This window comes from Halichoerus grypus, chromosome 14 (genome assembly GCF_964656455.1).
Source record: "Halichoerus grypus chromosome 14, mHalGry1.hap1.1, whole genome shotgun sequence".
In the NCBI taxonomy this organism is placed as follows: Eukaryota; Metazoa; Chordata; class Mammalia; order Carnivora; family Phocidae; genus Halichoerus; species Halichoerus grypus.
This window is the reverse complement of record NC_135725.1, coordinates 92012068-92079623: the sequence shown is the minus strand read 5'-3', so window position 1 is coordinate 92079623 and position 67556 is coordinate 92012068. Positions and strand designations below refer to the sequence as shown.

The following is a 67556-nucleotide window of genomic DNA, read 5'->3' as shown; positions in this document are numbered from 1 at the left end:
ACACTGTTGTGCACCGTCCCTCTGTCCGTCCCCAGAACGTGGTCATCTTCCCACACTGGACTCTGTCCCCTAAGCCCTATTCCCAGCCCCCGGGACCCCACTCCTGCTCCCCGTGTCTGTGGATCCGACTCCTCTAGGGCCTCCTGGGAGTGGATCCTTCAGTTGGTCCTTCTGGAGACCTGGGTGGGGGAGGGGCTGCCCCGGGGAAGCCTCATGTTTTCCAGGAGAAAGGTCAAGGTGTCACTGTCCCGCTGGGTGTCAGCTTCGGAAACCTCTGCAGTGGCCAATGTCTCCACGCCCCACAGCCATGGCGTAGCCCCGAGGAGCCTGGCGTTGGCTGCAGGAGGATGGGAGCTGGTGGCCGGTGGGTGGCATCCTGGGGGGTCTCTGCTGAGTGTTCGCTGGAACACAGACACCTGCACAGAAAGACAGCCCCGCGGGCGTACGCCTGGCAGAGAGCTCCCGGGTTGACCCCTGGTTCCAGGATGGGAGAGGGGAGCAGGACCGTGCTCATTACCAAGGAGATCCGTCCGCTTGATCTCTTTGCTCCCCACAAGCTCCTGGAAGGTTCTCAGGGCCTCCGGGTTCTCATCCAGGGTGCAGGCCAGATGGTAAAGGTGGGTCTTCGAAGTTAAGGCAGGCCAGCCAGCCCACGTTGGGGGCCCTCTCTTGGGCAGGGGCCTCCAGATTGTCCTCAGGGTCACGCCCAGGGCTGGGGCATCCCGCACCCAGACATCCTGAGAGGGAGGCCAGCAGGGAACATGTGAAATGCTGCCTAAAGCTGGGGGCAGAGAGGTGACGAGAGGACTCGTGGGAGGGGTCTGTGGTCATCACGTGGGCACCCAGTGGGGGTCTCTCTGTTGTATCTCCCTGCTCCAGCCCAGGCCCTAACTAGCTTGGGACTTGTGGGCACAGAGCCTGGCTCGGGGCTGAGGGTGGGTACACCCGGTGTCGGTGGACGTGCGCAGTGGGCAGGGGCTGCTGACAGGACAGGGGCCGTGGAGGTGGTCCATGGTGCATTCTGGAGTGGAAGCGCTGGGGAACTTTGGGAGAATTTTTTTTTAAAGATTTTATTTATTTATTTGAGAGAGAGCACGAGTGGGGGAGGGGCAGAGGGAGAAGCAGACTCCCCACTGAGCGGGGAGCACGACACAGGGCTCGATCCCAGGACCCCGGGTTCATGACCTGAGCCGAAGGCAGATGCTTCACTGACTGAGCTGCCCAGGTGCCCCAGCTTTGGGAGAAATTTAAAAGCAAGTTTGTCTGAGCGTCATAGTCTCAAAATCAAGATGCAGCTCTGATGGGGCTTCTGGTTTGATAAGCTCTCCAGCAGGGGTCCTCAACCCAGGCAGGAGGACATTTGGCGGTGAAGCCCATCCTGTGCTCTGCAGGACGCTGAGGGATATCCCTGGCCTCCACATCTGCCTCCCTCATCATGACAGCCACGGTGTCTCCAGACATTGCCCAGTGTCCCCTGGGGGCCCTGTTCAGAGTCCCTAGGCCAGGGCACAGCCACACCAGGGGCTGCTGCAGGAGGAAAGGGCAGAGGGTCTCCGAAGTGGGGGGCTGGGCACGCCCCTGAGTGGACATGGCGCTGGGCAGCAGGAATGGTAATTGCAGATGGTGGACAAAATCCCCCCAGGCAGGGCTCCGAGCAGGGGGCTGGGGACTGGCAGGAGGCTGGCACCCCCAGAGGCTATGCCCGGCCTCCAGCTCTTGGCTGGCCCCGCAGACTCCGACAGAGCTGGACGCTCCGATGAGCATCGCCATCTGTGAGTGCGTTCTGTCCATCCTGCTCCCGGAGTACGTGATGGGTGCAGCTTCCCTGGCAGGAAGCTGATGAGGATACCGTGTCCCTCAGCTGCAGGTGACATGAAGCTCAGGACCACACCGCCATCTGCTTAGAGAGAGAATGTGCGCGGGCCGCTCACCGGGGCTGAGGGTGCCGGGAAAGCCCTTCGTCGGGAGCAGTTTGTACTGTGCGTATCCGATAGGCTTCCTGGAGTATGAGCAGTGGGCCTGTGCCCCCAACACAAGCCCAGACCTTCCCCACTCCACCCTCAGGGTGCCCCCTCGTTCCGGGACGGCCCCTCGCTCCCCTGCTCCCATCCATGCCCTTCAACCCTGCCTGCCCGGCCCCTGGAGGCCTGTCCCAGAGCCCAGGCCCTGGAGCCAGGGGGCCGCCACAAGTTTGCATGGGATGGAGGGGTCAGGCAGGTAAAGTTGACAGGTGGAGGGGGTGGTCAGGATCTGATGTCCTGAACTGGACCCCACACAGCCCAGCCTGGGGTCTCTGCCAGCCCCTAGAACACCTCTGAACTCCTGGCCCATCCTCCCCATTGCTGACCAGACAAGGCTCCCAGGACCCGGCCTCCAATGGACCCCACAAGCCCCCTTCCTGTGTGCCCTGGTGGCACCAGCCAGAAGAGGGGCCGGGCAGGAGGACCTGGGGCCATTTCCCGCTGATGAGCTTCATGCACTTCTCTTCCTGGTGCTGTCAAGGCCCTGGGACAGGCCCTGGCGAGGTGGGGTCTCCAATCTTCGTGTTCTTCAAATGGGTCTCCTGAATCCATAAACCTCTCAAACCTCCATCTGCTTGGCTCCCACCTGGCTCACCCACTGACCCCCCAGCCGTGAGCAAAATCCTTCTCTGTTCCTACATGGAAATGATAAGCCACTGGCCTTCCCAGGAGCACCAGCCCCGAGGGGGCGGGAGTGAGGCCACCGGGAGCCATCGGGAGCCTTGAAGCAGAGCCACTGACCGGGCCGCCCCACGGGAACCGGGGTGGGGGGCGGGGAAGCCCGCACTGAGGCGCCCTGGAGGCCCATCCAGAATCCCAGCTTGCCCAGACGGCAGATCACCGACACGAAGGGGTGCAGCTCGCGGCTCCTCTCCTCGGGGATCGGCATGTTCCCTGCCCTGCACTTTATGTACCAGTTTCCTAAAGGCTGGAGGAGGGGGTACGTAGCTCTCAGCGGGAGATGAACACGGGGTAGAGTCCCCCATCCCTGAGGGCAGGAGGATGCCCCACCCTGCCACAGGGAGTGAGCCCACACTTGCATCCCTCCTCTGCCCGGGAGTCGCCCGAGACACAAGAGCGGGGACTCTGGTCACAGGCCACTGGGTGATCAAAGACCACTGGGGGCTGGGAGCATGGGACACACACGTGCTCCACCCCACCGGGCTCTCGCCTCTTCTGGGTGGGCAGGAGTCCGCACAGCATGAGGAGCAGGCTCAGTCCCGCGGCCAGCAGGGCCAGCGGCATGCCCGGGGACCCCCCGTCTGCTCCTGGCCCTCCGGCTGCCTGTGCACCCCTGGCTCTGGGTCGACCTGGAGACAGGGTCCTGCCCTCCGTCACCTTCACAAAGGCCCCTGGGCTTTGCAGTTTAGGTGGTGATTAAATCGTTTTGTTTGGATCCTGTGAATGGATGCTCTTCATTATGTATAATTAGCCCTTGGGGTTGGCTCCTTCCGAGAAGCCCTGTCTGGAAGGGAGAGTGTTACCAGAGCGGGAAGTGGCACATCTCTGAGTTAGGAGCCTGGGAGATGAGAGGGTGGCCTCCTGTGTGCCCTCCCAGCCTCTCACAGCACCCGCCCCGGGAGCCCCGGACCGGCCCTGGCCCCCCTCACTCTCACCTTGGGGCGATGTTCCCCCCGGACCTCCTGGACTCCAGGCAAAGCGTCCAGCCTGCTCCAACGCCCCTCCGAGCTGCCTGCAGCGCCCACTGCGGCTCCCTCACCCCTCACAGGCTGGACTGATCTCCCCCTCAAGTGTACCCTGGCTCCTGCTTCCGTGGTCCCATCAGTGCTCCTGGTGAGACCCTGGGAGACCCCACTGACCCTCTGTGCCCTTTCGTCTGCTACCCACACAGCCCGGGCAGCTTGCCCCACCCCGCACGTCCCACAGCCACGTCCTCCCTCTGGTGCTGCCGTCCCTTCCCTCGTTCCAGGGGAAGAGTCCCCTGACTGAAACCCCCGAAGCGTCCCTGTGTTCCCTGTCCCTCGTTCCTTCTCCATTCTGCTCCCAGAACTTTCCACCGAAGTGCAAGTGGCATCGTCCTGCTCTGGTGCATGTGTCTGTGCATGTGTGCCTTTCTGTGCGTCTGTGCGCACGTGTGTCTGCGTACTCATGTGCACGCGTGTACATGGATGTGCACCTGTGCGCACGTGTGCACATGGATGTGCACCTGTGTGCACATGTGTCCGTGTGCTCATGTGCACATGGATGTGCACCTGTGCGCACGTGTGTCCGTGTGCTCACGTGCACGCGTGTACGTGGATGTGCGTCTGTGCACACGTGTGTCTGCGTGCTCACGCGCATGTGTGTACATGGATGTGCACCTGTGCGCACATGTGTCAGCGTGCTCACGTGCACGTGTGTATGTGGATGTGTGCCTGTGCGCCCGTGTGTCTGCGTGCTCGAGTGCACACGTGTGTCTGTGTGCTCACACGCACGTGTGTACATGGATGTGCACCTGTGTGCACGTGTGTCTGCGTGCTCGCGTGCACGCGTGTACGTGGATGTGCGTCTGTGCGCACGTGTGTCTGCATGCTCGCGTGCATGCGTGTACGTGGATGTGCATCTGTGCGCACGTGTGTCTGCGTGCTCACGCGCACGCGTGTACATGGATGTGTGCCTGTGTGCACGTGCGTCTGTGTGCTCACGCGCACGCGTGTACATGGATGTGCGCACGTGTGTCTGTGCTCACGCGCACGCGTGTAAATGGATGTGAGCAGTGTGTCTGCGTGCTCGCGTGCACACGTGTGCATGGAGGTGCGTCTGTGTGTGCACAGGCATCTGTGCGTGTGTCTGCACGTGTGCATGTGCATCTATGCATCTTTCTGTGTGCACGTATGTGTGTCTGTGCACACATGTGTATCTGTATGTGCAGAGGCCTGTATACATACGTGTGTATATGCATCTGTGTGCATGCATGTGTGTCTGTGTATATGTGTGTGCGTGCACGTGTGTGTGTATCTGTGTGAGAGCGTGTGTGTGTGCTTGCGCATGTGGGGAGAGGCTCCAGAACATTCCTGCGGCTACTCATTTCTTACTTCAAAGTCTGGGTGATTCTACCTCCTCTAGGCCCCAGAACCTTCTTTGAACACTTGATCCTTGGGCCTCCTTCCCCTTTCTGGGGGAGTGTCCACCCATGTGGTCACAACCAGCTCAGAGCTTCCTTCTCTGGGAGGTCTTCCCTCTGCTCCTGAGGAGGGCCAGCGTTCTGTGTGTCCCCTTTCGTGGCTCCTCACATGCCAATGACCCCCTCCATCACTGTTATGTGGCAGGAAGAGGGTTTTGCTGCCGTGGAATCTGCCCTGCGTGTGCACTGCCCACGGTCGGACGCTTCCTGTCACTGGTACTAACAACGCTGCGTGTGATGCCCTTCGCGTCCATCAAGGACCAGCACCTGTCCGTGTGTGCGGTTCCTGGCAGAGAGACGTGAATGGATGAGGGCCAGTCAGCCCCCCCACCCCCCGAGTGGGAGCCGCTCCTGCCCATCCAGGTGGGCCCAGTGTGCGCACAGGCCTGTAAGTGGATGCGGGAGGCAGACGTGAGGATGCGGGGACAGCAGCGGGGGCTGCACGACGAGGACTCCCCCAGACACGGCTGGCCTAGCTGATGGAGGAAGGGCTGCGAGCCAGGGGACGCGGCGGGCGGCCCCGGGATGTGAGTCCCCAGAGGGAGCTGGTATGAATGGTCTGCTGGGATCAGTGCTTTCAGCAGCATGCTCGGCTCATGCAGGGGGGGCCCCGCCGTGCACCAAACAAGGAGGCGAGGGAGGCCCGCCATGGCGTGGGCAGAAGTCGGGAGGCCCACCACAGAAACAGAACAGCGTGCTAAGTGAGAGAAGCCAGACACAGGAGGTGCCCAGGGCATGATTCCTCGCCTATGAACGTCAGGAACTGGCAAATCGGCAGGCAGAGCGCAGATCGGGGCTGGGGGAAGAGGGATGGGGTCTCCTTTGGGGGGATGAACACATTTCATGACCAGAGAGAGGTGGTTCCTGCACAACGTTGTGAACGGTCCAGGTGCCACTGAATTGTTCACTTTAAATGGTTCATTTTCTGTTACGTGAATTTCACCTCAACAAAAGATTGAGAAGAGAATCCGGATTGTCTGGCTGGACTCGAGAGATGGAGCTCTGGCAGCAATGGAGAATTTTCCAGAGCACGGACGTCAGTGCTCAGGCTGGGCCTAAGTGGTGGACTCTGCTCTGACCAGCCCTTTCAGAGGTCAAGCAGAAGCGGCCCCAGCGTGCAGAGCGTCTGCTGGGGGCTGGGGGGCAGGTTTTTCTGGGCCTCCATGAGATGTGGATTCTGTGAAGACCCCGCTGGTTCCCGCCCCATCTGGCCAGTGACTGTCCTCCCTGGGACTCCAGGACCTCCTGGGTCCAGGCCTCCCCGCAAGCCGCTGTCCAGCACAGAGCTGACATCCGGACAGCCTTCAGGCAGGGCTGGGGTCATTGAGAAGAGACAGTCCTGGGGCAGGGCCTGGGCTGTGGTTTTCAGACAGGAAGGCGACTACCAGGGTCTCTGCTGCCTCCCCACTGGGGAGCTGGACCCCGAAAACAGGCTCTGTAGAAGCCCAGGAAGACCCCCGTCCGGCTCTGCCTGCTCACCCTCCAGCTGGAGGGAGGCCTCCTGGGGCAGATCTGCCTAGGATTGTCACCTGTCTGATCCTAGCATCCCCGCCCTGAGTCTCAGCCTCAGACCGTTAGGATCCTGAGCCCTGGCTCCGGCTGCCTAAAGCCCCTTCTCTGGCTCTGTGAGAAGGGACCAGCTACTTAGGGGCAGGTCAGCACCAGGTAGACAAATGGTGCAAGGCCCTGGCATCCTAGGACAGGGCACCATGGATGGGGTGGCCTCCGTGGGGCCTCCCCTGGGGGTACCCGGCTGGATGGCCTCACGCCTTTGCAGGGAAGTGGGGTAAAGAGCGTTGTCCTTACTGAAAACCAGACATGCAATGCCAAGGCTGGCGAGGCCAGGCCCTCAGGCACCGCCCCTCCTCGCCCCCCGGACCGGCAGGGGTCTTGCTCTGCAGCAGGGACCCCCTGCCTGGTGTTTCCTGCCTTTGGGGCTAGCTGTGTCTGGGAAAGGCCCGGGGACACCCGTGACCTGGGACGCCACACTGACCCTGCATGGAAGGAGCTCCCTGTACCTCTTGCCTGCAGGGGGGCTGGCCCTGCTCACCCCTCCCACCACAGGGGAGACCCCTGCTGGCTGTGGGTCAGGCTACTCACTGCAGTGCTGTAGGGTGATTTCGGGAAACTGCAGTGTTCGCACCAGAATATGAAAGCAAGTTCCTCTTGCAGTGGCCCCTCCCCAGGTGTGGAGGGAGGGGGCAGGAGTGGAGACGCACCCCAGCTGGGGTCCCAGTGTCCTGCTGCCCTCATCCTGGGGGTCCCGGGGAAGCCTGGCCTCCTGCCTGCGCCCTCACTCCTGCCATGCTTGCAGCCAGTGGGGAACTGGGAGCCCAGGTGATCCCCACCTGTATGTGTCCCCACCTCTGGTCTGAACCTGCCATCCACAAACCCCTCTCCCCCAAACACAGGACCACCCAGAACCTGAGCTTCGTGGGCCTCAGTCCCGCAGAAATCCCCCCACAGGACCCCTGGGCAGAGTCGCAGGAGCCCCCCCACCGCACCCTCAAGCCCATTGGACTGCCAGGACATCAGTGGGTCCTCACATCTTTCCTGCCCTGGCCTGCCCACCCGAGGGACCCCACAGATAGGCAGAGTCACCAGGGATTGCAGAAACCCTTTATGTGGAAATAGGAGAGGGGTGGAGGGCCGGGGGGTGGGAGAGCGGGGGTGGCAGGAACGGTGGAGCGGGCCCGGGCCCTCGGGGCGGGGGTTCCTTCCACGTCCTGCAGGATGGAGGGTCCTGGGGCTGCTGCCCCGGGGCTGCCGTGGATGTGCCTCCTGCCCTGGGAAGGAGGGGGTGTCAGTGAGGCCAGGGGGGCCTGGGGGCTGCAGCATGGGGTGCCGGTGCGGGCTCGAGGGGGGCTCCAGCCCTTGGACCTGAGCAGTCAGAAAGGGAAGGTTCCCCCAAGGCTCCCTACTGGGGTGAGAGCATGTGACAAGGTGACTTCCATCGGGGTGGGGGGCAGAGGAGGCGCAGGGATGCAGTTCTCAATTCTGGCTCTGCCCGCACCTGGGCAGGGTCCCCGAAACTCCAGTTTCCAAAAGGACACACAGCCAGTGACGGACCCAGGAGATCTGAAGTATGGTCACCATATTTCTGAATCTTTTAAGCAACTCATTGGGTAAACAGAGTCACAATGACCATCTTGGGGCGAGGATGGATTTCACACATTGGGGCCTATCGGGAGGTCCGTTGCCCCCTTGCACACCAGCCCATGGCGTGCTCACTCAGAAAGTGTTTTCTAGCTGCCCGGGGGCTGCTCTAGGAGACCGAATCTGCTGGCGATGCTCCCAGTGCTGGGGTGGCTGTCCCTGCCTGGCCCAGGTGGGGGGCAGACCCCATGGCCTCTTGAAATCCCACTAACTCCAAGGTGATTTTCGCACATGTCCTCTGCAACTGTCCACTTACCTTAATCTCCTCTTGGAGAGCACGTTTCTGTGGGAAAAAGGAAACACACATGATTCAGGAAATCCCAGGGAATCAGTCATGGCCCCAGGGCCCTCACTGGTCAATGTTTCAGCTAGCCCGGGAAAGAGCAAAGCCCAAATCAGATGCAGTGTGTTCTCCTAAAATGTCACTCTGCTGACAGTTCCACTGGGGGGCGCAACTGGGCAGGGCCGGGCAAAGGCATCCTTCTTACCCGTCTGTGTGGGTTCCAAGATCTTCTGGTCGAATCCCTTGGCTCTTGTGAACTCCTGAAAATTCTCCAAGGCCTCCTGGTTCTTCTCAGGGTCCCTTCCTGTTGGGGAAACCAGGAGACACAAGGCTGAGGGGTATGACCGGGAGGCCTCTCTACCCCAGCCTGGGCGGAAGCCCGTGCACCCGCCTCGGGGCTGGACCACAGGGCCCTGGGCTGGGAGGAGAGGCGCTGGAAAGGCAGGCCAGGCAGCTGTGGGCATCTAGCGGGAGCCCATGCGGCAGACCCAGGAGGAACACACCTGGGCACCTCCGGGGAGTGGGGAGCAGCTGCGGGACCAGCCCCACCACAGAGGCATTCCCTTCCCAGGGGACCCCAGGGAGGAGTGGAGCTGCCCCCGGGTGCAGCGTGGCCGGCTCCCTGACATTTGAGTCCCTGCGCCCACAGTAGCCCTCTGCTCTTACTGGGTTTCCACCGCAGGGACCTGGGCTGGGCACCCCGATCCCGAACCCTGGGAATGCGTGCTTCCCATCAGGAAAAGCAGCCAGAAGGAGGCTGCCACCTGGAGAAGGACGGAGGGGAGGGAGAGGGTCTGCAGGCGCTGGGACGTGACCCTCACCCACGAGCTTTGCCATTCGGACGTGCTTCCCCTGGAACTCGCTGTCACGGTAAAGAATGTAGTAGTCCTTCACGGGCGATGGCCTGTGTACACCACCTACTTGCCATTATCTGTGGGAGGGCGCAGCACACGTCCTGGAAAAGCCACGTGATTCTCCAGAAAGAACCCGCGCTCCCCCAGACCCAGCTTGGCAGACCGCCCAGCGTCCGCGCACTCCCAGGCTCCCCACACAGGCCTGAGCCCCGCACCCCGCACGCTGGGTCACAGAGCGGTTTCAGGCGTGCGGTTTGAAGAGCTCGGGGCCTGGGGCGCTCCGCCCCCAACCACCAAATATGACTCTGCTCTTCGCCCCTGACATGGGCACAGCCAGCACCGGAAGCCCCTGGACAGGCCAGTTCCTCCTGGGGACAACTGCGTCCCACCTAGTACTTGGGGTCTGGTGTTTGTGTCTGTAGGGCGATTTGGCTCAGAGAGGAGACAGTAGGATTAAGGGGTCAGACTCCTCAGGCCGCAGCCCATCCTCTCCCAGTGTGGGGGGCGCGGCCCGGCTCGGGCCCCAGGACTCACAGGCCGTGTATTTGCCGGGCTCGGAGGTTTTCTTCAGGACCACTTGCATGTCCTGGCACTGACCGTTTATCCTGGAACACAGTAGCCACTTGGTGACCGCCCTCGCTGCGCCCCTCCCACCTCGAGCTGCCTCAGGGCAACGGCCCGTGCTGCCCTGGGTCTGAGACTGGGTCTCTGGCATCTCCCACCCCAAGTCCCGGCTGGAGCCTCGGTGCCACGTGGGGCAGCTCCCCGGGGCTCCCCCAGGGGAGCGGAGGCGCTGTCTCACCCCCAATCAGCCAGCCCTGCTCCCCCAGGGCGTCTCCCCTCCTCCGTGCCCCCCGCCAGTGAGGCACCCTCTCTGGCACTGTCCCCCAAAGCCGCCCAGTGCTGAGTGTGAGGAGGGGGCTGCCAAGGACATCGGCGTGTTCTGCTTGTCCCACCCAGACGTTGGCTCTCCGGTATGTGTGTGTGCGTGGGGGGGGGGCTGCCGCTGGGGGCGGTCACAGGCCACTGGGCCGCTGACACTCACAGCATGGTGATCTTGACTTCCAGGTTGCCCCCCTCCAGGGCTGTGAGGGTCGTGGGAGTCACTGACTCTGGCTTATTCTCAGGCATCTCCAGGTCTGCAGTCATGGCCTTCAGATACCATTTCCCTGACACCTGGAGAAGAAGGTTTCCTTTCCTCAGGGCTCAGGCTGACCCCCTCCAGAGTCCCCTTCCTGCTCTGCAGCCCCAGGCTCTCCTCCACCCCCAGGGCTGGAGGCACGAGCATTTCCCAGCTCACCACCCTCCCCAGCAAATGCCCAGCGCCCTTGCCAGACCCGCCGGCGGCCAGCCCCTGCAGGCCCCTTGCTCCCAGGCCCTCTGCCCCCGGGGCTCATCTGGCATAGACCCCTTTTGCTCTGTCCACTCCCTCAGGGATAAGGGTTGGTGGCTGACCCTAAAACATCTCCCCTCTCCCCGAGCCCCCTCCAGCCCACCCTGCCCGATCTGAGCCTCACATCTGTGGGGTCCTTTTCTGAGGCAGGGGGATCTTGGGCCTGTAGGATAGCAATGAGGTTGAGGCCGATGGTCAGGAGCAGGGTCTTCATCTCTAGGGGTCTGTGCTCACGGCTGCCAGCAGGTCGCTCGCTGGGGCTCAGACAGGCTGTGCCTGCCCTTCACACAGACACCCTTTATACCGCTCAGCCCAGGGCCCCCAGGAGACTCGGCACAGACAATTGACCACTCCCTTCCCGGCCATAAACCGTGGCCAATTCTGCAGTGGAGTGGATAAAATGTCATTATTGTTGGACCAAACAACTCTTGTTAACCACCACGGATCATTGGAGAAGGGCCACTGGCCATAGGAGCAGAGTTGCTGATATTATCCTGGAGGGAAGCGAGCCTGAGTGCAGGGGGTGGAGGCGTTCTGTGAGGGACACTGCCGAGGGGACCCGCAAAGTGCCATGAGCATCCCCTCCGTCCCCACCGACTGGGCAGACTTGCCGCTGCCAGAGAGGGAATGCAGGTTGGACCAGAGGGCTGTGGGCTTGGTCTCACTGACCCTCCTGGATCCCTGGGCAGGCTACCTAACCTTGAATTCAGCATTGAAAAAGAGGGACCTCCTGTGTGAACACGACGATGTGTGTATTTAAAGGGCTCATCTACACTCCTGCCGAGACGTGTAAGTGGGCACTTTGACCTACCCTCTGTGCTGCACGTACAAAGCAGTGATCGATCAGGAGTAGAAGGGGAAGCCAGGACGGCAGGTGGAAATAGGAATGTATGTAATTCGCACACACACGCACATGCACACATGACATCACACGCACACACGTGTGTATGTGCACACATGACATCGGGATGGGAGGGAAGCACATGCTAGGGCCTGGGGTGGAGGGACGTGGGAGAGCACAGGTGCAGCTACAGAGCGGAGGGAGACCAGCCGCCTCCGATCTGACGACGTCATCTCTGATTCCCCGCACATCACAGCGGGACAGGGCAGACCAAACACAATTTTTTTAAAAGATTTATTTATTTATTTGAGAGAGAGAGAGAGAGCACAGGCAGGGGGAGAGGGAGAAGCAGGCTTCCCACGGAGCAGGGAGCCCGACGCGGGGCTCGATCCCAGGACCCTGAGATCATGACCTGAGCTGAAGGCAGACGCTTAACGACTGAGCCACCCAGGTGCCCAGACCAAACACAATTTAAGTAAAAAGCATTATATAGGGATGAAAAGGGAACCAATATGAAAACAGCGTAAGGAGCGATCTACCAAGAAGATACAATAGTGATGAATTTGGAGGCAAACTGCTTCAAAGTGCAAAAAGCCAAAACAGTTGGAAGAACCTGGGGCTCTCGACGAATCCACAGTCACAACGGGAGATGTTAACACTTCTCCATTAGGAGCAGAGGCCCCAGGTTAAAAGTTCATACCAACGCAGAAGATTCCAGACCAAAATGATAAAATCTGTGCATACGAAGACACTGCCCAACCACTGAAGACTTACATTCTTTTAAAGTACACATGGAATAGTTATAAAAATTGTGTACATCCTAGGTAACGTGGGAAATTTCAAGAAACGATACAAAGAGTCTACCCTTTTTGGCTACAAGTCCGTGAAAATGGAACCCACGGTGAACAGAGTGGTATATGAAGACAAACCTACACCTAACAATCTTCCTAAATGGCTTGTGGTTTGAAGAGGAAATCATGTGAAAAATGCAGAATATTTAGAAGAACTATAAACAAGTTGGGTATCAAGAGTAATGCTGGGATCTGCATGTCTGTGTACCGCCCCAAATTCCTATGCTGAATTCCTAGTCCCACAGTGATGGGATGAGGAGGTGGGGCTTTGGGGGTGAGTGGGTCCTGAGGACGGGGCCCCCACAGAGAGTATTAGTGCCCTTGCAAAGAGACCCTGGAGGGTGCCTCAGCCCTCCCATCGGGTGAGGACACAGGAAGAAGACCACTGCCAAGGAGGAGATACCGAATCTGCGGGTGCTAGGATCGTGGGCTTCCAGCCTCAAAACTCTGAGAGAGAAATGTCTGTTGGTTAAGCTCCAGCCTGTGAGGATTTTGTTAGAGCAGCCTGGGTGGACAAAGACAATGCAGCTAGAGAAACCCAGAGAGAAAAACATCCAGGGCGTTGGCTGCCCACAACACAATGAAAGTGCATGAGTAAGTATTTAAATCAAGAAATAATAAAAGTAGCCTAAAGAAATTAGAAGCTAAAAAGTTATAAAGAATGGAACTAGAATATTTTTTAAATGGGGGAAAACCAACAGTGGTAAATCTGGCTGTTTGGGAAAAATGCATGAAAACAAACTTTTAGCAAGACTGATGAAGAAAATTAGAAAAGCGAGTAAACCGGGTTAGGATGAGGAGGAGATAGGAACCACAGACAGAGGCTAAGGAGACGCTCGCGCGATGAGCAGATGTTGCGCCTGCCCCGGAGGGTCTTAGCCCCCTCTGAAGAGCCGCGGAGTGTTGTCACAGGGCTGCACCAATGGACCGGGAAAATAGAGGAGACAGCCCAGGAACAGACCTGAGCAGGGTCGGAAATGCAGCCGTGCAGCATGAACGTCTGTGCGGGGATGGGGGTAAGTAGAACTGACCCACATGGACGAGGTTCGCAAGCCGATGTCCCTGTCTCACACCATACACACACGGTGCCAGGCAGATTGCAAGGCGTAACTATGGAAAGCAAAGCTTTGGAAACCCAAAAAGAAAAGTAGAGCCAGTACCATTGTGACCTAGAGGTAGGTCCTACGGTCACAAAAAAACGCCGCAAAAATACAAACAGGGGTAAAAGGCAAACCAGACCGGAGGAAAATGTTTGCAATGTGTGCAAATGCAAAGCTTCTGTATGCAGGGTCCGCGGAGAACTCCTCTGAAGGAACTAGGAAAAGACCAGCAGGTGGAGAGCAAGTGGGCAAAGGGCGTGAGGGGCGCTGGGCATTAGAGGTGCCCGGGTGGCCGTGAGGGCGTGAGGGGCGCTCTGCGTGAGATGCAGGGTGAGACGCAAAGGAAATCCGACCGCAGAGCACCCCCTGAGGGCAGGCGTCGCTAGCATGGGGTGCACGGGAATTCTCATGCACGGGTGCTGGGCGTGAACTGGTGCCTCGTGGTGGGGCCACGGGCCATCGCCAGCGGTGTTGCAGACACGCATGCTGGGGGACCCCACGGTTCCGTGCCCCGTACAGACCCTGAAACGTTCCTGCATGGGCCCCTCCCATGCACAGGTGCACTGCTCCCCAGTCATGAGAACTTGTAAACTTGCAGCTGTTTGGGGCTCAGTGGGACGGTGTGACGGTCACTTTAGTGTGGAGCTGCGGCTGGCTTCCCAGTGTGGTCTCGGCTTTTAGGAGCATTCCTACTGCCCTCTGCGCCGATGCACCTGGTGTCCCCCCAGGAATATCGGCTGTGGGTCACAACACGCGAAGGTAAGCAGGTGGGTCATGGAGGAGGGGCAAGCTCGGTTCTGCGCGAGGCCCGGCCCGAGTGTGCGGTCGGTTCCTCCTGCGGTAGACAGTTGTAAACAGCATTCCCTTCCCATCGAAGTCCCGCCTAAATGTAAGCCCTCCCTGTCGGAAATTGCCGGTCAAGCAGCATGTGTGCACGGTTCACTCTTATGCTGTTTTGATGGTGATCACACCAAGTGGAATCGGTTAGCGTTCTTGTTTATGCGCCCAGATGGCAAGTGATCTGCAAGGAGCACGTCCGTGTTGGACCGTGCACGTCGCTGTGCGCCCCAGCCATCGGTCATGAGAAGTGGATTCTGGTGTCCCACACTAGGGCAAAGACTGACTTCTCTTTCTCTTCCAGGAAACAGAAGGAAATCAATGTCCGAGGAAGTGGCCATCGGGGGTAGCGGCTGTCAGACACGGGACGATGACATTTCATGGAGATGTGCAGGTAGGAACTAATCAAATTTTATGGTTTTTCTTGGATTTGGTGACGTTTATCGTACTTAGCGTTTTTAACGTGCAGTTCTGTGGGTTTTTCCTCACCCGACACAAATATCTACTTTCATTATCTGATTGAGATTCATACTTTGCATTCTTTCTTTTTTTTTTTTTTTAAGATTTTATTTATTTATTTGACAGAGAGAGACACAGTGAGAGAGGGAACACAAGCGGGGGGAGTGGGAGAGGGAGAAGAAGGCTTCCCGCGGAGCAGGGAGCCTGATGCGGGGCTCGATCCCAGGACCCTGGGATCATGACCTGAGCCGAAGGCAGACGCTAAACGACTGAGCCACCCAGGCGCCCCTATACTTTGCATTATTTCTGCTCTCCGTCCAGTCTGGGTGGGTTTGTCCCCATGGAGCCTCCTTGTCGCCTGACTGGCCCCCAGGGGCCCCGCGGGTCGAGCCCACAAGCCCCTCCTGTCTGAGCAGTCCATCTTCTTCCCTGTGTCCCTTGGGCCTCTGCCATTCTTCGGAGCCCAGGACGGCCCCCCTCTCCTGGGGAAGAAGGGGCCAGCTGCAAAGTCCAAGCGGGGCTGTGTGTCACGGTTGACGGTGGTGCCCCGAAGGAGCCTCATCTCCAGGGGGGCTCAGCTCGCACCTCCTCCATTATCTGGCTCATGTGCTCTTTCAGGACTGAGCTTGGAAGGCACCTTGACCCGGCAGCAGCCAGTTGGCAGGAGCTGAGCTGCACTTGACCTCAGAGCCCCAGGGAGCAGCAGGGCAGCCCGAGGGCCCCGTGTTTGCCAAGGGGCTGCTTCCAGGAAAGGTCGGCTGAGTTTGTGTTCCAGCCCTTTCTTTTCCTTGAGCTCCGGCTGGATTCCGGGCTTTTCTGAACATAGGACCCCTTTGTACACTGGTTTGCTCGGTGTCACCAGGAATATCACACAAACAGGAGTGTGCCTGAGGCGACTGAAGATCTGCGTCCTCCTGTCTTGGCGGCTAGGTTGATGCCAGTGGACATGGCCTCCAGGGGAGGCTTTACCTTACTCTCCCCCTCCCCCCTCAGCACAAGGAGCTCCTCAGGGGGTCCTCACACCCTCATCCGAGAAGGCAGATCCCATCGGTGTCTGGGAGCCACGTCGCGCTCCCCGAGGTGGTCAGCACTTGGGTCCTGCCAGATGGGCTCCGTCAGCCGCAGGTGCAGGGGCCTCATGATGGACACGCTAACCTCTTAAGCATGCTTCTTCCGGGGGGACTGGACACCTCACTCCGCAGCTGGGGGGGGCCCGAGGGCCAGCCCAGTAACTCTGCCAAACGACCCCTATACTACAAGATGACAATCTGGGCATTTGCCCTAATGACCCGGAGTCAGAACAGGGGAGCAGCAGGGAGGGAGGTGTCATGAGCTGGAGCCACTGAGGAGGCAGCAGAGGGCAACTCCCATTTGCCTCCGGGAATCTCAGGCCCAGCCGGGCAGAACCAGGCCCCCCCGCCTCCAGCCCGAAGGCCCCCCAGCAGCCCCTACCGCAGCCCAGCTGCTGCGGGGGAGCCGAAGATGTCCCAGGTGGGGCCCTGAGACTAGGGGCCGAGTGAGGGAGGCCCTATTCTCTGTCCTCTGACCCGAGCACCTGCTCAGGGGTTAGGGGCACTGACCCGCACCCCCCATGCAGTCGAAAATCCACATGTACCTTTGGAGCCCCCCAGAACTGAACGACCGATAGCGCGCTGTCCACCGGAAGGCATACTGATCACACTGTCAGCTGACTCACAGCTGCTGTGTTCCGTGCGTGACGCGCTGTGTGCTCACCACCCAGGGAGCCGCAGGAAAGGACATGTCAGCAGGAAAATCATAAGGCAGAGAAAGTACATTTACAGCACTGGACTGCATTTACCGAAAAGAATTTGGGTGTAAGAGGACGCACGCACTTCAAATCCGTGTTGTTCAAGGGTCAACTGTATAATCAGAATTTGAAAAAGGTTATTTGCACTAAATAGAAGCCAATATATTTGTATTGTAATTTTATACTTAAAAAAAAAAACCAAAACGTAAATTGCCTATAACTCACACCCCCCCCCCCGAAAAACTCCCCCTGGGTTTCAACACTGTTGCCATTAGGTACAACATTAATTTGGGGATAATCAGACTGTTGCCACAGTTTCTCCCCTATTCGTTTGCTCTCCATCTGGTCTGCCCCCCGTGTCCCTGAGGGACAGCTGGGCATTTCCTCGTGGGTGTCGAACACATCTTTTCCGGTTTTCCGAGGCATCAGAGAGGCCAGTGGGAAGGGCTGACAGTGACCTCGGGCTGTTGGGCACACAGGAGCGATGTGAGTGCGGGAAGTCGGGGGCTCCATGATGCCCTTGGGGGCACTTTGGCGGCTCGCCCGGCAACCGTTTTCAGGGGCACCGACCGCCCTCCCAGCCCCACGGTGAGTCTGGCTGATCTCACAGTGACCCCATCCTCCGGAACCAGCTGGGGAGACCTGGGGAGAGACAGGCGGAGGATGTCTGAGAACCACAGTAGGAAGCCTGTCAGGATGAGCCAACCCTGTGGACCCTTGAGTAGAGACATGGAAAGCTCCCACGCCCTCAGTGGCCTCATGGAAGCTTAGACTTCAGCCACGTGAGCAGATGCACGTCCAGGTTGATCCAGCCGTGGACGGTGGACAGTGAAGGTGGTGTTGTGGGCAGAGGTTCGGGTGACAATGGGTGCCAGGGTCAAGGACAGGCAGGTGCTGGGCAGTGAGAGGTCAGCTCTGGTGAGATGGGAGCTCGGCACGGGCCAGCATCACTGCTGATTTCCAGCTACAAGGAAGGAGACAAAGCAACAGGATGTATCCCTAAAACTGTAGCAGCTGACCTTTAAAACTCCAGAGATGGACCATGCCCGTCTCAAAAGTCCTCACTCTCAAACAATTCTGCGGTCCACCGTGCATGCGGAAAGCCAACACTAATATCCGTGTGCGCGCTGGCTTTGGCTGGCTTGGCCGTACCATGGGGAAGTGAGTATCAAACAATTATGTGGTCCACCCCGCACGCAGAAAGCCAACATCAATATCTGTGTGCACACTGGCTTTAGCTGGCTGGGCCACGCCGCCAGGAAGTGAAGCGGGTGCCAGGCTTGCAACCCCCAGCACTGACCGTGGGGCGGGACAGACCAGGTGACTTCCAAGGGTCAGTTCAACAGCTCACACCTTCCTGTGGGCTAAAGAGAACTGGGACTTTCTCTCCATCACAACCTGCTTTCTTTGTCTTGATTTTGTTCTGTTTTGGGGACGGGGGAGATGTGGCAGGTGACGGTGGAAAGGATCCCTGAGCTAGATGGGTTTGGGCACTAAGCTGGACGCACCTCCCCTGGAAGGCCACCCCAGACACCAGCCGTGGGAACATTCTGATCCAACCGCTGGGTTGGTTTGGGAAGTATTTTTCAATTCTTTCTTCTTCCTCTGCCTCAGTCAAGGGGCAGAACGGCGTCCAGGTCACACTGCCTTTTAACAACTTCGTTGGCACCTACTTTCCATCCCCTTTCACTCAGCATCATGTTTTCCAGACTCATCCTCATCATAGGGTGCCGGTGCTCTATTCCTTTTTACGGCTGAACTCTATTCTATTCCATCTATGGACAGACCACATTTCGCTTATCCATTCCCCACTTGATGGGCATTTGGGCTGTTCTCACTTTGGGGCTATGACGATAATGCTGCTGGGAGCATTTGTATAAAGGATTCTGTGTGGACATACATCCTCAGTTCTCCTGGGTTCGTGCCGAGTGAGGAGTGGGCTCTTGAGTCATCCAGCAGCTCTTCAATTATTGAGAAAACTACCAGGCTGTTTCCCATGGTGGCTGCACCGTTTCACATTCCTGTTCACAACGTATGGCCGTCTTGCTTTGCCCCCTTCCTTGACAACACCCGTTAGTGCCCATTTTCTTGACTGATGCCATTCTGGTAGGTGTGAGGTGGTTCTCACTGTGATTTTGATTTGTGTTTCCCTGATGACTAATGATGTCAAGTCATTTTTCATGTGCTTTTGGCCATTCATGTACCTTTCTGGGTGAAATGCATATCAAATCTTTTACCCATTTTTTAGGTGAGTTGTTCATTTTTATGGTTTCTACTCCTCCTACCCCCCCTTCCTCTTCCTGCTTATCCTCCTCCTTCTTCTCGTTTCTTCCTTATTTTTATTATTATTACTCAAGAGTTCTTTATTTTTTATTTACTTAATTTGTTAGAGAGTTCTTTAGATATTATGGATACAATGGTGTTTTTTGAAACATAAAATTTTTAATTTTGATGAAGTCCAATTTGTCGTATTTTAAATGAATCATGCTTTTGGTGTATATCTAAGACAACTGACTGACCCAAGATCATGAAGACTTTCCCCTGTGTTCTTTTTTTCTCGAAGCTTTATAGCTTTAGCTCTTACATTTAGACTGATGCTCTAGCTAGTTTTTTTCATAGGCTGTGAGGTGCAGGCCTAAATTAATCTTTTTGCAAGTGGTTACACAATTATCCCAAGAGAATTAGTAGGAAATATTCCTCTTTCACTATTGAATTGTCCTGGCACCTTGTCAAAATCAATAAGCCATAAATACTTGAGTTTCTTACTGGACTCTCCAACTTATTTCATTGATCTATGTCTATCCTTACAGCAGTATCCCATCACCTTGATTGCTGTATCTTTATATAAGGTTTTAAAATGAGAAGTATACGAGCTCCAACATTGTTCTTTTTCAAGATTGTTTTGGCTATTTGGGTCCCTTGCAATCCCATATAAATTTCAAGATCAGTTTGTATATTTCAAAAACAAACAAACCAACCAACCAACCCAAAACCCCACTTGGATTTTCTCAGTGATTGAATTGAATCTATATATTGGTTTTGGGAGATTTGCCATCCTGACAATATTGAGTCTTCTGATCCATGAGTGCGGAACATCTCCCCATCTACTTGTAACATCTGAGCTCTCGGCAATGTTTTATAGGTCAGTGCACAAGTCTTGTACTTCTTTTGTTAAAGTTATTTTTAAGCATGTTATTCTTTTGGGGGATGTTGCAGTTGGAATTGTCTTCTTGCTTTCATTTACAGGTTGTCCATTGCTGGTAAATAGAAATACAATGGAAGCATGCTTGTTGATCTTGTTATCCTGAGACTGTGCAAACTCATTTATTGATTTTTATAGTTTTGTTGATTCCCTGGGATCTTCTACACAGAATCATGCTGTATATGAATAGAGACTGTTCCACTTCTTCCTTTCCAACTGGGAGCTTTGATCTCTTTCTTTTCTCATTTTTGGTTTTGGCTTTGCTGCTTGTTTTTTTTTCCTTAATCATAGTGTACTGGCTAGAACCTTCGTGAATTTGGAAGACCCTGTTGTTGAATGCATGGACATTTATAATTATTTTATCTTCCTGAAGAATCAAGACTTCATTTGTTATGAAATATCCTTCTTTGTCTCTGTTAACATTTCTGTTGTCTTAAGGTCTATTTTTCGGATTTTAATATAACTTCTTTCTGCTCTCATGGTCACTCTTTGCATGGTGTCTCTTTTTCCATTGTGTTATTTTAACCTACTTGTGTCTTGAATTTGCAGCATTTCTCTTGTGGATCATGGAGCTGGATGGTGTTTTCCATCCAGTCTGACAGTGTCTGCCTTTTGATTGAAGCGTTTAATCCATTTACATTTAGTAGAATTAATTTTTTTTTTTTTTGCTGTTAAAATAGCCGGCAGTTTTATTTTATTTGAATTCAATTAATTAACCTATAGGGTATTAATAGTTTCAGAGGTAGAGGTCAGTGAGTCATCAGTTGCGTGTAACACCCAGTGGTTGGATTTATGTCTGCCCTCCCACTATCTGTTTTCTATACATCTCATATCTTTCTGTTCCTCTGTTTCTCCTTTCCTGCCTTATTTTGTATTAAATAGGTAGTTGGTTCAATAGTTTCTGCTCCCGCTTCCCCCTCTTTTCACGGGCTGTGAGTGTTGTTATGCCTCATTGTACTCCGCAACCTGAACGCCCTGCTCCTTTTTCTTCATTTTGTTTTGCTCTTCAGATCAGAGGATGTATCTTGCTCTCCCTTCAGTTTGCTCTGAATTTGCAGATCCCTTTCTTGGCTTCTCAGACATACTGTTGAACTCTCCCAGTAAATTTTCCACATATGTTACAGTACTTTCCAACTCCAGACTTTCCGTTAGGTTCTTTTTGGTAATGTCTGTGTCTTTATTTTCTTTATTCCTTGAGTCATTATCAACATACTTTCCTTTAGTTCTTTAACCATAGTTTACATTAATTCTGTTTTTACTTTGGATTCTGGCTTCCTAGTGACCGGAGAGAGCTTGCTTGGAAGTTGGGCTCAAACACTGAGTAACGAAGGCTTCTGTTCCTTGCCAGTGGATCTGGGTGTAGGTCACATTCAAAGTTGTGGCCATTTACCAAGCTGCACTGAATGGACCTCTTTCCCAACCTTCTCGTGTCTCATGCACGTGTGCAAGGTCTCACACTGAGCCAGGAGTGAGCAGAGAGCTGGGGCCCTCTCTGGTCTTTCTTGAGTGTGCTGGTCTATGGCTCGATCCCACCTCAGGCAGCTGGAAGGTTGACCTCCCAGGTCAGCTGCCACTGACGGGGCTACTGTTTCCAGAAATTCTTCAAGGTGTGGCCGGCGTTTCCCCCCCGTGCACAGGTCAACTTGGAGACCTCTGATGGTGGAGCCACGGGTCCTCCAGGCCTACACCCCACCCCTGGTAGAGCCCTCACCCTGAGGGTTTAGGGGGATGGGAGCTGCCCCAGGTAAAAGCACCGGAGATTCTCATGGCGCCTACCTGAACTTCAGATGCTCCTCAGTTACTTGTGTGCGTCTGGTGTCTTCCCAGAACCATGACCCAGCGCCGGATGCGGGCGCCCGGCCGCGGGGCACGGGGAGTCCTGGTGAGGGTGGCGTGGTGGGGGAGGCCCCTGAAGGGCCCCAGAAGAGGCAGGAGACAAGGAAGACAACAGGACAGGGCTTCCTAAGGAGGACGACGTAAGGGTCAAAGGATCGCAGAGACCCTTGGGAAAGTTCAGAGGCCCTGGAGATGTTGGCTGAAACACTGTCATTAGGTCAGAAAAGTGGTGTCACAACGCCCCAGTCAGCACTGGATGATCTACTCTTCGTTGCTTCCAGGAATCAGTGTGTATGGGCCCTTAGAACTCACATTGCGTTAAGTCTAGCATATACTTACTTTTCATCACTTTTCAGGACTAGATTTTTCTAGAGGATGTGCTGAGCATGGGTGTCTCCATTCTTGTCTTTGTGCAACTGGCCTTTGTTTTCAGGAGCAGATTCCTGGTGCTCATCACCTCTGTTAGCCCTGAGGACTGCCCCCCGTCACCTCTCACAGTGGACCTGAGTGCCATGTGGGCAGGGACCACGTGGGCTGGGGATGGAGTCACGGATGGGGTCCCAGTGCTCAGTACAGAGCAGGGACCCCAGATCCTCTGCTGAATGAGAGAGGAAGGGGGAAAGGAAAGAGGAAGGGGGGAGGGAGGGAGGAATGGGTGGAGGGAAAGAGGGAGGGAGGGAAACCAAGGAAGACGGGCCCATCCATCAGGAACCCTTATTTGGGATGAGGTCCGAGGGCATCACAGCCCGGGCCCTGGATGGTGGCCCAGGGCCCATGCAACTGTCCTCCCAGTGCTGACCTTCCTTCTCCTTGGCCCTGTCATCCAGGATCCTCTCCACCTCCTCCTCAAACAATTCTGAATGTTCTCAGGAGCAGGGTGGCAGGAGGGGGTCTCAGGAGGGGCTGCCCGGATCCTGTGCCCTGGACGACACAGTGACAGTAGCTATAGGGCATTCTATCCTGAGGACTGGGACCGAGGATCCTGTCCATCTCCTTGGGCATTAGCATTGGTCCATTCCCTGCTCTCTCCACCACCGCTGTGCTGAACACTCCTGAAAACACATCTGTGAAAAACCGAGCCAGAGTTTCCGGGCGTGAGTCCCAGGACGAGCGTGCTAGGTGATGGGTGCCCCTGCGGCCTGGGACGGGTGCTGCTCACTGTTCTCCCATACAGGGGTGCCCGTCCCCCTTCTCTCCAGGGGACCTCCACTTCCTCACATTCTCCCCAGGGCTGCTGGTCCCCAGACCAGACACCTGCCAGTCTGAGGGTGACCAGCGCTGCCTCCATAGGGTTTCCTTTGCCAGAGTCCTTCCCCGGGAGCTCCCGCATCTCTGACTCCCCCCGTGCCTGTCCCCCCCCCCCCTTGAACTTTCATGGGTTTGGTCTCTGTCCCTGTGGAACCCAGTGACTTGGAGCCTGGTTTGGACCAGAGGCATGGGAAACCTTTCTCTGGCCTTGGGTTGTGAGCAATGCTTTGGCCCTTTGGGGTGTGTCTTCCAGCCTTCTGCATTTCCCTGGTTTGTCTGTGGGTCACAGGAGGAACCAGCCCTTTCCTGTCTGGGGTCAGGCTGAGGTGTCCCAGCAGGAATAGGGGTCTCCGCCCCGAGATTGTGTCCATATTTACCAAAGGGGGCTCTATGATTACATCTCATCTGTAATCCATCGGGGCTTTCAACATCAAATAAGGAAAATTCTATGTCAAGTCAACACAGAAAAGAATGAGTCCCCTTTGAAAATAGGGGGGCAGACACAAAGGCCCGTACTGTGTGATTCCACGTACAGGAAACATCCAGAACAGGGAAAGGAACAGAGAGAGAAAGCAGCTTAGGGGTTTCCAGGGAGGCCTTCTGGTTTGGGGACTCCTTTGGGGAAGCAGATATTCCACAGCAATGTTCTGTGGTGTGGTGGCCCAGCGTTGGGAATGTACTTCATGCTCAGGACTTGTTCAACTGAAAACAATTAATTTTATTTAAAATAAATAATAAACAGCATATAGGACATGGAAAGATAATATAACAGTTAATATGTACCAGAGAGAAAGAACATAGGGGGATGGGATGAAAAAATCTGGCGGGGTGTCGGGGTCGGGTGATGGAGCGAAGGGTAATTGTACAAGGAGCTCTCCTCGCGAGGATGTGGGCTCTGGATGTGGTTCTGGGAGCCCTGCAGGAGCAGGAAGAGGGGCAGGGCCAGATGCAAGAGCAGGGCCAGATGCAAGAGCAGGGCCAGGGGCAAGATCGACGGTAGGAGCTGGGTCAGGGGCAAGTACAGGAGCCCAGGCAGGGCCAGGGGAAGGGGCAGTGGCCCTGGAAAGAAGGGGAAGGGGCATCGGCTCTGGCAGGGGCAGGGGCAGGGGCAGGGGCAGGAACAGGGACACCGGCAGGGGAAGGGGCATCGGTTCTGGCAGGGGCAGGAACAGGGACACCGGCAGGGGAAGGGGCATCGGCTCTGGCAGGGGCAGGAACAGGGACACCGGCAGGGGAAGGGGCATCGGCTCTGGCAGGGGCAGGGGCAGGGGCAGGAACAAGGACCCGTGCAGGGGAAGGGGCATCGGCTCTGGCAGGGGCAGGGGCAGGGGCAGGAACAAGGACACCGGCAGGGGAACGGGCATCGGCTCTGGCAGGGGCAGGGGCAGGGGCAGGAACAAGGACCCGGGCAGGGGAAGGGGCATCGGCTCTGGCAGGGGCAGGGGCAGGGGCAGGAACAAGGACACCGGCAGGGGAACGGGCATCGGCTCTGGCAGGGGCAGGGGCAGGGGCAGGAACAAGGACCCGGGCAGGGGAAGGGGCATCGGCTCTGGCAGGGGCAGGGGCAGGGGCAGGAACAAGGACACCGGCAGGGGAAGGGGCATCGGCTCTGGCAGGGGCAGGAACAGGGACACCGGCAGGGGAAGGGACAGGTGCAGGGGCAGGAGGTGGGTCAGGGGCAGGAATGGGCGCACATGCAGGGGCAGGGAAACGGGTAGGGAAAGGGGAAGGAGCTGGGTCAGAGGCAAGGACAGGAGCACAGGGAGGGGCTGGGGAAGGGACAGTTGCAGGGGCAGAAGCCGGGTCAAGGGCAAGAACAGGAATACAGGCAGGGGCAGGAGAAGGGGCAGGAACCAGGGCAGGAGCTGGGTCAGGGGCAAGAACAGGAACACAGGCAGGGGCAGGGGAAGGGACAGGATCCAGGGCAGGAGATGGTTCAGGATCTGGGTCAGGGGCAAGAACAGGTGCACAGGTAGGGGAAGGGGCAGGTGCAGGGGCAGGAGGTGAGTCAGGGACAGGAACAGGACCACAGGCAGGGGCAGGGGCAGAACCCGGGTCAGGGGCAAGAATAGGAGCACAGGCAGGGGCAAGGGAAGGGGCAGGATCCAGGGCAGGAGCTGGGTCAGGATCTGGATCAGGGGCAAGAACAGGTGCACAGGCAGGTGCTGGGGAAGGGGCAGGTGCAGGGGCACGAGTAGGGGCAGGGGAAGGGGCATCGGCTCTGGCAGGGGCAGGGGCAGGAGTAGGGGCAAGAGCTGTGTCAGGGGCAAGAACAGGGACCCAGGCAGGGGCAGGGGAAGGGGCAGGAGTTGGCGCAGGGGCCGGGACAGGCGCACAAGCAGGGGAAGGGGAGGGGGCAGGTGCAAGGGGAGGGACAGGGTCTGCAGCGATGGCACGTCCAGGAACCGGGGCAGTATCTGGGTCAGGGGCGAGAACAGGGGCACTGGCAGGGGTAGGGATGGGTCAGGATCCAGGGCAGGAGCTGGGTCAGGGCCAGGAGCAGGGCCACAGTTCGGGGCCGGCGCAGGGGCAGCGGCTCTGGCAGGAACAGGGGCAGGAGCAGGGGCAGGCTCTCCGGAGGCAGGTTCTCCAGCAGGCCCTTCCTGGCCCCCGTCAGGCTCTCCGTGGGCGGGTGCCGGGTCACCTGCCGGCTCCGGGTCTCCTCCTGAAGTCGCTGCGGGCACGACCCCTCCCTCCAGAGCTGCCGATGGGGTTGGAGCCGGCTCTAGCTCCTGAGATGGTGGAGCAGCTGTGAGAGGAGAAAAGCTCAGCCCCGTGCCTGCTCTCCGTGGGCCTTTGCAAGACAGAGCCCCGCCCAGGGCCTCCCAGAGAAGCCGCAGCCAGGAAGGAGCCCTCCCCGGGGCGTCTCCCCGACTGCCGTCCACCCGCTGGGCGCTCTGAGCCCAGTCGTTGCTCCAGGCCCCACACCAGCCTCTGGGGGCTCCTCCCTGTGGGGCCAGCCCCGACCCGTCCCCACACACCCACAGGCACCCAGCCCCGGGCTTCTCAGCCTCGGGCTCGGCCTCCGTGGGCTCCGGCTCCTGGAGCACAATCCAGTCAGTGACCAGCAGGGACAGTGGTCTGGGTGGTGTCGGAGGCCTTCCCCCCCAATCCCCAGCACCTGCTCCTGGGGAGTCCTGTGGGGTCACGCCCCAGGTCCCGGAGATGGAGTGGGTGTCCGCCAGCCTCCTCCCAATTTCATCCGTGGTCTGCAAAGACAGGGACGGGTAGCCGGCCCAGAGGCATCACAGCCCTGCGCGGCCAACCTCCCTGTCCCCCTGCCCAGTCCCCCTGCTGCTCCCAGATCAGACACAGACCTGTGGGTGCACAGCCCTGCACGCGGGACCGTGACCCATCCCTGCAGGGCGATCGGGATAAACCCCGGGCAGAAGCTCGCAGCCCCCCACACCCCGTCCCACCCAGCCAGCCTTGATCTTGAACATGACCTGCCCACGGGTTATCTGACCCCTCATCAGCCTGCTCTTGAATGGGGTTGCCCACCCCACATGACCCCCCTCACACACACACACACACACACATACACACACACACACACACACACATGGAGGGGAGGGGACCTGGGGCTGCACAGGTGGATTAGACCCTGTGGGGCTGGGTGGCCGGCTCTGGGCCTCCTGGTGTCACCTTTCGGGCCTTCCGGCCAAACGGCCAGAGGCGTCGGGGAGCCCTGATAGGACATCCCCAGCGCGGGACAGCGTTTGCAGGGCGCTCTTTCTTCAGCCTGCAGCCCCCAGACTTAGGGAAGCAACAAGCCAACATGTTCATGGTTGGATGATCTGCAACGAAATGAGCTGGGCAGGGGGCTGTCTCTGGAATGTGGGTGCCTGGTTACCGGGGTTCCAAATTCTGATGGGCTCTGTTGTCAGGGAAGTGAGGTCACCACTGCCTGGGGTCCCCTTACCCAACTTCCTCCTCACACAAGACCGCCACCCCCGAGGGCCCCCTCCCCCAGCTGCTCAATGCTCACCCTCCCCCCATGCCCCATCCATACAGTGACTCCCTCACAGCCCACCCACAGCCTTCCCAAGGCCTGGGTGTAGCCGGTGCCCCCGCTGTGAGGACACAGAGCTGGCTTCAGACTGGGCTCCTGCACGTGCCCAGGGCTGTGACCCTGGACAGACCCTGTGCCTCTCAGGGCCTCCCCAGTCTGCCCATCTGCACAGTGGGGTGTTCTGGCTTCTACTTCTAGGGACGCCATCAGGGGTAGGACCCCTACATACATTCCGTACCTGCTATCACAGGAGGCTGGTGCACACTCGGGATTGCAAGGATGAGCCAGGGGCTGGGCAGGACCTGGAGCACAGCTCAGAGGGGCCTGGGTCTGCTCTGGGGTCCGGGCAAAGCCACCCCCCTCGTGCCTGTTCCCAGCCCCTGTGGGAAGGTTGCAATGAACGGATTCCGACCTTGTCCCCTGGTGACGCAGACTTCCAGGGGCTCCCATTAGGTTTAGGCTCAGGCCCCAGGGCCTCGTCTGCGCCCATGTGCTGGGCAGTCCCCACAGTGGTTCCCGGGCATTCCCGCCTCCTGCTCACACATCCCTGTGGAATCCCCTCCCCTCCAGGGTGGACGGCCTGTGTGACCGCGCTCTCAGGAAGAGAATGGGGCAAAATGCTGGGATGTCATTTCCAAGCTGATGGAGGAAAGTCTGTGACTTCTCCTGATTCCCCCTCTCCTGTGTCCGTTCTCTGTCTCTGTCTCTGTGTCTTTGTGTTTCTGTCTCTGTGTCTCTCACAGGAGCAGATCTGCGGGCTCCGGGGGCGATGTGAGAAACCTCAGAAGCCTCCCTTGTCCCTGTTTCCCTCTCCTGTCCTGCTGCTCCGTTCCTTCCTAAGGCCTTGTCACCCTGACCAGAGCAGTGAATCTGGAACCTCTTCCAAATGGGGACCCTGAGGCTGCCACAAGGAGGGTCTTGGCCTTGGTCCCCAGACCAGTGGTCAGTGCTCTGCCACGTTCTGCGTACCCAGGTCCTCAGCCCCCCAAGCCCCCAGGCTGTCCTCTGCTGAGAAGGACCTCGAGGGAGTCCAAAGCATTTTCCCAGGACTGGGAGCACAGTGGGTCAGGGATGGAGATCCAAGGCCAACAGGCTCTTCCACAAGCCTGTGGGACCCTAGGGACACTGCATGTCTACAGCCCAAGTGACAGAAGAGTAAGCTGAGGCCTTTTGTGCTGTAGCCCCTCTGGACTTGGGGGTGGGTATCTCTTCCTGCTTCCAAGTGCCCAGGGTGGTGATGGACACCAGAACCCAGACCCTGTCCTCTCCCAGTGCCCTGGCAACCCCCCGGGGCCCCTTGGGGACCCCTGACCATCAGCCTGGCCTGTCTCCCCTCCCCATGCTATGGATCTGGGTCCTTGCCAGGAGTCGTGATGCCCTGCCCCATGGCCCAGCTGTCTGCAACCTCTTTCTTCTTTCCCCCTTGTCCCCCACCTCGCTCCCAGGGTGTCCTCCCCTTCTGACCCCCAGCTGGGCAGTCAGAGTGGTGTGTGTGTGTGTGTGCGCGTGTGCGTGTGTGCGTGTGTGTGTATGTGTGTGCGCGTGTGTGTGCGTGTGTGTGCGTGTGTGTGTGTGTGTGGGTGTGCATGCCTCTACGTGCCCGGGGATGCCCAAGGTCATGTCCCCAGAGGGGACGGGGTGGGTAGCTATCCCCGAGGATCTGAGGGGCTCTCACCCCCAAAGCGAACCTCATGGGAGGGTTGGGACTGGCCTAGGACTGGAGAGCAGCCCTGCTCCTTGGACTCTGCACCCCTCATTTGTCCTGGGCCAGCCCCTGCCTCTCTTGACCCAGGTTCCCCACTGTCCCTGAGGGTTGGACATGGAAATGCTTGAACATGGCCGCTCCTCCAGGGGTAGGTGGGGGACAGGTGCACCAGGCACACAGGCCTCCCCACCGAGAGGGCCAGCCAGGTGTGTCATGGCCAGGTGTGCACGGACGACCTGCCCACAGCTCCTGTACCATGACCCAGCCCTGCGGCCGATGTGCACCAGACCCGTGGCTCCGCACCTGACCGGTCCCCCACGTTCCCTCACCACCTCGGAGACAGGGGCTCTTCTTGGTCCTAGGGCCCGTCATCCTTCGGACAATGAGAGCAGAGGGATCCGGATCTAGAGGAGGCCGGCAGGGCGTCCCACGGAACGTCGTGTGCCCATCTCTGCTCTGTCGTCTAGGCTTCCCGGCGGACCCCCACCTAGAACAGAGGCCCGCGGGGCAGGGAGATTTGTCTGGCTGGTCCCTGAATTATGCAAAATGTCTAGAAGGGGCTTCCTGTCCATTTGTGGAGTCGATGAAGCCCAACCAGCACCTTTCAGATGTCTGAGTGGCTCTGGGACCCCTCTGCCAGCCCCCAGGGATCCCTGCTCTGGCTCCACCCAGGATGGGAGCCCCACGTGGAATCTGAGACCTCGTCACAGCCGGCAATGCGGCTTTGCTCCGGACACAGGACACCGAGGCGTGGGGCAGAGAGCTCCTTCACGGTGGAGAGGAACCGCTTCAGCCCCAGGCCACCCTCCCCGTGGGCCGGCCACAGGGTCGGGGAGCGGTCCCAACAGGCCCGACGGCAACCCCGTGTGTGGGGTCGGGCCTCGTGGCACGCAGGGTCCCCAGGAGACACCTGAGGGTCGGAGAGGGGATGTGCCAGGCCCGAGACACACAGCCCGCAGGTGAGGGGGAGCCGCCGGGCGGGACGGGGGGCTCTGCTCACCTTTGTGAGCAGCAGGTGTGGGAAGGGCTGGGGGGGCGTTCCTGTGGGTGGTGCTCCGGGAGAGGGGCCACAGGAGAGGGCCTGGCCCGGCTCCACCAGCTTCCTCGGGCTGTCCGCACGGACCGCCCACAGCCTCTGGCTCTCCCCCAGCGGCAGGGCCCACTCAGGTTCACGGTGGGGCTGATCTTTGGATAAAGGAGGGACAATTCACAACACAGAAACTGCAAAAATATTCCTGTCCATGTCCTGAAGTGCAACAGAATATCAACAATTGGTTGGGATCATCTTACACGTATGTGAAGGGTGATTTTGTACCTGGCCAAGGCTGGGGCTGGACCGGTTGTGTGTGTGTGTGGTGTGTGTGTGTGTCTGTGGTGTGTGTGTGTGTCTGTGAAGGGAGCAGCCCAGACCCCTTGGGTTGAGATCATGGCCACGTAAGGGGCACAGCCGCCGTGGCACCCCGGGTCGTCAGTGTCCCGGACGGCGTCGGGGCAGGAGACCCTCCCGGCCCTCCCCGAGCCCGGTCCTGGAGCGCCCTCGTCCCCACACTCCCCCTGAGCTCCCTGGCCCTCGCTGCGGCATGGCACTCATCCTCACCGTGGTCCTGAATCCAGGAGCCTGGCTCTCCCAGGCCCTTGCTCTGGTGGCTGCCACCAGCACCGTCACGACAGCAGCTGGTCAGGGCACGTCCCTGCCCGGGCCCAGAGGAGCTCAGGTCTACGTGGCAGGTCAGGTACCGCAGCAGGGAGAGTGGGGAAAGGCTGGGGGCGACCCCCCGTGCTCCCTGGGAGGCCTGTCCCCTGCCTCTCGCAGGCCTCGGGCACACTCACCGTCTCCTTTGGCTGCTTTGGGTTCTCCTGGGGTTCACTTCCAGGGTGGCAAGCTTGGAGGGCCCCTCCTGCCAGGGTCAGCCTTAGAGGTCAGTTTAGAAATGGCCTGGGGGCCTCCTTGATCTTCCTGGAGCGGCCCCACATTGTCTGCTCCAGAAGCCTGCACCTCGCCTTTGGGTCCCTATCGCCCTGAAGGTGTCTTGCTCCCTTGTGTCTCCCTGTCCAGTTAGGTATCCACTCAGCAGGGGCTCCCCTGCCTGCCCTGCTCTGCCCCCAGCGCCCCCAGGACCATAGCCGTGACCGGTAACAACTCCTGTCACCCCTGCTGGTCTCCAGCAGCCTTCCGTGTGCAGCTTCCAGGGGACCCTCAGGGGACAGAGGAGGGCCGGGGCCAGGCCGGCCATCAGTACAGTTCCCTTGGTGGTTGTGAGCGGGGCGCCGCGGCCCTGTACCCAGTCCCTAAACCAGGACAGGACGGGGCCGATCCCACGTCCCACGTGTGTTCTGCCTCCCCCATGTCGCTCACTGTCCAGCCCAGACCTGAGCGGCCTGGGGGCCAGCCTGGGACGCCCCTCCCTCCACGGCCTGCTTCTCAAGCCTGGTATGGCTTTCTGGCCGCCTCGGGCTCTTGGGGCCCCACGCAGATCCCAGGACTCCCATCCACAGCATGGTTTTACATCGCGTTTGGATTTCAAGGGCTCTTGGCTCCTCACAGCCAGCCTCTCTGGAGCTCGGAGGGACGGGGGCCGAGCACCTCATTCCAGGAGCACGGGTGCTGCAGGGAAGGCCCCACAAATCCGTGTGTGCCACCAAGTGCCGAGTGGCTTGAGCACATGAAGCTTGAGAGTCCTATGGGCTCTGTGGGCCCCGTGGGGGTTTCACAAATGCCACATCCACGAGCAAAAGCACATAAGCCACACTGCGGAAACCACAGGCCCCAGAGCCACGTTTGTCCAAACGTAAGCTTTATTTTCTGTGGGAATCATGCGGTCCGCTTGGCCTGGCCCGTCCCAACCCAGATGGGATCCTCCGGGGGACTCGCCCTGTGGCCTCACGTGACAGAGCAGCCCCAGAAACCGTGCCATGGAGGAAGCAGCTCTGAAGTGGTGTAGGTTGGCAGGGACTGAAAAGCGAGAGGACAAAACTCAAGGTGTGAGGCTTTTCAGGCTCCGGGACAAGCGTGTTTCCCGACGGGTCCTCTCTGGACGGGCTGCCTGCTCTGTGTGCCCGCTGGGCCGCGTGGGTCTGAAGTGGGGCCCTGGGGCGGGGGGGCAGCTGCCAAGAACGGTCACCAAAAGCAGGGACCCAATCAATGTCTAGAACAATGGGGAACCTGCTAAAGACCACGGCCAGGAAGGGGAAGGGGCTCCCAGCTTAGGGGTAGGCTTGGCTGCCACTCTCATTCGGGAGGGGAGTGGGTCCGTCGCCCGGAGGGACCCAGGTCCAGCCTAGCCTAGGCTCCCAAGGAAGGAGAGGCAGCCGACCCCTGACCCCTGGCCCCCGGCCCCTCTGGGCCCTGTAGTCGATACAGGGCCTCCATTTGCCTCCGCTTCTGCTTGGCCCGGTTGATGGTGGTCTGGAAGAGCCTGCAGAAGAGGTGGATGGACGGGGGCGAGTCGTCGTTGCCGGGGATGGGGTAGGTGATGAGGCAGGGATTGCAGTTGGTGTCCACGACGCCCACCGTGGGGATGTGCATCTTGGCCGCGTCTCTCACAGCCACGTGGGGCTCAAAGACGTTGTTGAGCGTGTGCAGGAAGATGATAAGGTCTGGCAGGCGGACCATGGGGCCCAAGAGGAGGGGGGCGTTGGTCAGCAGGCCGCCCTTGAAGTAGCGGGTGTGGGCGTACTCGCCACAGTTCCGGGCCGTGGTCTCAATCAGGTGTGAGAACTGCCGGTTGCGGCCCACAAACAAGATGATGCCCTTGCGATAGGCCACGTGGGCCATGAAGTTCAACGCCAGCTGCAGGTGCGTGGCCGTCTGTTCCAGGTCGATGATGTCCTGGCCGAGGCGGCTCCCAAAAATGTACGGCTCCATAAACCTGCCGGAGACCCCACCGAGGCAAGAGTGGGCAAAACGCACACGGCCAACCTCGGCCAGCAACTGCCGGGGCCCTCTGTGGACAGCCCTGGGGGCTGCGAGGCCCATGGCCTCCAGGGGACACCATCCCCAGAGCTGGCACAATTTGCAGCCCCACCACCAGGACAGAAGTGGAGACCCTTGTCCGGTGACAGCCAAGAGGCGGGGCCGGGGGGGGGGGGTTAGCTCCAGCTCTTCTGCTCCTGGGAGCTGGGCCCCATCGTCGTCCCCCATTGTCGTCCCCCTGGATGTCTCCGACCACCCCCGTCCCTGGCCTCCCAACTATCCCTCCAAAACATCCGCAATGCAGCCATCCCGTTGAGACCCTTCCCTGCAAGCCTGGAGCCCCCCGCTCCCAGGAGCTGCCAGTGGTGGGCGTGCCCCTGCTAGGGCAGGAGGCCTCACAGGTACGAAGTCTGGTGCGGGGCCCAAAGCGGAGTCTGACGACGGGCCTGCGCTCACACCGATACGTGCCGCTATAAAAGGGGCCGTGGACCGCAGGGATCCCGAGGCTGGAGGGTCCCGGCCCGGGGTGTCCACTACCTGTGCCGACAGCCTGCTTTGTGGCCCAGGTGCACGCGGGCATCGAAGAGACTTCTCACGGAAAACAACTCTTTGACATTGAAGAAGTCGGAGTGCTTGAGGGGCTGATTGAGGATCTTGTCGCTGAAATCTGGGATGGGGGGGGAGAGGATGCTGTGGTCTGTGGCCCCCCCAGCTCCCAACCCTGGAGGGGAGCACCATGGGGGCGGGGAGGGGCAGTGGAGCCCAGCAGGTGAACGCTAGGTGCCACAGGGTCCTCTCCAGGAAACGGGCTGGAGCCAGGTTCTGACCGCGCTCCTGGTAACCCCGGTCCAGTCTTCACCCAGAAAGGAGGGGTCCAGCTGGTTTCTGAGGTCCTTCTGGCACCTCCCAGCCACCAGAGGAAGGTCCCCCGTCAGGAGTCCAGGCAGGACTCAGCAGGGCAGAGGGCACCTCCCAAGGAGCCAAGCCACGTGTTGATGTCTCCCTCCCCCCACCCACCCCAGGAGTGCGGGGGCCTTGGCCCCATCCTCAGATGAGGGTGGCTGAGAGGGAGGCAGGGCAGCGCCGCTTCAAGTGCAGGTGACCCCTGCCCAGAGCCTGCGGGGCTGCCGGGGCAAGAGAGGGAGGCAGGCTGCCCCTCCTTTCCTGGGCCCGCACCCCCTCCCCAGGGCTTCACAACGAAGCCAGGGCACTCGGGACTCCTCGCGGCAGACGATTCCAACCCCGGATGGGAGGCCAGGCGCCGTCCCCTCCACCCCCTAAGCCCGCAGAGGAGCCTGCGTTACCGATGCTGTCCTCGGGCTCGCTGACGGCGGCCGTCGGGGCGCTTGCCAGTGTCCTGCCGCCCGGCCGGGCTCGCCCCGGGGTCGCGCTCTGGAGCAGATGCGGCCGCAGCGGCCTGGGCCAGACACCTGGGGAGAGAGCAGGCTGGTGGCGCGCGCGCCCGGCCGCTGTCCCTGCGGGCCCGGGTCCCCGCGCCGTGGGCGCTGCGCGACCCGCAGGCCTGGGAGCAGGTCCCACCGCCCCCCTGCTCCCCCAGAACCCCCGCCCCGGCCACCCCCCGCGGCCCCGGGACCCGCGCGCACTCACCCGCGCCGAGCAGCCGGGGTACGGTCGCAGCGGGCACCATGGCGCAGAGGGCGGACAAGGCAGGGACGCGCTCTCGCTGCCGCGCTCCTCCCGCCGCCGCCAGCGCCCCCGCCGCAGCGCCGCCTGCCGGCCCGGAGGTCCGTCTGCGCGCCCTACGGCTCGGCCACCAGCCCCGCCCTGTGGGACCGCGGGGCTCCCCCGGGTCCGCGCGCGCCGGCCAGGGCTGCACGAGCCCGACTTCGGCCAGCCGCCGGCCGGGGCGCCACGGACACGCGAGGAAGGAGGGACAGGTTGGGGTCGGGGCGAGTGCGGGGTGTGAGGGAGCGCGTCTCCCCAACCTGTCCCCTAGCTCGCCCCTGCACCCCGCACGAGCCGCCGTCTCCGGGGGGGCCGTCCTCACCTGCGGCCAGTCCAGTACAAGCTGCCGCTTTCCCAAGGAGCATCCCGTAAGACTGGGCGCATCTGGAGTCTGCAAGACGTCCGGGGCCGGGGCGCCCAGGCACGCAGTGAGCGGCCATGCGGAGCTGGGAGTGGGCCTTTCGCGGTGAAGCCCAAGGCCTGGGGTCCCCCTGCGTGCAGGGGACCGGGGGGGGTGGGAGGCCGTGCTCGCGACCCGCCCCCGCGCAAGAGCGGCCAGTGGTCCCGCGGCCGCCTGACGCGGCGCCTTTAAGGCGGGGCCGCCCGGTCAGGTGACCCGGCCGTCGCCTGGCAACGGGACGCCGCCCCGCCTCCCGGGGTCTCCCACCGCAGCCCCGGAGCACCGGCGCATGTCGGAGGAGAGCCCCCGAGAGTGCGCGGTGGCTGCCGAGCCCGGGGCCCCCACGCCCCCGGCCCCCGCGCCCCCGCAGAGGACCAGCGACCACTACCGCGTGGACGAGGACCTGCCGGCCAGGTTCAACAACCCGGCGTGGTTTCGGGGCTACGGGTGAGGACGGAGTCCCGTCAGGGGCCACCTGGCCCGCGCAGGGGCTGGAGTGGCGGCTCTGCTCACTAGGCTCGGATGCAGGAGTCCCCAGGTCCAGCCTGCCCTGGAGCCCAAGTCAAACGCGGGGTCAGCTGTTAGCACCCCATGAGCGAGAAAGTGCCTGAAACTGCAGGAGCGCCAGCCGTGGGGTGTGTGTGGGGGTGGGGTGGCTCCAGTCACTGCAGGAAGGGCAGGGGTGGCCAGGAAGTCCCATAGCCCGCTGCTGGGCCCAGCGCCACGCTTTTGTGGGGGGATCAGTCTCCTGTCTCTCTGCTGAGAGGAGCCTCTGCCGAATGAGAATCTGGCAACCCGAGCTGTTCGTTGCAAACCCTTAGACATACATAGTAGTAAACCCTTCACCACACCTGCCCTGCCCTCCCTCACCTAGTCTCCTCTGCAGTCCTGGGGACGGGGGTCATTATTATCCTTGTTTTCCAGGAGAGACAGCTGGGGTGTGGAAGGATAGCGTCTTGCCCAAGATCCGGTGGCATAAGGCAGAGCTGACCCCTGAACCACAGCCACTCGGTTAAACTCTGCGTCAGCATCAGAGACTGTAGGCATGTTTTCCGCACGAGGCTCAGAAGTGGAGGGACCCCCCTCCACCCCGAGTGGCAGGGTGTGGAGGCTGAGCCACCGCTTCTGACCTACCCATCTACCCAGGACATTACAGCATGTGCCAAGACCCTGCCAGGGTTGAGGGCTGCATTTGCCATCTAGGAGTTCTTTCAGGCTTTGCCCTGCCTTGGGGAAGAGCAGGGGTGGAGGTGAGCAGAGGAGGCAGGGAGGCTGAACCTGAGTCCCACGGAGCCCACGTCCACAGCCGCATTACCAACCTGTGGCATTCCCAACAGAGCTCTGTCAAAATATTCTAAGGCCGTGGCTTGGGCAGCATTAGAATAACTGAATGGAAAGTAGAGGGTGTTTCTCATCCGCCAGGACCAAGGAGCCTGTCTCGGTGTACAGGACCAGTAACCAAGCTTACGGGAGCAGAGCCCCCACTGTGCACGAGATGCCGGTACGTGGGAAGTGTGTGTGTGTGTCATGGAACATCTCCAGGAGGAGGCCACCACCCTGGATTTCTCAAAAGGGCAACACATCATGAGGGGGCGGCAGGGAGGGGCCCAAAGTTCCAACATCACAAAGCTGGAGGGGGCACATCAAATCCTTTCCAAACAGGGCAGGGTAGAAATAAGTGAGCGAGCAACTTCAACAATGAAATGTTTTTAAGGATGAAAAAGGTGCGTGTAGACTGGCTTAAGATGTCCCAAAAGACTGGCCTCTTTCACAGGTAGACACCACCACCTCTAATACCTTAGGGCAGTGAGTTCTGAGGCCAACAAGTGGACAGCTGCTTTCTTTCTGGAATACTTGATTGTAATTCCCTTGTGACCTTAAGAGGCAGTACTGGCCCAAATCTCAGGTTGCACAAGGTACATGGGTGGATGTGGGGATCTGTGCACCTTTGGGGAATCCCCACCCCCTTTTTGAGATTGACTTCACAGTCTGGAGGTCTAGAACCCCCTTCTAAAGCCCTCCTGATGCCCCTCCTGAGCCCAGGTGGACCAGCACAAGCATCCCCTGGATATCCAGGACAGTAGGGCCACCCATTTGGGGGCCTACCCCCACGAGGGCAGCGCCTCCCTGCGCCCCTGGGCTGGTGGGGTGGGGGCATCAGAGGCGTTTTCAAGCTCTACAAGGGATTCAAACCTGCAGTCAGGGTTGAAACTCACGGATGGCTCTTACAGAAGAGAACACCAAAGTTCAGAGAGGTCCAGTAACTTGTCCGGCGGCATAGCAGCAGGAGCAGAACCCCGGGCGTTGCATGGCGCAGGTGGCCCGCAGATTATCCTTCTGTCCACCCCGGGTGAACGGAGGCACTGTGAACAACTATTCCCGGACATCGGGTATAAACTGGGATGGTCCGGGGCGAACTGGGCCATCCTGCCCACCCCGCCTCTCTGCTTCCTGGGAACAGAGATGACATTTTCTTACAAATTCTTACTTTTCTTAGAAATGCCTGGTGGCTGACTGCTCAGGGGTGTTCCCACGCCCCATTAATCCGAGTGTCCCTTTTCACTTCCAGAAAGTATTTTATCCAAACTCGAACAAATTTTCCAGACAACTTGCAGCTGGTGGAATGTTCCAGAACAATACTTTCAACGTCTGCATGGAGAAGAGCATTGTGACGGGTCCTGACAACTACATCACCTCCTACGACCGGTTCAACTTCCACCCCAGTTACAACGTCAACAAGCCGTCCATCTGTGATTGAGGGGCCTCCTGACGCCCTCAAGGGTGATCTGAAGTGTTCCCCCTACTCTCTCATCATTTGCCCAGTTGTCAACTTCACTGCTTTCCCTGAAAATGTTTTTTCTCTTTAGATTAGAAAAATATGCAGACGGGGCTGTTAATGCCCTATTTGCTCTGTTTTACGTCTAAGATGGAAAAGATGCTAATAGCTGACTTTCCATTAAACACATTGCCACATCCTGCATTTCCGACTCATCAGTAATCAGGGAGCAGGACCGTGGGCGTCCTGGGCCCTGAGTTGTGGCCTAATGCCAGGAATGCCTGGGTAGCCCACCCTGTGTCTTTCCTGGGCGCCGTTTCATATGACAAATTATGGAGTGGGTTTCTGTTATAAAGTGCCCTGGCGGAAATCCGCACCAACTCTGTGAGGCCACGACGGGAGGGTCGGGTGCCCCGTGGGGGGCGAGGACAGGGGCCGCGTGGGGAAGACAGGAGGAGCGCCCTGTCCCTGACCCACGCTGGCCAGCTTGGAGTCCCTGCAAATGCCCCGCAGCCACCGAGGGGCAGGCCTGGGGGCCAGATCTATGGAGGGGGTCATGTGTACGTGGGACTTCTCTCTTGGTGTTCACTTTCAGTTTTCAGTACAAAGTTAAAAAACCAGCAGGCAGGAAATTACACACTTTTCTCTCTGCAGTTCTTGATCCATGTTTGCTATGATGTAGTGGGTCCTCAATGAGGAGAGTTCTTCTGGGCTGGTATCGGTCTTTCAGACCTAGATCTCCCCCCTTCCTTCCTGAGAGCAGGACGTGTTCATCGTAGGAAGCCCGGAAGCACGGGCTCCTGACGAAGTCATTGTTCCCTCCCCCGGATGATAACTCATTCACAAAATTTTAGTCCCATGAAAGTGGGAAGAGATTCAACACTGTGCCTGGTTATTTCTTCATTAGGACCTTTTTATTATTAATACGCAAAAGTAAACATTTTGGCAACATTCTTAATGTCCAATTTGGGATGGAAATGGTTTCCAGAGAAAATCAAATACTCTTGATAAAACGATGCGATGCGGAGCCTGAGGCCGGGGTCTGTGGGGCGATTTTCTAAGCTGCGAAACCAGTGGACTCTTCCAGGCATCAGACCAGAAAGCAGCTTGTACAGTCCTTTACAAAAAACACCGAAATATTGAGGACACTTCTGTGTTTAGCTTCTGTGGAAATCAAAACAAGAAAAAGAGGGCCTTTTTAACCAAGTTTCTAAACTCACTGAAAAGAACGAGTTCCTCGGCGGTAGTGAATAGCAGGCCAGCGACTCTGGCAGGAAATGGTGAGTGCTGCACTCGGGACCGGTCCGAGCCAAGTGCACGGGAGGCCCTGTCAGTGGGACAAGGCCCCTGCTGCCGGCCGCGGGCCGTGGCGGGGCCGACTGGACTGGGCTTGCTGGCAGCCCCCCAGACGGACTTGTGCATCCTAACTGGTGCGGGGTGCTTTCACGCGCCCTGGCCGATATACCGCGCTCGCTGTCAGCGCTGCTAACGAGGTAAAGCTATGTGTATTCTAAATGGAATTCTCTCCATAGAATAAATGTCTGGGAAGATGGAAAACAGAAGTAACTTTGATAGAACATATATGCCCGTCTTCCCAAAAGCCCAGGAGCGTCTCCGGCTCGGGCTCCTGGCATCCACGTCCTGGGGCCGGGGCCCTGGAGCTGCGGGGTGGCCGCACTCCTGTCTGCCTGCTAAGGGTTTTGGAGGATGTTGACATCATCCCCTGGGGTGAGTCCGGGCCCTGCAGCCCCTGGGTTGGAGCTCACCTGGGGTGTGCCCAGGGAGGCGTGGCCGCAAGCATCAGACCCCGCGGTCCTGGCCCTGACTCTGCACACAAGTTTTACGGGAACTCCGATGATGATGAATGGATCTTTCTGGCATGTTTTCCTCCTGGAATCTTTAGCATGGAGCAGGGAGAAGAGTATGCGAATGGGCGGTCTTATGGAGGGCTGCAGGACCCTGTCCTGGGCTCGCAGTCAGCCTGCTCCCCTGGGGGCCTGAGGGGTGGGAAGGACTCCGCCACTCTCTGACCTGAGTCCTGACGTCTCTCCAACTCCTCGCTGCGGTCAGAACCGTTAAGAAAGAGGTGAGCACAGCATCCCCAGACGGCGAGGCCAGGAGAGCCTGTCTTCTCCCCTGAGGAGGCCCGGCTGTGTGAGGCCGATTTTTCCCACCATGAGAGGAAACACCGAGAAATAGGGCTTCAGAAGACCTCACTAACGCGTCACTCAGCGTGGCTGTGGGTGGGGTGGAAAGCAGAGACTTCCCACACTAGACACGTGTTTTCACGTACGCCTGTAGACTTGTTTTCAGTAGCTTTTCGCCTCTCAGTTATAGCGACTTAGAATAAAGTTTCAGATAGGAAATTCGTCAACACGGGGGAACATCTCTTCGTCCAGAGCACAGCAGAGCAGAAGCCCCGAAGATCCTGCAAACAACAAACTGTTCCCCGCTCCCGGTCAGCCTCCCCCGGAGGAGACCTGGCTGTGATCTGCAGACGTGGATGGTGGGTCCCTTCAGCAGGCCCTTCAGTTAATTTTGAGGGACGGGGAAATCAAGGTCGCAATGCTTTCATATTTGTATAGGAGCAGGAAAGGGGCTAGCAACTTAAGTGTAGGGCCTGGTTTCCCCACGCAAGTGCGTCTCAGCTTGGGAACACCTGCTGACAATTCAGACTCGGAGCCTTGTCTGTGGAAGACCCTCCCTCTCTAGATGTGGGTGGTGGGCATCACACACTACCCGCCAGGGCCCTCCCTCCCCTCACACCTCCATTCCACCTGTGCCCGTTCTGTCCAGAGAGACGCAGTGAGTCCCAGGATGACCTACTGAAAATCAGGCCCCTCCCCTTCTTTGCATTAAATGAATGAACCTCTAGCCCCGGACACACAGACCCCTCCTTCCCTGGGAAGTGATTAAGGATTACAAGCCTCTTAAGGATCACAGTTTGACTTGGTAACATGTCATCCCTCCGACTGCACAGGTGCGTGAACACCTGGAGTCCCATGCAGCAGCTCCCAGGACTCTGCTGTTCCCAGCTGCAGTGCCAGGCCCCACTCGCTCACCCCACCGCAGCCCCCCTTCCAGACAGGGTGCAGGGGTGCCTCTGGGCTGGCCCCAGCATGTGCCACAGCTGAGCTCGGGTGTGGGTGCAGAAGCAGGAGCGTGTCAGTGGTCCCAGGGACGGGCCAGCACAAGCAGGCTTATGCCCAGCAAGTGTGAACCCAAGGCATGTGAACGGCAGTGCCCGCATGGGGGTCGGCGTGGCAGGGGTGGCAGGAACCCGGGAGGCAGGAAGGAAGCACGTGCGAAGGGTGCCGGGTCTGGGGGAGACCCAGCAGGGGCGAGGGGTGCTCAGGGCTAAATGCACGGGTGGACCCTCTTGGCATCATCCCACAAAGGCCACTCCAGGGAAGACAAGCTGCGTGAGCTGATTCATGAACTGTGCTGGATTTATTAGCGTTTTAAAAACCCAGTTCTTATGTACAAAACAGGCTGATTTTTGTTTTCAAGTGTTAAGAGCACTCTTTAAAAATTAAATAAAATTTAAAGCATGGATGGCACACATTGAACTGTTTTTCCCGGAAGCACCTAAGTGAGTATAAGAACCAGAAGGGCGCTGGCAAATGCACCTGTGCGGGTGCCCAGCAGGTGGGGCGCGGGTGCCCAGCAGGTGGGGCGCAGTGCCCGGCAGGTGGGGCGCGGGCGCCGGGCAGGCCGGGGCGCGGGTGCCCGGCAGGTGGGCGCAGAGGTACCATGCTGCCAAACCCCAGGAAGTTCACTTGCGCACTCGAACACCAGCTAAACCCCGCTGCAAGGTCAACCTTGCTCCCAGTCCATCACAGCTAAATTGCAGTGGGGAGTCGTAAAGCCCGGGGTCACCGATGAAGTTTGCCAGACAGCTGTGCAGCAACTCCGTGGCCGCTGAGTGTCCGCCCCACGGGACGCTGCACCCCTCCGGTCCCCACAGCAGCCTCTGAGCAGAAGGCACAGGAAGCCGTGCTCTTCTCTACCCGGCAAGGCACCGCGGCTCGGCTCTAACACAGCGCGAGGCCTGGCGCCCTGCCCCCGACCACGCACCTCGCAGGGCTCGGCCCTGGTCCTGCCGGGGGGGAGGCAGGCCCTCGGAAAGCTGCCAGCACGACCGCTGGGTTGTGAGAGCACACCTCGATGAGGCCCCGGTCCCTGGAGGGCACTGGGCCTCACCCTGGGCTCTAGAGGTGTCTGGGCACCAGGATTGGTCAGGTGGCTCGAGCCTTGTGTGTTCCCGCACCCAGATCAAGAAAAGGACGTTTATACACACACCTTGTCTGTTACCCTTCGGAACTGTGACTAAAACTGGAGAACAGTGGCTCCCATAGAAAAAGAGCTTTATTGAGCTGCTATAATCCCGCGGGGGTCGCACTGGGCTGGGCGTGGAACACCACGGGCTGGGTGTGGACCGGGCGTGCTGCCGAGGCCTCCCGGGGCATTTCCACGTGCAACAGGGGTCGGCCAGTCTGTGTGCTTGCTGGCCTTTGTGCTTTGAGATGTCTTCCAAGTGCGGCGTCCAGAAGCCTCGCTCTGGCCTCGCGGGCCCGGGGGCCCCAATGTCACAGGTGCTGTCCGGCAGCTTCCCAGCGGAGACCTCCGCGGGCGCCTTTGTGACTCTCGGGGCGGGTGAGTGGCCACTGCCGCCTTCCCAGCAGCAACCGCCCCAAACTATCAGAGTTGGGGTCACGTGTCTGCTCGTCTTAACACTCGCCCGGACGCCGTGGAAAGCTGCGTTTAGGCAGGCCCTACAAAACCGAACAACTGTATTTTCCAAAAATATTTTTTACAGCACTTTAAATAATTTACAAAAAAGCTACAAAAATCATATTTTCCAGGACACATTCGTTAAATAACACCATGGCTCCCAGTGGACGTGGTATGTACAGGGCGGCCAGAGTGGCCTCCGGTTTCTGTCCCGGGGTGGTGAGCGTCACGCGCACACACAGATACACGCGTGTCTGTCTGCTTCCCGTGAAGACGGAGCCAGCGAGCGTCCTCACGGCTGCAGGGTTTTGCCCTTGGCCCCCGGGCCACCGCCCTCCTCCACGGAGGTGTCACTGAGCTCACTGGACTCACTGCCCAAGGCGTCCTGGGCCTCGTCGCCTCCACTGAGGGCCCTCCGCCTGGACCTCAGGTCTAGAACGTCCTCCTCAGGGCCTGAGTTCCTCCTGGCGTGCAGAGTGCAAGCCGCCTGGGACTTCCGGCCGGGCCAGTGTCCCCCCTCCTTCTTCGCGAGCAGGTGCGAGCTTCCAAACACGGGACTGTGGCCGGCCGGGGTCTCTCTGAAGGCCGAGAAGGATGGGCCCTGCAGGGGCAGACTCAGGGGCGGGCTGAAGACACTGGCCTGCTTGCCCCCCCAGGAGGCGCTCTTTCCAAAGTGGAATAGCTGTGTGGACAGCAGCGAGGAGAAGCCTGTGAAGGGCAGGCCTTTCTTGGGGTCCTGGCCCTCCGGCCCCTGGTCTCTCTGGCCCCCGAGGCTCCCTCTCCACACAGCCTCCCTGCCTTCCGAGCTCAGCGCCCACGTGCTCTGCAGCCGACTCTGGTGGGCAAAGTCGGCCCACGGGAGGGCAAGGCCAGCCTGGGGGCTCCCCAGCCCGTCTGCTCCCGGCTTCCGAGTCCGCGGGCTCTGGCCCTGTGTGGTCACAGCAAAGGCCACGCCGGGGCTTTCTGCCCAGGCGCCCGCTTGAGCTCGAGAGGCCAGCGAGCCGACAGCACGTTCCCTGGCACGCTCGGTCCCTCTCGGGCTCTGATCTTTGTGAGTGCAAACCAGTCGCCGGCCAGCAGCCGGCCCTTTGGCACACAGGGTCCCCGCCGCACTGGCGCGCCTGGCCACGGCTGCCGGGAGGCAGGCCTGCTCTGCGCGGGGGCTGCTCCTCCCGCCCGGAAGGCAGGCTCTCCCCGTGTCCCCCAGGCCTCCGGCCGGCTGAGGCCCGCCCCTGCCCCGCTGACTCCGCGTGCACACACCGGGGTGAAGGGCCAGGGCGGGTGCTGGCACCTTCCGGCACGGCAGCTCCGGCCTGGGCACGCTCCCCGTCCCCGGGGTGGCTGGGCCCCCTCCTGGGGCTTCTGAGCTGCTCCCAGACTCCTTGGCCTTTTCGGCCAAGAACTTCCTGATCTCCAGCTCGATGCTGTCATCACTGTCCACGGAGCTGCTGTCCTCGGGCGGAGGCTGGGAGCTGGGGGCTGCGCCTTGAAGTTCACAGGCGTCGGCTTCACGGCAGAACGGATTCCCTTCGGAGGCTTTTCTCCTGAGCTGGGGAGCGGGGGGCGCATCCCCGGGGCTGGCGCCATCTGCCCTGGTTCTCTCTGTGTCTCGGCAGGAGACGCTCAAAGGCTTTTTCCCCAGGTTCTCTCTGCTGTCCTTTCTGGGCTTTGAGAGGCAGCTTTTCAACAGATGGGGGCTTCTGTCCTTCCAGTCTTTCCGGAAGCTGCCTAGTTTATCCAAGAACTGGGGCTCAGTGGTGCTGAACCTGACCTTCCTCTTGCACGCGGCCCTGGGGTCCTTCCACCTCTTCTTGAGCCTCCGCCTGGACCGCAGTAGGTCCTTGATGGCAGTGTCCAAGTCCTCGTCGCTGTCCAGGGAGCTGCTCTTGTCCTCAGAGCTCCCCCGCTCACCGGCGCTTCTCGCTGGGGCTGCCTTCCCATGGCCGGGCCACACGCTGCCTCTGGTGTCGGGGCCACCGTGCTGGTCACCCAGCTCAAGCGGCCTGCAGGGGAGGGGCTGGCCCCTGGTCTGGCTTTCCGCCCTGGGGGCCTGGCCAGGCTGTGTGCTCACGGGGCTGTGGTCGGCATCCCGGGCGCCCTCCTGCGCCGTCTCTCTAGTTTTCTTAGGTGTGGATGGTGGCACAGCGTGGCTGCCTCCTCTGCGTTTCCTTTTGCAGCTCAGCGACAGGCCCAGCATTTTAGAGCCGGGGACCCTAGGGCCAGGTGGCGGAGCTGGGCTCAGTGTGGTCTGCGGGCAGCTCTCCGTTCGGGCCAGCCAAGCCCCTGACTGAGCCTTCAGAGCCAGGAATGTCCGGATTTCTTGCTCTATGCTGTCATTGCTGTCCACAGAGCTGCTGTCCCCGTCGCAGCAGGAAGGCACAGTTAGGGGACAGGAGAGCGGGCTGGCAGGCGGGGGTCTCTCACTGCCCCCCGTGGGGGCCGGTAGGATGGTTTTGGAAATGTCCAAGATTGCTTCGGCGCACATGAGCTCAGCAGACGTGTCTGCCCGGCACGGCGGCCGATCCACAAGCTCGTTTTCGGCAGCTCTGGGATCTCTGGGTGGCTTGGCGGGGTGGTCAGGGCCACCCGGGCTGAGGTCCACGGCCTTCGGGGCCACCTGCTTCTTCCTGCCTGGTGTTTTCCTATGGGTTTCGGGCAAAGCACCTTTCGTGGAGTGGCCTGTGCTGTGTGCCGGAGGGTCGGGCCCCTTCCCCTCCCCGAGTGGCGTTCTCTGTGGCGGGTCTCTGCCCGCCTCCTTCCTCTTCTCCAGCTGGTACAGTTGGATGGCCTCCTCAATGCCATCGTCACTGCTGGAGCCGGATGCCTTGCACACCAGGGCTGTGCTCTTGGCTCGCTTCGTCCTCCGCCCGGCGCTCCTCCTGACCGCACCTTTATTCTGGGCTGCTTCTGCAGGACGGCCAGCAGCGGTGGCTGGCTTCGCGCCGTCCGCACTCTCCGGCTCAGCAGTGGCCTTGGACCTGAGGCCTCGGGGCCGTGTGCTCACCTTCGCTAGCCTGGGAGGTTTCCGGAAGAGAAAGTCCTTGCAGGGTCCCATCACTTCCTGCCGATGTGCCTTGGCCATCGGCTCTTTGCTGGATCTAAATGCTGACCTAGCTGCATTATCGCTGGGGTCTGGTTTCGTGTTCACGGAAACATCACATCTTGGGGTCTCCTGTTGTCTTTTCTCGTTCAGAAACTGTTCGATCTCCGCCTGGATGCTCTGCTCGAAGGAGTCGTCACTGCTAACGCTAACCGGGGAGGCGGAGCCCCGGTCCTGGCCTGCTCCCACGCGGCTGCCAGGGGCGCCTCCTGAGCTGGGTGCAAACTTCGGGGGACACGGGGCAGTCGGGGCACTACTCAGAGGAACCTCTGGTTTGGACCGCCTGCCCCCATCTGTGGCCCCAGGTGGCTGGGCGGCCCCGCTCTTGGCCTTTAGGTACTCCTGGATCGCTTCCTCAATGTCCCGGTCCACCGAGTCGTCACTGTCCGAATCCAGCACCAAGGGGCCAAAGTCTGCGGCCTCCTCCTCCCTCGAGGGGACAAAATCAGCACCGAGACCACAGGTAGCAAACGCAGGGGTGGCGGCCGGCCTGGTGTCCCGGCCCTTCTCTGCCCTCTGGCTTCTCTGCAGGGCAAGCTCATCGCTCATGCCCAGAGCAGCCTCGTCCCTCTGGAGCGTGCTGATGACCATCTGCACTTTGGCACTCACCGAAGCTCTCGAGACGCCCTCTTTCGGCTCCGAGAAGCACCCAGGAAACCTAAAGCTCCCCGGTGTGCCAAAGGCCTCCCATTTTGACTGGAGAGCAACCACAGGAGGGGCGTTCATGAGAAACATTCTAGCAGACGGGGAGGGACGTGCAGAGAGGTGGTTCTTTATTTTTCTGCCCCTTTCACATCCTGAGAGGAAAGAGAGGACGTTGGTCCGACGCCACTCTGCTGGTACACGCGGCCGCGGAGAAACAGCCCGCCGGGCCAGAGTCCAGAGGGCCGGGTCAGAGGCTGAGGCCTGGCGAGCCGGGGGCACCGGGCAGGTCACTCATGTTTCCTAGGCCTCGGCGTGCTCAGCTGCAGGGGAGGCGGGCTGTGGAGACCGAGTTAGGAACCACTCTGAGCCACAGGCACTGCGCTCATGCAGAAGCACGCACTGGCGTCCCTCCCCGTCCTACGCTCCTACTCGGGCCTTCCATCTTCTCTGCAAGAGAAGCGGGGTTTTATAGCAAAGGCTGTAAAGAGGTGCCAATGAGATCAAGTCCGCACGTGCTTCTTCACGGGTTAAAGAGAATGACTATGTGAATCTAAGCCTAGTGAGACTTCGCGGGTCATTGCATTCTTGATGCGAAAAACAAGCTCCTGAAATAAAAAGTGACGTGAGGTGAGCAACTAAAAAACGATTTCCCCAAACATCCCAAAAGAGTCCCTTATACTAAAGCCTTTTTATTTAAAAATGTCAAACGCATATCTGTCAGGTAGTCTTATGGGCTCGGATCGCTCTGTCTAGCTAATCAGCAGAGAAGCTGCCGCGAACACTGTCCTGCACCCTTTTCCATCCTGTGGTTACTCTGGCCCCCGCATCTCAGACCAAAGGCGGCTGCACCAGCAGATCTGTTGGGCCGGTCTTGTGAACACTTGGAAGGCCTGCTCACACACAGCCTCTCCACTAAAGGTCAGGGACCACCGCTGCAGAGGGGAACACGGTGTACTCGGTGAAGAGTCACTTAGAAAATATGACACGGCACATAACTATTCATCCCTAACCAGTTTTTCCCATCTCCCCTGACCACCCGCACCCCCTCCCAAAAACTGGAATGCAGAGCAATTGAGATGCAAGAGAACAGCTCTGCAGCATTTATATGAACAGGGAAACGGATTTCCACCCCATAATAGTGCCATGCGAGGCTGTCACCACCCTTGCAACGTCAGTGGGTAGACTGGAACTGGCCTATCTGCTTTGCTTTCAACATGGATCTTCCTCTACCAGGAGCTTCTGTCCCGACAAGCATATCATCTTGTGTTTACACACCACAGTCCTTTCCAAGAAAGCGTGGCCGGCCACCTAGGTGCAGACATGCTCAAGCAGGTGCAACCAGCAATTAACCAGAGGGCACCACAAATTCAGAAGCAAGCTGTTCGCTATTATGGATTCGTGCCCAAAGAGTGAAACTGTACTGTAAAAGCATTTATTGTAATTCCTTGAAATCCTCAAGGCCAGTTTCAGTGGGACAACACAGCAGGTAACGTTTGCAAAGCATTTCGGGGATTATGTCTTCATCCCCCCGGGCATCCTCTGCTCACTTTTGAAATAGACTTTTGACTGCCAGGGTAAAAAAAATCAGAAACATCTAGTTCAGTGGTTGAAGCTTCAGCTAGTAAAGATATATATATATATATTTTTTTTGAAAGACAGAGCATGATTTTAAGGGCTTGAAATTCAAGTTTGGAAAAAGTTAATCCTCAGACCAAAGACAGTTAATTGCAGTGAATTCACAACTGTCCTGGGTCACAGCTTGGATGCTGGAGGGAGCCTGTTGAGCTACCTGCCAGTTCTCAGACCCTGGTATCTCACCGTGGCCATAGCCTCTCCCAGAACATCGCCCTGTGGGGAGGTTCCCCAGTCACAGAGCAGTGGGGATGGCAAGGGTTGGGAGAGGGCCTCTGCACTGGCCCCGGGGGGCCTGGGCCCACCTTGCTGTGCTCATTATTCGAGCTGCCCTGGCAGAATGACAGAGATCCTGAGATGTTCACATCGGCCTTGGACTGCGAAGTCTAAACCAAGAATGGTAACTCCTTAAGCCGCAATAATACAGTTTTAAAAAACGGGCCCAGGGATGAACCCAAAGGCGCTGGGCTGCCGTAAGTAAGTTCTACACTAGGTAGCAGAGTTGTGTGTGTGTGTGGGGGGCTTAGTCTGGTCTCTACCAACCATGTTCCCTGCGTTCTACCGGGACTCCCAGTGAGCGGTGTTCTGAACTGTCAGATCACCTCCTGCCAGACTGAGGTTAAAAATTCAGAGGGAACCTCCAGCGACAGCTCGTGGCTTTAAAACAGTCAAGTACCTAAGATGAATCACTCTGAAAAACTCCCCAGAACTATACTTGGAGAGAACTGTGAGCTGCAGCGGGGCTCCCCTGGCTTTGTCAAGCGGGGGCCCTGTACCCCCAGAGCCCCGAGCCAGGTGTGGAGGGTGGCTGTGGGGGGCACCAAGCCCTGCACCCCAAAGCCACGTGGTGCCAACACTGAAAAAGCCGCGAGGGCCCCCGGACGTCTTCTTAGTCTGACGCCACACCCCCGGGAGGGCCGAGTCCTGCTTATGTCTATCGGCTGCACAGTGTGGACCCCTGCACCAAATGCCCCCAAACACATCTCTCGGCTCACCAAGAAGCGGTTCAGCTCCATTCTTCCCTCTCAGGTGGCAGCTTCCCCGCTGGGCGAGGGACACGAGGGTCAGGGTACCAGGCCCACAAGGAGGGCCGGGAGCCCGAAGTGGGCGTGGGCCTGCCGAGAGGTGAGGCTCTACGGGTGGCCACGACCTCTCCCCGGGCGGCGCTGCCAGGCCTCTGCCTGTGCCTGGGGGCGCGGGGGGCCAGACCCTCCCTGCCGGCCCCGGGGCGCCCGGCCAGGTGAGCGCGAGCACCTCCCGCGGGGCGGGGCCGGCCTCCGCCCGGGTCTGCGCCGGGGATGCGCGGGGACCCGGGCGCCGGGGACCGCGGGGGCCGGCGGGGGCCCGCGACCCTCCCGGAAGCCGCGGCCGGGCGCGGGGCGGAGCCGCCTTTCCGCCGGAGGGCCGGGCCCGCGGCCGCGCTCGGGGCGGGGAGCCGGGCCAGGCCGGAAGCGCCGGCCGCCGGGCCTCACCTGCGCGCACCTGGGCCCGCCCGCCCCGCGCCGCCGGCTCCGAGGGACTCGGGGCCGCCTCGGGGGCGCGACCCCCGCCCGGGCCAGGCGGCGGCCCGGCGCGCCCGCCCCCCGGCCCGGCCGCGCTCGCCCCGCCCCGGCCCGCCGCCGCCCCCGGCCCGCCGTCCGCGCGCGCGCCCCGGGGAGGGAGGGGAGGGCGTCGTGGGGAGGGGAGGGGAGGGGAGGGCCGGGGAGGCGGCGGGCCCGCGCAGGGCCGGGGGGCGGGGCGGGCGGGCGCGGGCGGCGGCGGCGCCCCCTCCCCGGACCTACCGGCGGCCGCGCTCCGGAAGCCGTGCCCGGTGGCTGGGCATCATGGGAATGGCACGGCCGAGTTCCGGGGGAGGCGCGCGGCCCGCCGGACCCCCGCCCGCAAGCGCGCGCCCACCTGCCGGCCGGCTGCGGGGCGCCCCCGCCCTCGCCCCCCGCCCGGCGTCCGGCCCCGCGCGCCCCGCAGCTCCGCGCGCTCCGCAGCCCCCCCCCCCCCGCGTCCAGCCCCGGGCGCCCAGGCTCGTCCGGCCCGGGGCGCCCCCGCGCCGGGGAGTTCGGGGTGGCTGACGTGTGACCCCCGCCCGCCCTGCCAGAGGCGGGCCTGGCGCTGGGGGCCGCCCCGTCCCGGGGGTGCCGGCGCGGCGCGGGGAGCGCGCGCCCAGTGAGCGCTGGAAGGTGGGGAGCCGGAGGGGCGGTCCGTCCTGACGTTGGTGCTGTGATGACCGGCTGCGCTGTTACTAGGAGTTCCTCCATGGGTGTCCACTGTGGGCCTGGCACCGAGCCCGAGTGTGCACTGAGCTCCAAGTTGAGCCTGCCCTCTGGCCCTGGAAGCCGCCACACCTCGGCCCCCCAAGCCCAAGTCCCCCAGGCTGCCTGCTCCAGGGCCGGCTTTCTCTCCAGGAAAGCTGCCCAGGCCGCCAGCCGCCTGTGCCTTTAGCTGTGGCCCTTGCTTCTCAGTCTGCCCTTGTTTCCTCACCCCAGACTGAGAGATCAGGAACCCGAGGAGGCTGAGGATAGGCCAGTGACCCTCCCAGGGAAGCCGGGCAGGTAGGAGTCAACCAGGCAAGCATGGCTCAGTCACTCAGGAACCGGCTCTGAGCACCTGGGAGTGCGGGCCCTGGGCCTGGCCTGCGGGGCTGGGGTTTTGTGCTTGGGGGGGCTGCATGGCTGGCCTTGTGCGCGGACCTGCAGCCTGGTTCTAACAGGAGCAGATGCACGCTAAAGGGACATCCCCGGTGGCCTGTTTGCGAAGGGGAGGGGAGCTGGTCTTCTGAACCACCCGTCAGGTGAGTCAGGTTCTGTTTCTGCTCTCAGGCCACCGGACCTCATGTCTCAGACACTCCTGCTCACAGCCTGTGTGCGGCACGTGCTGCTCGGGGTCCCAGGGCGGGTGCGCTCAGAGCCTGGCTGGTGACAGAGGCAGATGGAAAGAAGACCCAGTGACCGTCGGTCTGTATGTCCCTGTTGGCCTCCTTGGCCTCCACCCAGATGCCTCTGGGGGAGCTGGGGTTCCTTTCCTGTCTAGTAAGTTCCAGAGGTTTGACAGGATGAAAGCCAGAGGCTTTTTGTCCCAGGGAATAAGAAGGGGGGCATTTCTGAATTTGCCAGTCTGGGGAATTTGGGGACCAAGCGTCAAGAAACCCATTAAATCACTGTTGTGATGCTTCCGTGAGTTGCTTTAATAAACCATATATTTTCAGGGCGCCTGGGTGGCTCAGTCGTTAAGCGGCTGCCTTCGGCTCAGGTCATGATCCCAGGGTCCTGGGATCGAGCCCCGCATCGGGCTCCTGCTCAGCGGGAGGCCTGCTTCTCCCTCTCCCACTCCCCCCTGCTTGTGTTCCCTCTCTCGCTGTGTCTCTGTCTGTCAAATAAATAAAATCTTAAAAAAAAAAAATAAACCATATATTTTCATTGTGAGAGTAATACTCGTTCATTACAAAGAGTTTGAGAAAAGGTATCTAATTAATAACCTAACTCCACAGAGATATGGACTGTAACTATTTTGGCATGTTTCGTGACAGTTTTTAAACAGTACTGTGATGAACATCTTTGATGATATGGTAGTCCTGCCCCCTGCCCCTTATCCACAGGGGATACGTTCCCAGACCCCCAGTGGCCACCTGAAACCACGGATAGTGCCGATCCCTCCACGGACTACGTTCTCTCCTACACGTACGTACCTGTGGTTGAGCTCAGCTTGTAAAGTAGGCACAGGAAGGGAGTAACAACATGGCTAATAAGAAAGCAGAACGACAGTAAGAGTATGCCGTGGGAAAGTTACGTGGCCGTGGTCTCGCTCTCTGAACGTCACGTGGCCCTGTGCTCACCCTTCCTGGACGCCGTTAGAGGATGAGATGCCCACGTGGCGGGAGGACGCAGATGAGGGGCGCAGGGGTGTGGTGCAGCGGGAGGCAGCTGCGGGCCTGAGCCTCCGTCTGAAGGAGGGTCATCTGCTTCTGGACCGTGGACAGCGTGCGAACTGAGGTGAGGGGCTGCTGTGTGTCCTTGGAAGTGGCCTGAGTATGTCCTCGAGGTAAATTCCCAGAACAGACACTGCGGGGCCAAAGACTACCACGTATTTTGCCAAGGTGCCCTCCAGAGGCGCCGACTGATGCCATGTCCCCCTGCCGTGTCCCTGCAGCCCCTTGTCTCCCGCTGGCCACACTGCTCATTCTGTTTGGTCTTGGGGGGTCTCGGAGAACAGGCTTTTTGTTGCTTTGATTTTCATGCCTTTGACTGCTGGTGATGTTGAGCATCTTTCGATTTTGCTGTTGGCCATTTGGAAGATTGCCCGTACGTGTTCCTGTGCATGTTTTGTTTTCCTCTTGGGCTCTGTGTCTTTTTCTTACTCTAGAGCTCTGTCCATTAAGGGCTTTAGCCCATCTCTCCTGTGTACTTGTGTGCATCACATCGATGTTTCAGTTCATCTTTTTAACTTTGGAATTCACCTTTTTTTTTTTTAAAGATTTTATTTATTTATTTGACAGAGAGAGAGAGCTAGAGAGGGAACACAAGCAGGGGGAGTGGGAGAGGGAGAAGCAGGCTTCCCGCTGAGCAGGGAGCCCGATGCGGGGCTCGATCCCAGGACCCTGGGACCATGACCTGAGCCGAAGGCAGACGCTTAATGACTGAGCCACCCAGGCGCCCTGGAATTCACCTTTTGTTTGTGATGCACTGATGCTCAATGTGTGCGTAGCCAAATCTATCAGGTTTCCTGATATGGGTTCTGGCTTTGGGATGAGACCTAGGGTAGCTTTCACCATACCAAGATTTCATAAGTGTTCACCAGTTGATGGCTAAATTTCAAAATCAGAGAACTGTGTAAGACACAAGGGGGACGGGAGTTCATCTGAGGAAATCAGAAGCCAAATGTGCAGTGGGGAAGAAACAGTCTCTTCAAAGGGAGAGCACTTTCTCCACTTCTGTCTGAAGGCATGACCCTCAAATACATATGGACCACCCCACGCATGCATGCACCCACATGCACGCACCCACACATGCATGCACGTACCCACACCCCCACATGCACGCACACATGCACACACATGCACGCACCCACATGTGTTTTTAACTTTTGGAAGCTTTACCTCTTGCACATTGTAGGTTCTTCAAGGGAAGAATGAGAAGAGGCATCTGTTTTTTATCAAAACTCTCCTGTCGGTTCGCCTGGGTGGCTCAGTCAGTTAAATGACTGACTCTTGGTTTCAGCTCAGGTCATGATGTCAGGGTGGGATTGAGCCACATGTCAGGTTCTACACGCAGCGTGGAGTTTGCTTGAGATTCTCTTTTCCTCTCCCTCTGCCCCTCCTCCCCTTGCTTGCACTCTCTAAAACAAATACATAATTCTTTAAAAACAAACAAACAAACAAAACCCTCTCTAGTCCTAAGAGGTGTTGGCTTTGGTCTTGGGAACTCGGGTTTCCCCTCTAAATGGGCTCCTGACTGCAGGTTTGGGCCCCCCAGAGCCCACAGGCTGTCTCCCCACTGTTCTTGCAATAGTGGGGTCCCTTTCCTCCCCCCAAGGGACCTCTGTTCTGCCCAGGCGCAGTGCTTCCAGAAGGGTAGTCCGTGGCTGTGCTTTCCTCTGGGTGGGCCACTGTGGGAACAGGGATAGAAGTGGTGGGGTATCTGGTCAGGTTCTGGGGCCAACCACTGCTCCCCTCTGGTTTTCCGTTTGTCCTTCTGTCACGGGAACAGAGGATCCCAAGGGAACTTCTGTTACTCTCCATACACCTCCAGATGTACGGGATGGCCAGGCCCCGGGGACCAGAGTCCATGCTGGTAGAGACGCCAGGGCCCTATATTCAAATCTGTTTCCCTTCACAGAGTTAATGATGCTCTCATAAACTCAAATGAAAGAAGGCACCCCCAACTCGAAGTTTGACAGTCCCCGGAGGCCCTGGGGGGCGGCACAGGCCCCCCATGATGCTGCATCCCTGCCTCCGCAAAATGTGAAATGCACTGGCCCCACTTGGAGGAGCTGGCCTGAGGTCACGCTCACACAGCTCTTACAGGGGCATCTCTACCCAGACTGCTCTTGGCTCATCAATGCGAAGGACCCTTAAGGACCACCAGCAGGGCCCGTGACGTAAGTGTGGGCGCACGCCTCGCTGGCAAAGAATGAGGTCTGCCCTTGTGCCCCGGGGGCAGGGGGGAGCAGGTGGAGGTGAAGCCTCCCGCAGGCCATGGCAGGTGGCTGGACAGACTCCCATTCTCAGGCTGTGGGGAGCGGCCCGCGGAGGGGGCAGCGCCCAGCTGTTGCACTGATCCTGCTGACTTCTCTCACGCTCTTCTCATTCTGAAGTCATGGGTGTTTTTGCTTTCATACACACAGAACTTAGGCGAGGTACTTAATGCGCACGGCTGAGTGCTTCTGTGCGCAGGTGACCGACGTGGTACGCGTGCCCCTCCCCGAGCCAGGGACGGGGGCTCCGCCCATCTTTGGAAATTCTCTTTCTCCCAAACAACTGTAAAAATCTGTCACCTCAGGAATGGCTCTTAATGACTTCGTTCCATTTTATTTCTTGAGTGTCAGGTTCTTAGAATCATCCTGGCATGAATTTCCCCCAATTTATCACTTACCACTTCAGGGGCCAACGTGATGCTAAGATTGCCTATTTACAAGGTGGCGTCCAACACAAGAGCGCAACGGAAGCCTCCTGAGATGACACTGTTCTGAGGGTCCCTTGCGTCCAAAGTGGGAACGTGGCACCTCACATTTATTCAGGAGGGAGCAGGGTATTTTCCAATTCAAGATCTGAGGGTAAAATGATTTTCTCGCTCTGATTCTTGGCAGAAGATGGGGTGGGTGAAACCCCTTAGTGGGCGGTGTTGGCAAGTTTGCTCCTATCTTGGGGGCGGCGCTGGGGGGCACAGGGCCGGGATGGGGGGCGCCTTGCCAGGTGGGAAAAACGTGCTGAGAAAAGGCAAAATGGACAAAGACTATCAGCCTTCAGACACCCCCGACCCGCGGAGCTCCGGGACCGGAGCCGCCCCTCTGCACAAGGAGAAGTGTGTGCAGGGGCTCAGTGCGGGGCCCCAAGATGCAGGGCTGGTTGGGGGGCTGTGCTGTGGACGCAACAGAGATCGGCTCAGGGGAGGCGAGTGGCCCGGCTTTCGCACCCCTGCCCAGGGGCCACGGCGGCAGGTGGGCTGTCCCCGCTCAGTGCCCCTGCTCAGCCCCACAAGGGGCTGGTCCACGCGCTCAGTCTTCCTTAGACATTTTCTCCAAACCACGCTCAGTGGAAGAGGCTGCTGAAAATGGGTCAAGAGGGCGCCTGGGTGGCTCAGTTGGTTAAGCGACTGCCTTCGGCTCAGGTCATGATCCTGGAGTCCCGGGATCGAGTCCCGCATCGGGCTCCCTGCTCGGCAGGGAGTCTGCTTCTCCCTCTGACCCTCCTCCCTCTCATGCTCTCTGTCTCTCATTCTCTCTCTCAAATAAATAAATAAAATCTTTAAAAAAAAAAAAAAAAAAAAAAAATGAAAATGGGTCAAGAAATTATAAGATTTACGTAGATGTAGCTGAGATATATAAACCTGAAATGGAATTTTAACAGTCCAGATTCACATGACAGCAAACGTGATGCGAGAAACAAATTCTGGCGAAACTTGGCCTGGGGCCGGGGGGGGGGGGGGCTCCGTGCTCCTGGGCACCAGCGAGGAGTGAACGTGAGACAGTCGTCACCCAGGGCTCGAAAAATTTCCCCCACATCCACAGAAAATATTCTATTTCAGCTCTCCTTTGGCAGAAAGGAGAGGTAATTTGCTGCACACTCTCCTAGGTTTGGAAAGGCAACACAGAAAATGTTAAGATTTAAAATTTATATATTTTTTATATTTTTATATGCTTTTAAAGTTTTATGTCTGTAAAGAAGTCTACTTATATCCCGAATCGTGTATTCCCTTTCTGAGATGTGGGATGGTAAGAAGTATCCTGCAGGCCTGGTAAAGGGCTCTGGGTCCATCGTAGTGACCCACAGGGGCCGCTGGGGGGCAGGAGGGGCTTCTCGGGGAGCTGTGCCATCCACGTCCTCAGAGGCCCGTCCACGACCTGAAGCCTGTGGAGAGGTGACCATCCAGGAGAGAGAAGCAAGGGGTGCCTGGGTGGCTCAGTTGGTGAAGCGTCTGCCTTCGGCTCAGGTCATGATCTCAGGGTCATGGGATTGAGCCCCGCATCAGGCTCCCTTCTCAGTGGGGAGCCTGCTTCTCCCTCTGACCCTCGCCCCTCTCGTGCTCTCTCTCACTCTCTTGCTCTCTCTCAAATAAATAAATCTTAAAAAAAAAAAAAAAAAAGGAGAGAGAAGTGGGAGGCCAGGTCCCTCCTGATTCCCAAAGGCCCTAACTTCAAACTAACTCCACCTTCAGAGATATTCCCCCCACAGCACATTTTGGGAATATGTGGGAATGTCCCTCCCCATGCCTGACTTGAAGAAGCGTCATTCATGTGTAGACACAGGCTCAAGAGGTCTGCGCTGCCGGTGGGGATCTGCTGGGCTGTGTTAGGAGGGGGCGCGGTGTGAGGCGTCAGTGTGTGGGTGTAGACGAAGCTCCGTATCAGGGTGGGCTGCCTTGCATGCTCCCTGGCCCCGGCCCCGTCTTCCCCACCATGTGGTGCATGTCACTCAGCTGCTGGTTGTGCCCCGGAAGCTCTTGGGGGGACCAAGCGCAGAGGCGGTGGGAAGCCGAGGGTGAGGAAGGAGCTGGGTGGCTGCGGAGCCAGCTGCTGCGTGGGGTGGGGTTCCTCTTGTGGGGTTGCCCTGGGTGTCGGGCCCCGTGGTCCCTTCCAGGTGGGGCAGTGTTCCCCCTGCTTGAGTGTGACAAGAGAGCTTGCTCCTTCTTCAGACCCCAGGACCCGGGCTCCGGTGTGCTCGTCCACCCGCCCGACACCCCTCAACGCCAGGAAGGAGAGGAAGCTGCCGGCGCCGGGCCCCTGCGGAGATGGTAGCTTCTGCTGTTTCCGTAGCAGACGAGCCCCGTTATAAAAGCCAAGTGCGGAGCTGGACATTCTGGAACCGTGGTCTGCGGGCTCCTCGGAGGAGGGCTTCTGCCACCGTACGATCTGACAGCAAGGGAGAAGTGAAAGCCCTGGGAGCCTGAGGGAGAGAAGCCCCGACCTGGGCCGTGCCGCTGAGTGACGAGCTGTTCGCTCAGCGACTTGGGCAGAGGTGACTTCCGCCCCCCTTCCTGAGTGCTGCCCACCTGCAGATGGCCCAGGCGGGCTGCCCCCCTTCTGTCCCCGATGCCCCACGCACGGGAAGGTGCCTGGGGAGAGGGGCTCAGCACGGACGCAGGCTCCAAAGCAGGTCGCTGGCTGGGGGCGAGGCGGCAGCGCCGGGTGTTGGATCCCAGGCCAGTGTTGTCACCAAGGACCAAAGGGGGAGTGCCGTGCAGGCTTCTTGCTGAGAAGCCCCTCCTGCTCGGAGCGTTGGGGCTGCTGTGCTCTCCGAGGTCCTCGGGGCTGAAGGGGCTGCTGTGAGCACTGCTGAGAGGCAGCTGCCCTGACCTGGCCTCATGCAGGCGGGACTCCCCCTCGCACCTCGCGGAAGCCTGGGCTCCGAAAGCTGGGGCTGCACGGAGGAGGCTGGCCGGTCAGCTGGCGTCTGCTCTGCGGCTCTTCCCAATCGCTTTGGCTGAAGCGCTGCACTTCAGGCCCCAGAAGAGGCCTGCAGTCTGTCTGGGGACCTTCCCACGGCGCCCACGCTGGTGTTCGTGTCCCGCTGCGGAGAACGTCACTTCCAATGCCCTGGAAGACCCTGCCTCAGCCCCCAGGACTGAGGAAGCAAAGGAACCAGGAACGGATATTTGTGACTGCAGGAGAGACCTGCTTCTCGGAACTTCCCCGGAGGGATCCAGAGCTGCCCGAGGCCCTTCCCGAGAATCGTCTGGGCCCACCGCCCTGGCTGAAGACAGAGTTGCCGCTGGGCTGCCCGTCCTTAGGGGCCTAAAGACCCCAGGCTTTAAGGGCAGGCTGACGGCAGACGGAGCTCCATTCAACGTGTCCTGCTGTGACCAGGACTCTCATCCTGTCTCAAAAATGTACAAGCTTAGGTAATAGCTTCTGCCTGCTGAGGGGGGTCTCCTTCACCGGAGAGGGGCCGCAGACGCTCTCCTGCTGGCCACTCAAAAAAAAATAGAGTGAGTGAGTAAGGCTTGAGGAGGCCCGCACAGGCCAGAGATGGGACGACCGAGTTTCCGTAAAGACCATCGCAAGGGACCAAAGCGCCCAAGTAAGTTTAAACCCATGAATTCACGATAACATTTTTTAAAAAGCCAAATTGGTCACCTCTGGAGGGTAACTGGAATCAGGTCCTTATCTGGAAGACAGGCGAGTGACGAAAAGAGTCCGCATTTTTCCTGCCTTTCTCACGTGAACTGGGCCGGAGGGTAGCTGCAGTATGTGGGGGAGGGCTTTCTTTATTCAAGTATTCCAGCTACCAAGTGTGAGAGGGATGATAGCATTAGGACATCACCATCTTGCAACTCGTGAATTATTGAGGGTAGGGAACGGCGGCCACTGGCCTGGAAAAAAAGGGATCATCAGAACTTCAGTGCCCCCGATGGAGAACACGGCAGCCCTAAGGGGTGGCCGAGGGATGAGCCGGAGTGTGACGGAGACCCTGGCCCCAGCTGCCACCTTGTGGGAAGCCCACAGGCCAGGGCCACGCGGAGCTACGTGCTGAGGGGGCGGCCAGCAGCGCCCAGACCGTGGGGACACGGCAGGGTGGCCGGGTCTCCACCAGACCAACTGCAGCAGAAGGGAGGGCTGGAGAAGGCTCTGGGTGCTTCACAGGATTGCTGTCCCCTCCTCACTGCCAGGGACGCAGGGGTCCTCCCACATCTTACACTGCAGGGGCTCCTGGAGGGGAAGCCCTTGGAAGTGTGGGTCCCCAGACTTCCCGGCTCACTGCCCCACATGCAGCCTGCAGCCTCCAGAATTCGCGTCCTCATCTTGCTCTTGCTCTGTGTGTGGGGTCTCCGGGTCCTCCTGTGCACCGGGTCTCTCTGTTTTTCCTGTTTCTCTCCTGCTTTCCATCTATTTATCATGTCCTTTCTTCTACCCACTTGGGTTGTTTGCTCTTCCTTGCTGGCTTTTTAAGAACGAATGGGGCTCTGACCCCTGTGTGCCACCCGCCCTGCCCGTCGCCCAGACTCTGCGGCTGGGAGAAGTCTGGAAGTAGGGGTTGCAGCCAGGAGTGTTTTCAAGCCCACCGAGTTGAGGTATGGGGCTTGCTGATGTATGAAGGGGAGTCTTAAGTCCTGGGAAGGGCTTCACAGACCATCTGGAAGCCCCCTGCCCTTACGAGGGAGGATCTTAGCCGCGAAGTCGGTGTCCTAAGTCAAACCCGTGCACATAACCACGGTCACCACCCACAACGTTCTGACTTACATTTAACAAGTGCAAGTTTATGGACTTGGGACACAATTGGGTTTCCTTTAAAAGCAGTAAAAGAAGAAAAAGTGAAGGAGATCTGACACCCAAAGGGGAGAATGCCCTTGTGCGGAGAGCTCTCTTACGCAGGGCCCGGGCGCCCGACACTGAGGAGCAGGGTTGACAGCAGACAGGAGCTCTCTGCCGATCCCACCCGAGCCCGCGGCGCCAGCCCAAGCCTCCCCGCCCGGCCCGGTTGGCAGCGCTCACCTCTGCCGATCAGGTAACTCCTTAGGCATGATTGGTCCTGTCTTAGCTCCAGCTGTGGATGTCTCGCTACAAAGCCCTCGGGGCGCCATCAGTGTGTCCTCGGGGTCCAGGTTGGAGAAGTTCGTGCGGCCCCTTGCCTTACGCTCTCCCCCAGCGTGACTTCCAAGGCTGGGTTGACGGACCACAGTCAGGAGTCTGGGAAGGACACACCCAGCAGGTGTCGACCCCCCCTTTCCCCTCAGCTGGGATCTGGAATGGAAACCTATCGCTCTGTGCAGGGCCACCGGGAAGGGAGTACGCAGGCTTCCGAGGGGACGGTCTCCACCTCCACCCGGGAGGCCCCGGGGTGAACGTGGCAGAGCCAGGGCGCTCACTGGGGCGAGCAGCCTGGCATTTTCAGGGACGTCTTAGAGCCCGAGTGTAGAGTTGCTGCCAGGGGCTGGGGTGGGGGCGGGGCACTGCGGGCTCCTGGCTAGTGGGCGTGGGGTCTCTGCAGGGATGAAACTCTTCTGGGATGAACAGCGGCGGGGGCTGCCCACGTGGTGAACACACGAGAGGTCACAGGACTGCACATGCTCAGTAGGCGACGGGCCAGGACTTTGAATCAGATCGCAATAAAGCTGTTAGACAAACGAACCAGTGAGTACAGCCCAGGCCGGTGCCAGGGCGCCCCATCCAGCCTGCGACTCGCCCGGGGGCCCAGGGCCTCGGGAAGGGCTGGGCAAGATCTCCGCGCCTTCCCTGGCCTGTGGCACAAAGCGCTGGGGAGTGGGGGCGGCGGGGAGGCCTGAGGGGGTGCCCCGCGCTCCCAGAGGAGCCGAGATGTACGGTTCCAGTGTTGCCTTGGTTCAGCGGTTCGTCCCCGGCCAGGGCTTCCCGCAGCCTGGAACCTTCCTTCGTGGCATTCACTGCAACAACAGGCACTCAGCCGTGTGCGTGATTCCCGATGCCCCATCCAGGGGAGGCTCGTGAATGTGCAGGGCACTCTCTGAGCCTGGCATAGACGCTTGAGCAGGGTAGGAGCCCAGCACATACTAACAGAAGGGGAAAATGGACTCAGGACGCATTTGCTTAGTCGCTTCTGGGTGCCAGACCCTGGCAATGCAGAGAAAGTCAGAGTCCAGCCCTGACCCCCCAAGAGCCACAGTGGAAGGGGGATCAGTGTGCTGAGAATCGGCCAGCACGGTGTGAAGTAAGGCTGGGGGAGCTTGGAGCCAGGCACATGAAGGTTTGAATCGGAATGCAGTGAGGGGCCACAGACGAGCTTCAAGCAGTAGAGGTGCAGGATCAGAGTTCGTCTCCCCTCCTGGGCTGCTGAACTGGGCAGGGTGGCCGTGTACAGGTATGAGGCAGGAGGCAGGAGGATGGAGGCAGGAGGCTGGAGGCAGGAGGGTGGAGGCTGGAGGCAGGAGGCTGGAGGCTGGAGGCAGGAGGTTGGAGGCTGGAGGCAGGAGGGTGGAGGCAAGAGGCTGGAGGTTGGAGGCAGGAGGCTGGAGGCTGGAGGCCGGAGGCAGAAGGCAAGACTCTGGAGGCAGGAAGGATGGCCAGGGCCAGGATCGAACAGGCCTTGATTGTCTTCTAAGAGCCATATGTTGCCGTTTGAAGGTTTTATTTTAATAAATGTTTTGTTTGAAATAACTTTAGATATACAGAGAAGTTGCAAAAATAGTACACATACGTCCCTTATATCCTAACCTAGACTCCCCCATATTAACCTTGTAGCATACCTGTGTTTCTCCCTCTCATCCTCTCTTACTACTGTTTTCACGGAGAGTTGAGAGTAAGCTGCAGACAGGGACACTCACGTGATTCCACATGTCCTCCCTGAACACGAGGACTGTCTCCTGGGCAAGCAGAGCACAGTGATGGAAATCAGGAAATTCGTGCTGATACAACACCTTTATCCACCGTGCAGCCCGCACTCAGGTCGCACCAGCTGTCCCAGCCGTGTCCTCTGGGGCAATCCGAAGCCGATGCTCTGGCCCAGGATGCTCTGAGGCCACAGGTCGCCCTAACTCCCTGCCTCCCCAGCCCGGTTTGATTCCACTCATTTCCTGGTCTTTATCTTCATGACCTCGATGGTGTTGAAGAGTTCCATTGGAGCAAGCTCTCGACTGCTTTTCCTTTCTGATGTTCCTTGTGGTGAGAAGCATCACAGAGGTTAGTCTGCGTCCTCGTCCGTGCGTCCCACCAGCAGGCACAGCTGTTTATCTGCCCAGTTCCTGGTGAAGCGAATGTCGACCACTTGGCCAGGGCGGTGTCAGGTGGGATTCTTCTGTGTGACGGTCGTTTTCCCTTTTATCCTAAGTATCGGGGTGGAAGAGACAGGGTACTTTGGGGCGGTGTAAACATCCTGTTTCTTGTCACAATTTTGCCCACTGGTGTTGGCATCCACTGATGATTCTTGCCGGAAAGAAAAAGACCGTGATGATTGTCAGGGGGTGGTTTTCCCAGTTCCGTCATCTGTCTTTCTCAGTTGTCATTCTGTAGAGGACGGGCTTTCCCTTTCCCTTCTATGTGTCTATGGGGGTATGGATGCATGACTATTATTTTATGTGTCATACTTCGTTACTGTCATCTTTGTTGTTGTCGTTCAAATTGTCCCAGCTTTGGCCAGAAGGATTTTGGAGAGTTTTGATGAGGGGGAACACAATTAGGTTCAGGTTTTTAAAGGATCTCTGTGAACAGCCTGGCTCAGCCATGGTTGGCAACAGGGACGATGACAGGGGCTGGCAACGACAGGGAGCACCTGCAGCCCCCAGATGCCGCCGGGGGGACCAGGGATGCTGCTGCAGCCGCTCTGGAGGACAGGTGGGCACTGTCTTATAAAGTTAAACAGCCACCGACTGCTTTCGTCATCCCGCAGCTTCTAGAAGCTTGTATAAATAGGATCACACAGTGCTATTCTCTGACGCCTGGCTCCTTTCCCTTGGTGTGATGTTTCTGAGACCCGCCCACGCTGTATGTGTCAGAAGTGGGTTCCTTTCTGCGCATCTTCCAGTGCACGGAAATACCCAAGTTTTAGAACCCCCCCCAGTAAGCTGGACAGACCTCTCAGGGAAAGACACGGAGTCTTCCCTCCTGGGGCTTCTTCGGGGCTGGCAGAGTGGCGTTTGGGCTGCTGAAGGAGAGACACCCCGGTCCCCCACCCTCGTTATGAAGAACTTGCCGGCCCCCAGGGCAGTGGCCGAGGCTGAAGGCCTGAAAACGTCTAGGAAGTTCCAAAGCCCCTCCCTCCCTTGAGCTCTGACTCCAGCAACCCCACTGGGACCCCTGCCCAGGCGGGCCAGGGCCACCCCAGAGGGGCAGGTGCACTCAGGCTCGGGGGGCTGTGATTCCTGGACGTCACTGCCGACCCCAGGGCTCTGGTGTGCAGACCTGTTTGACGGTCTCCCCCAGGGTCAGCTCTGCCCTCTGCCAGCCTTGCCCATAACAGGTCAATGACATCACAAGATCCGGGGCTGGGTCTCAGGGCTTCCCGGTGGTTCGAATGCTCAGACAGGTTGAGACCCACCAGGTGTGGGGCTGCCAACTAGGGGTTGGCCCCAAGGGACCAGGGCTCCTTTGAGCCAGAACCTGAGAGGCTGCTCCACCTGCATGTTCCAGAGTGCCTGGTGACCTCTGGGAAGGCAAGGGGCTGGCTTTGCTGAGAATATAGCTTGTGAGCTGGTTGAGGCCCTGGGCAGAAAGGGGACTGTTACCACCCCAGTGAAGTCAGTGCCCTTTCCGCGGCAGGGAGACAGGCTGGGTTTGATTTCTAATATGGAAGGTAACCAGGTGAGGAATGAGCTTTACCTGCAGGCGCTCTTACAGAATGGCCCTGGGGGTCAGAAGCAGGGGCAGAGTCACCCACCCTCCGGGGTAGCTGTCCGAGTCATTCCTTTCTTTTGCACACTCATCAGAGGGGCAGTGGACACCTGTGGTGCGGGCTCCCTCCTAGCGCCAGGACACCCAAGGAGGACAGACCAGCTGGACGCTGCAGCCACCCTCCCGCATGCTCAGCCCTCCCTCCCAGGCTCCGTGAAACAACGCGAAGTTGATGGTAATCTGTTGCTGCTCCCTGCAGACCAGACCCCGCTTGCACAGCAGGCTGCACTGAACGCCCCCCACTCCTGTTCCCAGGATGTGGAACAGCCGTCAGGGCCCACTCCAGGAAACGAGTCCTGGGGTGATTTCATCAAGCCCCACGTTCAACCTGACACCCACAACCTGCCTGGTGACTCACATCGTTCTCCCGAATTCTCCCTGGGTGACTTTTCCTATTTGCAAAAGTGAAATCCAGCTGGACAATGGGTCTGGAGGGCCATCCTCCTGAGTGGGCATCTTTCCCGGGGTGGGGGGGGGGATGATTTAATCTCTAGTCTGCTAAAACATTTGAATTGCATTCCCCAACTTATAAAAGTAATATGGGCTTCTTGTGGAAAATCTAAAAGGTAGCAAATCTGTTAAAAAGAGACTTTAAAGCACTGACGATGGGCAACCATTTCTAATCTCCTTGTACTCCCTGGAGGCCCGAACTTTCCTGTAATGAAAGAGTCAGCTGGAAGTGGGGAGAAAGCCACCCAGGACAGGGCTGGGCTGTGGGGACACTGTGCAAGAGTGCCCCTGGCACTGGCCCGGGCTCCCAGCCAGCTGGTCCAGTGGCACCAGGGCCGTGGGCGATGGCCGACAGGACGGGTGCAGGGATGGGGGGGGGCGGTGGAGAACCCGCTTCCTCCCTCTGGCCCCCATTGGCTGATCCCAACCAGAGAGCAGGGAGCCCGGAATCCAGGGGTGGGGGGCGAGGACAGTGGACGTGGAGGATGGAGGGCAGGCGTCCAGCACAGTGGTCCGGCATCAGACTTTCGATGAGGTTTACGGATGTAGGAATATTTTGGGAAGGAGAATGGCAGATTCGTGTTTGTGTTCCAGAAAGGTCAGCTGGCTGGCTACTTGGATAATATATCTGGGTGGTGGGAGCGAGGTCCTCGACAGTTGGGAGACCACCACCATCATTCAGGAGGACGAGGGAGCACAACGTTGTTCCGACAGGCTCCAATGACAGGGAGTTTGTTTCTTTAGGGAGCACGGCTCTCTCCTGAATGGAGCCCGAGGGCTGGCTGTGCAGGTATAGGGGGCTGAGGTCTGCAGGAGCATCGGACTTTATCCCAAGGCAGCTCTGTGGCCTCTCTGGGCCAGTGTCCCAGGTCACGGCTCACCTTGAGCAGCTTCTCTTGAGGACACCTGTCCAACATGGCTGAACACAGCCACCAGCCTTTGCCCCAGACGCTTGGCCCCCGGCTCCCCACAGCCAGCAGCCCCGTCCCTGATGCTCCAGCTCAGTTCCTAGGGAAGGAGTCTGGCTGGCAGCGTCATCTTTCCAACCCAGACTCCTAGCCGCGGGTCACAGACCACTCTGTGCGTTGCTTGTCTTTGGGGCAGGTGTCTACCCCACTCAACTGTGCTTAGAGGGTGAATGGCCTTGGGGGGAGAGGCCAAACCCCAGAAGGAACGCTGGTTAATAAAGGGTTAGCCACTTGGGAAATGGGAGTATAAGTGTGTCAAGCATCAGATGCCCAGTAGGTACCCGGGACTGAAAATGACCCTGACGGGACCAGCTCCTTGTCCACCATTCACCGTTCTCATTGAGGTATTCCCATCTGCACTGTCACCTAAGCCAGACCCCTGGGGTGGTAGATTGCAAGCAAGGGCGGTGGTTTTTCTACCCCATATACCTGCCCCTTTCTAGGTGACTTTTCTGCTCCTCCCACCCGGAGGTGGGGTCTATTTGTGCTTCCTGAGATGACCATCAAGGAAATGCCCACCTCCGAAGGGTTTCTCCCTAACTATGCTGCTGGATGACTTCTCCCCAGGGTGACCACACACCTGGCTAGAGGAGACATGCGTAGGGAGAAGCTGAGGAGGATGGCGGTTCCCGGGGAGTAGGGTAGATTGTGGGGGGCCGTGGGGGATCGTGGCCAGGGGAAGGTCTGGGTAGGAAACAGCACTATGCTTTAGGGTAGTGATGTCCGATGCTCAGCCTCTAATTGTTCCTGTCTGCATGGTCATCTCCTGCCGTTACCCAATTTAAATCCAAGTCTGCTGTCGGTAAGAAAAAAGTACGATGCCGGAAGGTACGTGCGATGCATTTCACTATTTTTAATCAAATTGTTTAAGGATTGGTTGTTGAATTCTGTCCAGTTCCATTTTATAAACATGGCAATTCATCCACTCTTCTCCTATCGGACGAATACGAATGTTCTGGCGCACGTCCCCAGTAGGCATGCTCTCACACTTTGGGGGGCAAGCGCGGCAGGTGCCTCCTCATTGCGAGTAGCCACCACCAGTGTTCCAAAGGGGTCACAGCTCTCACACTCCGGCTGGTGGGCAGGGGTCCCAGCCGACTTGTCACGGCTGCCTCTTCGTCTTCGGTGCCCCCAGCGGACGCGAGGTCTTCCCACAGCTGCAATGTTCCCTTCTGGGCTTCCCAGAAATACCCAGCGCTGTCTCAATGGGTCCATGGTCATCGGAAGCGCTCTTTCGTGAAGTCCCTGTTTGAGTCTCTTGTCCGTGTTTTCATTGTGTTAATGATCTTTTTCTCATTAATTTATAACGTTTCTTTAAATAATCCGGAAATGACTATTTTTGGTGACACACATTGTAACTACTTTTACCTCACTCTCTCGCTTGCTTCTTCATTCCCTGCAGGGCGTCTTTTCGTGAATAGAAGCTCTTAGTTTTGATGTCGTTGAGATTTTCAGTATTTCCCTGTATGATTGACTCTCTTCTCCTTTGCCTGCTCTGAGGTCCAAAGTTGTTTTTTCCTATTAATCCTTTAAAATCTTTATATTTTTGCCTTTCACATTTAGTGCTACACGCCAGGTGGGACTGATTTGTGTGCACACTGTGTGAACTATGCATTACATATATTTAAAACATGTGAATATTTCTTTTTTTAAAGATTTATTTCTTTATTTGAGAGGGGAGACAGAGAGAGCGACAGAGGGAGAGGGAGACAAGCAGACTCCCTGCTGAGTGGGCAGCCGGACACGAGGCTCGATCCCAGGACCCTGAGATCGTGACCTGAACCAAAATCAAGAGTCAGACGCTTTACTGACTGAGCCACCCAGGCGCCCCCCCAAATATGAATATTTCTTTGCCCAGAACCACTAACTGAAGAAATACTTCCTTCCCCAATGCTCTGCAATACACCTTTGTCATAAATCAAGTACCCACTTATGCAAAGATTTGTTTCTGTGCTCCATATTCTATTGCCAAACCACATTATCCCGGTTACTTAATTACTGTCTTAATTACTCATTCAGCAGCTGACGGACAGTCTAATTTGGGGCAATTACGCAGCTATTTGAGTATGGCTTCTTTCACGTAGCATAATACATTAGAAATTCATCCGTGATTCTGCATTTATCAGTGGTTCGTTCCTTTTAAGTGTTGGGTAATAAATTGTTGACGTACCAAGGTTTTCATTCATGGGCTGGTGGACCTTGGGGTTGTTTTCAGTTTGAGGCTATTGCGAACAAAGCTTACTTGTTACGGACCCGTATTTCCCTTTCTCTTGGGTGGATATCAAAGAGTGAAATCACTGGGTCATAGGGTGCCTCGTCACGAAATTGCCAAATTGTTTGCTATGGTAGCTGCATTCCTACCAGCAGCGAGTGAGCGTTCCAGTCTCTCCACGCCCTCCTCTGCTCTCCGTGCGTGCACGTGGGTTTTAATAATTCTGAGTGGAGTGCAGTAGCATCTGGTTTCAGTCTGTGTCTCCTAATGACAAAAGATGCCGAGTCTCATTTTGTATACTTATTTGTCGTCCATGTATCTTCTCCAGTGAATCTTTTCCCCAATTTTAAGGTTAACAAATTGTTTTGTTTTCATTCTTGCTTTGAAGTTCATTTATATCCTGGATACAGGTCTCTTATCAGCTATGCGTTTTGCAAAAAACTTTCCCCCAGTCTATGGCTTCTCTTTTCACTTTCTTAACAGTGTGTTTAGAAGAGCTGACATTTTTCATTTTTGATGAAGTGTAATTTGCAACATTTTTCTTTTATGGTTTATGCTTTTGATGTCGTACTTGAGAAGTCTTTGCCAGAGCCATTAAGATTTTCTCCTATGTTTTCTTAAGGAAGTTGGAGTTTAAAATTTGACGTTGGGCCTATGATCCATTCCAAGTTAATTTCTGCACATGGTTCAAGATATAGGTCAAGATTCTTTCTTTTGGCATATGGGTAGAGCTAATAGTCCTAGCACCACTGTTTGAGAATACTGTCCTTTCTCTGTGAAATTGCCTCGGTGGTTTTGCTGAAAAGCAGTTGATCGTGTGTGTTTTGAGTCTGCGTCTGGATTCTC

At 58.5% G+C, this 67556-nt stretch overlaps 4 protein-coding genes across 5 annotated transcripts; 1 reads left to right on the top strand and 3 right to left on the bottom strand.

The window, feature by feature from the left end:
- Positions 1-7742: 7742 nt before the first annotated feature.
- On the bottom strand, positions 7743-11045 carry LCN1 (lipocalin 1). Its single transcript, XM_078061303.1, is given in 8 exon segments — positions 7743-7931; positions 8558-8584; positions 8737-8888; positions 9406-9492; positions 9495-9515; positions 9973-10043; positions 10484-10614; positions 10956-11045. Coding segments are annotated over 8 exon segments (768 nt in total).
- Positions 11046-31464: 20419 nt separating this feature from the next.
- On the bottom strand, positions 31465-34736 carry MRPS2 (mitochondrial ribosomal protein S2). Of its 2 annotated transcripts, none has more exons than XM_078062003.1 (4): positions 34612-34736; positions 33908-34033; positions 33141-33270; positions 31465-32559 (listed from the first exon to the last, which is right to left on the bottom strand). In XM_078062003.1, the coding sequence occupies exons 1-4, from the start codon at positions 34727-34729 to the stop codon at positions 31974-31976; spliced, it is 960 nt and encodes a 319-aa protein (XP_077918129.1). In that variant the 5' UTR covers positions 34730-34736; the 3' UTR covers positions 31465-31973. The 2 variants fall into 2 exon arrangements, with proteins under 2 accessions (XP_077918129.1, XP_035945177.1); XM_036089284.2 differs by lacking the exon at positions 34612-34736 and adding an exon at positions 34212-34384.
- Positions 34737-34874: 138 nt separating this feature from the next.
- On the top strand, positions 34875-37667 carry PIERCE1 (piercer of microtubule wall 1). The gene is made up of 3 exons (XM_036089297.2): positions 34875-35136; positions 36112-36190; positions 37259-37667. The coding sequence occupies exons 1-3, from the start codon at positions 34979-34981 to the stop codon at positions 37445-37447; spliced, it is 426 nt and encodes a 141-aa protein (XP_035945190.1). The 5' UTR covers positions 34875-34978; the 3' UTR covers positions 37448-37667.
- A 4148-nt stretch (positions 37668-41815) lies between these two features.
- On the bottom strand, positions 41816-48977 carry PPP1R26 (protein phosphatase 1 regulatory subunit 26). Its single transcript, XM_036089275.2, has 2 exons — positions 48572-48977; positions 41816-46549 (listed from the first exon to the last, which is right to left on the bottom strand). Exon 2 carries the CDS (start codon positions 46032-46034, stop codon positions 42492-42494), a length of 3543 nt encoding a protein of 1180 aa, XP_035945168.1. The 5' UTR covers positions 46035-46549; positions 48572-48977; the 3' UTR covers positions 41816-42491.
- Between the last annotated feature and the right edge of the window lie 18579 nt (positions 48978-67556).

Excerpts from the sequence above, each read along its gene's own strand:
- MRPS2 (XM_078062003.1), bottom strand. The coding sequence starts at position 34,729 with ATGGCCGCTCACTGCGTGCCTGGGCGCCCCGGCCCCGGACGTCTTGCA. Across the intron at positions 33,271-33,907 it reads CGAGCCCGAGGACAGCATCG|ATTTCAGCGACAAGATCCTC; the intron begins GTAACGCAGGCT and ends CCCCCATCCCAG. Across the intron at positions 32,560-33,140 it reads AAAGCAGGCTGTCGGCACAG|GTTTATGGAGCCGTACATTT; the intron begins GTAGTGGACACC and ends GGTCTCCGGCAG.
- PIERCE1 (XM_036089297.2), top strand. The coding sequence starts at position 34,979 with ATGTCGGAGGAGAGCCCCCGAGAGTGCGCGGTGGCTGCCGAGCCCGGG. Across the intron at positions 35,137-36,111 it reads GCGTGGTTTCGGGGCTACGG|GACCAAGGAGCCTGTCTCGG; the intron begins GTGAGGACGGAG and ends CTCATCCGCCAG. Across the intron at positions 36,191-37,258 it reads CCACTGTGCACGAGATGCCG|AAAGTATTTTATCCAAACTC; the intron begins GTACGTGGGAAG and ends TTTCACTTCCAG.
- PPP1R26 (XM_036089275.2), bottom strand. The coding sequence starts at position 46,034 with ATGTTTCTCATGAACGCCCCTCCTGTGGTTGCTCTCCAGTCAAAATGG.